Source organism: Nicotiana tabacum, chromosome 12, assembly GCF_000715075.1.
Source record: "Nicotiana tabacum cultivar K326 chromosome 12, ASM71507v2, whole genome shotgun sequence".
NCBI classification, from domain to species: domain Eukaryota; kingdom Viridiplantae; phylum Streptophyta; class Magnoliopsida; order Solanales; family Solanaceae; genus Nicotiana; species Nicotiana tabacum.
Genome location: NC_134091.1, coordinates 39,086,042 through 39,158,130, shown reverse-complemented (window position 1 = coordinate 39,158,130; position 72,089 = coordinate 39,086,042). Strand labels below are relative to the sequence as shown.

At 37.3% G+C, this 72,089-nt stretch overlaps 3 protein-coding genes across 5 annotated transcripts; 2 read left to right on the top strand and 1 right to left on the bottom strand.

Annotated features, from left to right (window-relative positions):
* Positions 1-17,784: 17,784 nt before the first annotated feature.
* LOC107764189 (uncharacterized) lies at positions 17,785-30,231 on the top strand. 3 transcript variants are annotated; one of them, XM_016582729.2, is made up of 11 exons: positions 17,785-17,918; positions 19,082-19,235; positions 19,817-20,017; positions 20,250-20,372; positions 20,865-20,902; positions 20,975-21,101; positions 21,599-27,040; positions 28,010-28,132; positions 28,246-28,344; positions 28,562-28,701; positions 29,544-30,231. In XM_016582729.2, exons 2-11 carry the CDS (start codon positions 19,158-19,160, stop codon positions 29,824-29,826), a joined length of 6,654 nt encoding a protein of 2,217 aa, XP_016438215.2. In that variant the 5' UTR covers positions 17,785-17,918; positions 19,082-19,157; the 3' UTR covers positions 29,827-30,231. The 3 variants fall into 3 exon arrangements, with proteins under 3 accessions (XP_016438215.2, XP_016438213.2, XP_016438216.2); XM_016582727.2 differs by lacking the exon at positions 17,785-17,918 and adding an exon at positions 18,110-18,450; XM_016582730.2 differs by lacking the exon at positions 17,785-17,918 and adding an exon at positions 18,847-18,984.
* Positions 30,232-30,453: 222 nt separating this feature from the next.
* LOC107764192 (membrane-anchored ubiquitin-fold protein 3) lies at positions 30,454-35,646 on the bottom strand. The gene is made up of 3 exons (XM_016582732.2): positions 35,018-35,646; positions 32,159-32,329; positions 30,454-31,044 (listed from the first exon to the last, which is right to left on the bottom strand). The coding sequence occupies exons 1-3, from the start codon at positions 35,145-35,147 to the stop codon at positions 30,989-30,991; spliced, it is 357 nt and encodes a 118-aa protein (XP_016438218.1). The 5' UTR covers positions 35,148-35,646; the 3' UTR covers positions 30,454-30,988.
* On the top strand, positions 33,294-34,242 carry LOC107764191 (uncharacterized). The gene is made up of 2 exons (XM_016582731.2): positions 33,294-33,970; positions 34,087-34,242. Exons 1-2 carry the CDS (start codon positions 33,433-33,435, stop codon positions 34,107-34,109), a joined length of 561 nt encoding a protein of 186 aa, XP_016438217.1. The 5' UTR covers positions 33,294-33,432; the 3' UTR covers positions 34,110-34,242.
* Positions 35,647-72,089: the final 36,443 nt, after the last annotated feature.

The following is a 72,089-nucleotide window of genomic DNA, read 5'->3' as shown; positions in this document are numbered from 1 at the left end:
CCAAATTCATTCTGAAACCTTTCCGACAAGTTACATATTTATAATTTAACACAGGATAAGCAATAAATGGGGGAATGAGACTGTAATACTCAAAACAACCGGTCGGATCGTTACAATATTCAAACTAACGTTTTTGAAATATACTTTGATTACCAAAGCTAATTAAGATTTTTCTGCACTTAGAATTGGTCGGTGTTTTATTTTTATTTCACGTAGTTTTGTGTATTGTACGTACATTTGGCGTAACCGCAAAAAAATTGTAGAAATTTAATGATCCTGGGTTTAATATTTTTTTTCTTGGGGAAATACTAATATAGTAGTACACCATCACGTCATTGTTGACAAAAGAAATTAATTACTCATAGAAAGAGTAAACAAAGAATAAAATAAGCTGAATTAGGTCTATTTTTGTTTTATTTTTGAGTTTATAATACTCCCAGCGTCTCGACTCTCGAGCTTTTGCGAAGCCGGTTATATTTATTGTTTACTTTTTATAGCGATATACATATATTATATTAATTATATATAATTATTTACATATAATACATAAATTATGCATATATTATACCTTCACCGACTATTTTTAGTTTAAGCGATTGGATGGACGGCTATTTGAGTTAATTTTTTAATTAATTAACTCGCTTCCAAAAGATTTACGGCAAAGGGCCAAATATGCCCCTCTACTTTCGAAAATGGTCTAAGAATACTCCTCATTATACTATTGGGTTATTTATACCCCTGCAATCATACTTTTAATTCAAATATACCCCCCATTTAAATAGAGGGACATGTGTCATCGTCCTGTTGGTCAATTCTAAATATCTCCTAATTAATTAAAAAGACTCATTACCCATACCCGAAAAATAATTTTTTTTTTTGTAAAAACTGGAAAAAACTATAAAATTTTTTACTAAAAACTGAAAGAAACAAAAATATATATTTTCAGTTTTTACAAAAAAAACTCCTTTAAAAACTGAAAAATATTTTCTAAAACAATATTTTTGTAAAAACTGGAAAAAAAAAAAAAACTGAAAAGCAATTTTTTTAAGTAATTAAAAACTGGAAAAAACTGAAATATTTTTAACTAAAAAATGAAAAAAAAGAAAATATTTATTTTTTCAGTTTTTACAAAAATATTGCTTTAGAAAAATACTTTTTACTTTTTTTTCAGTTTTTACAAATATATTGTTTTAGAAAATATTTTTCAGTTTTTTTTAAAGCAGTTTTTTTGTAAAAACTGAAAAAAAAATATTTTTTCGTTTTTTTCAGTTTTTAGTAAAAAAAAAATCAGTTTTTTCCAGCTTTTTTCAGTTTTTACAAAAACATTGTTTTAGAAAATACTTTTCAGGTTTTTTGTAAAGACTGAAAAAAAAATATTTTCGCTTTTTTTTTCAATTTTTAGTAAAAATAATTTCAGTTTTTTCCAGTGTTTACAAAAAAAAATATTATTTTTCGGGTTTGGGTAATGGATCTTTTTAATTAATTAAGAGATATTTAGAATTGACCAACAGGACGATGACACATGTCCCTCCGTTTAAATGAGGAGTATATCTGAACCCAAAGTATGACTGCAGGAGTATAGATAACCCAATAGTATAACGAGGAGTATTTTTAGACCATTTTCGAAAGTAGAAGGGTTGGGTATATTTGGCCCTTTGCCAAAAAATTTATACACTAACTCTCAACTTCCATTTCTCGTTTTATTACATAGTGAAGGAATATACAATAATAGTGATGAAACATCTTTTGTGTATCATTTCCATTTTTGTTCAAACGTTACAGTGACTGCATTTTAACAATTTCACTAGTACTAGTATTTGCGAGTTGCGCGAAAAATATTAAATATAACTTTTATAGGAAAATGTTATTTGAAAAATATGATAGACACAAAGGTGCAAATGGTATTATTTTATGAAAATATAAATACCTTGGATATTCCTACATTCAAGTCATGAAGAAACACGCTTATCCATTAAAAAATAGCTAGTGAGGAAAATATTTGTAAGAAAATGCAACCTTAGATGATTGGTCATTTTTTATTGTAAGACATTAATCTGATCAATCAAGTAACCCATTAATTAGTTCACTCCCACAAAATAACAATCAAAGATTCATGTGTTACATCTTAGTTTGGTAAATGTAGTACTATCGACAAAAAATATTTGTAATTCAAGCAATCAATTCAGAAATCTGAAATTAATCTATTTCAAGCTCATTGATACACAGACAATTTTTGAATTTTCAACCTGTCATGCGCTTGTCGGACTTGTCTTGTGCATGTCCATATTGTCCTACGCATGTTCGACTTGTCATGTGTGTGCCCGACTTGTGCTGCACCTGTCCGGCTTTTTCTTTGACATTGGCTCAAAAATTTCAGCATCTTATCTAATTTTCATGAAACTATTGACATGAAGCACCGTTAGCTTCCGTATCTTTGTTCTAGGAATCAAAATCTTCAACAATGAAAATTAATGATAACAATAGTTAAACCACATACGTCACTCAATCGCAATTTGATAATAGATACTGAAACAAAACCATTGAACCATTATGTACATAATCTCTCAAATATAACCAACACAGTCCAATAAGAGAGATTAATGGAAGAGTATGTCCACAAAACTCCATAATTTACAGAACAGAACCAATGGCTAAATCGAATTCTCAGCACCAGGTTCACTATGATAGAAGATTGATCGCTTGAAATTACCTTATCAGCTCTTACGAATCAAAAAGAAATGTCAATAGTAAATTCAGCAGGTCATTGTGCGACCAATTACAATAGTTTCATAACTACTCATAAGACGAAAAGGAATAGAACCATAAATGATAGAAATTAAGAACTGACTTAAAAAGAATATATGAATACAGTTACAAAGAATCTGAACCTGATATTTATATATATTGTAGTTCCAGAAGTTATCTTTCCAACGGCACAAGCGGATCGTAATTTCAATGTGACTATAGAGAAATAAAATATTTTTAGTCAAAGAGTGCAAAGTTGTAAAAAGCAAAATGACAGAAATTCATAATTAAGTTAAAAAGAATATTTATATAAATTTACAAAGTATCTGGACCTGAATTTTATACATATTATATCTCCAGAAGTCATCTCCAATGGCACAAGCGGATCGTGTTTTCAACGTATATACAGAGAGATATGATTTTTTAGCTAGGACGCGCAAAGCTGTGAAAAATAAAATACCTAAAATTTATAACTGAGTTCAAAAGCATAACTGTATAAATCTATGAAGATTCTTGACCTAATATTTTATATATATTATAGTTCTAGAAGTCATCTTTCCAACGGCAGAAGCGGATTGTGATTTCGATGTACCTATAGAGAGATAAAATATTTTTAGTTAGAGCGTGCAAAGCTGTAAAAAGCAAAATGACAGAAATTCATCACTAAGTTCAAAAGAATATATGTATAAATTTACAAAGAACATAGACCTGGATTTTTTATGCATTGTAGCTCCAGAGGTCATCTTTACAACGGCATAAGCGGATCATGGTTTAAACGCGTCTGCAGAGAGATATGATTTTTTTAGTCAGGACGCGCAAAGCTGTAAAAAGCAGAATACCTGAAATTTATAACTCAATTCAAATGCATATCTGTATAAATCTACGAAGAATCTGGACCTAATATTTGTTTGTATTATAGTTCCGGAAGTCATCTTTTTAACAACATAATGTCACGACCCAAAACCTAACCCGTCGTGATGGCACCTATCATGATACTAGGCAAGCCGACCTTTCCAAAACACTTTCAGAATTTAACAGAAATAATTTAAGACATTTAAAATAACCGGAGTTTTTCATAAAAACGGGGGTAAAACCCAAATAAAATATAAGTGCGGAAAAATAGCCCGACATCGGGGTGTCACTAAGTCATGAGCATCTAATAACCAATCTCGAAACAGAGTCTACTACAATCTGTGCCAAATGCCAATACAAGAGAGAAAAGATAATAAGAAAGGAGAAACAAGGACTGCGGACGCCGGCAGCTACCTCGTAAGTCTCCGATAGTCAGCCCACACACGAACTCAGCGACCGCCAGAACCGTACACACCTGGATCTGCACATGAAGTACAGGGTGTATCATGAGTACAATCAACTCAGGAAGTAACATAATTAACTAAGGAACTGAGAAGCAGTGACGAGCTATAAAAAAATACAGTTCATATCAAATTTAGTAAAGAGTGAACATGCTTTCAAATCCAGTGGTATAAGTCAGATCAATTCGAGCCCAAGTAAAACAGATATGAATCTTCCAGAATTTCACAACATCGGACAGCAACCAAGTGCAACAATAAATAAAAGCAAGTACAACCTCTTAAGGCAGCAGTCACTCAACTCATCTCATAAGCTCATACTCTCGGCTCTCAGCCCTCAATACACACTCTCAATAGGTGCCTGCGCTCACTGAGGGTGTACAGACTCCGAAGAGGCTCCTTCAGCCCAAGCGCTATATTGTTGCGGCGTGCAGCCCGATCCAATATTGTTGCGGCGTGCAACCCGATCCAATATTATTGCGGCGTGCAACCCGATCCAATATTGTTGCGGCGTGCAACTAGATCCAATATATATATAGCCCGAAGGCTTGTTGCAGCGTGCAACCCGATCCAATATTGTTGCGGCGTGCAACCTGATCCAATATTATTACGGCGTGCAACCCGATCCAATATACCTCACAGCTCGCAGCTCGGCACTCAGGCCCTATCTCAGTCACTAACCTCTTCAGCCCCTCGGGCTCACAGAATTTCATAATAATTAGCCCAAACAGAGAATACAACAAGTTTCAACAAGAAATGAGAGGAAAATGAGATATAACACACAAGTAAGATTGTAACTGAGTACAAGAAAATAATTAGCAGTCAATTTAAAAAGTATAAGACCGTGCAGGTCCCAACAGTGATAACATATGGACTAAGCATGGTTTCTAACATGAAAGGTAGTCAATTGCTCAAAAACAAGGAAAAATAAGTAATAACAATGGTTATTCGACTTTACAGTCTAACGAGACGGACCAGGTCACAATCCCTCATGGTGCACGCCCACACGCCGGTCACCTAGCATGTGTGTCACCTCCAAACACTCATATCATACCAATCCTCGGGGTTTCATACCCTCAAAACCAGATTTAAGACTGTTACTTACCTCAAACCGCGCAAATATTTGACTCCGCAATGCCTTTGCCCCTCGAATCAGTCTCCAAATGTCTTGAATCTAGCCACAAGTAATACAACACAATCAATAAAGGCTAAAGGGATCAATTCCACAAGAACACTACTAAATTAGAGCCAAAATCCAAAATCGGCTCAAACCCGGCTCCGGGCCCATGTCTCGAAATCTGACAAAAGTCATAAAATCTGAAAGCACATTCACTCACGAGTCTAACCATACCAAATTTATCAAAATCCGACCTCATTTGGTCACTCAAATCCCCAAAAATCCACTCTCAAGCCCTAAATCCCCCAAACTTCTAGTTCAAATCTCTAATTAGATGATGAAATCAACGGAAAAATACCATAGCTAAGGATAATTAGGCTCAAGGAACTTACCTCAGTGAATAGCCTTGAATTTCCTTCAAAAATCACCTCAAAAGCTCCAAAGTTCGAGTTCAAAATTGTGGAAATGAGGAAAAATCTCGAAGTCCTCTATTTATACATTCTGCCCAGTGAAACCGCACGTGCGGTCCCTTTTGTCGCTTCTGTGACGCCGCATCTATGGACCAAGCTCCGCTTTTGTGGAAAGTCACTTAAAACCCATGGACCGCTTCTGCGACTCTCGACCACATCTGCGATCATCGCAGGTGCGGAAACTACCTCGCCCCTGCGGATTCCCTATCGCACTTGCACATGCCTGCCCGCATCTGCGACTCTCGCAGGTGCGGGAATACCTTCGCACCTGCGGCTCCTACCCAGGTCCTCCATGGCCGCATCTGCGGCTCCTCAGTCGCTCCTGCGGGCTCGCACCTGCGGGTCCCACTCCGCAGGTGCGGAAGATGCCAGAACCAGCAGCTTCAGCTGTATTTTCCAAGTTTCAAACCTTCCATTAACCACCTGGAATCCCCCCGAGGCCCTCGGGACCTCGACCAAACATACCAACACGTCCCATAACATCATACGAAATTAGTCGAACCTTCGAATCACTCAAAACACCAAATTACCCTCGAATTCAAGCCTAAGAACTTCTAAACATCCAAATTCCGCAAACGACGCCAAAATCTATCAAACCATGTCCGAATGACCTCAAATTTTAAACACACGTCACAAATGATACTACGAACCTACTCCAACTTTCGGAAATCCATTCCGACCCCGATATCAAATTTTTCACTACCGACCAAAATCGCCAAATTTTCAATTTTTGTCAATTCAAGCCTAATTCCACTACGAACCTCCAAATTATATTCCGGACACACTCCTAAGTCCAAAATCACCTAATGGGGCTAACAGAACCATCAAAATTCAAATCCGAGATTGTTTACACATAAGTCAATATCCGATTGACTTTTCCAACTTAAGCTTATAATAAAGAGACTAAGTGTCTCAATTCACTCCGAAACCACTCCGGACCCGAACCAACTAACTCGAAATATCATAATATAGTTGAAGATCACAAAAAGAAGCAGAAATGGGGGAAACGGGGCTAACACTCTCGAAACGACCGGTCGCGTCGTTACATCCTCCCTCTCTTAAACAAACGTTCGTCCTCGAACGAGTCTAGAAACATACCTGAAGTCTCAAATAGGTGTGGGTATCTTCTCCGCATCTCCCGCTCGGTCTCCCAAGTAGCCTCCTCCACGGGCTGACCTCTCCATTGCACTTTCACTGAAGTTATATCCTTTGACCTCAACTTCCGAACCTGCCGCTCCAAAATAGCCACCGACTCCACGTCATATGTCATATCACCTTCCAACTAAACCGTGCTGTAATCCAAAACATAGGACGGATCGCCGATGTACTTCCATAGCATAGAAACATGATATACTGGATGCACACTCGACAAGCTAGGTGGCAAGGCAAGCTTGTAAGCCACCTCCCCGATCCTCCGAAGTACCTCAAAAGGCCCAATGAACCGAGAGCTCAACTTGCCCCTCTTCCCAAACCTAATAACACCCTTCATAGGTAATACCTTCAGCAGAACTTTCTCCCCGACCATGAAAGACACATCACGGACCTTCTTGTCAGCATAGCTCTTCTGCCTAGACTGCGCCATGCGAAGTCGCTTCTGAATCAATTTCACCTTGTCTAATGCATCATGGACCAAGTCTGTACCCAAGATCCTAGCATCACCAGGCTCAAACCATCCTACTGGAGATCTACACCTCCTCCCATATAAAGCCTCGTACGGAGCCATCTGAGTGCTCGACTGATAACTATTGTTATATGCAAACTCCGCGAGTAGCAGAAAATGGTCCCATGAATCCCCAAAGTCAATGACACAAGCGCGTAACATGTCCTCTAATATCTGGATAGTGTGCTCGGACTGTCCGTCCATCTGAGGGTGAAAGGATGTGCTCAACTCAACCTGAGTACCCAACTCTCGCTGCATGGCCCTCCAAAACTGCGATGTAAACTGAGTGCCCCTATCTGAAATGATAGAAAGTGGGACACCATGCAGACGAATAATCTCTCAGATGTAAATCTCAGCCAACCGCTCTGAAGAGTAAGTGGTACCAACTGGAATGAAGTGCGCGGACTTGGTCAGCCGATCCACAATAACCCAAATAGCATCGAACTTCCTCGAAGTCTGTGGGAGCCCAACTACGAAATCTATGGTGATCCGCTCCCACTTCCACTTTGGGATCTATAACCTCTGAAGCAAGCCACCCGGTCTCTGATGCTCATACTTAACCTGCTGACAGTTGAGATACCGAGCCACAAACCCAACTATATCCTTCTTCATCCTCCTCCACTAATAGTGTTGTCTCAAATCCTGGTACATCTTCGTGGAACCCGGATGAATGGAATACCGTGAGATGTGGGCCTCCTCAAGAATCAACTCTCGAAGGCCATCCACATTGGGCACACATATCCGGCCCTGCATTCTCAACATGCCATCATCACCAGTAGTCACATCTCTAGCATCACCTCACCGAACCATGTCCTGGAGGACGAGCAGATGGGGGTCATCATACTGACGCTCCCTGACACGATCATAAAGAGAAGACCTAGAGACCATACAAGCCAATACCCGACTCGGCTCCAAAATATCCAATCTGACAAGCTGGCTAGCTAAGGCCTGGACATCCAATGCCAAGGGTCTCTCTACTGCTGGAAGATACGCTAAACACCCCAAACTCTTCGCCCGGCGACTCAAGGCATCGGCCACTATATTGACCTTCCCGGGATGGTACAGAATGGTGATATCATAGTCCTTGAAAAGCTCCAGCCACCTCCGCTGACGCAAGTTAAGATCCTTCTGCTTTAACAGATGCTGCAAACTCCGGTGATCAGTGTAGATCTCATAATGAACCACGTACAGATAGTGCCACCAAATCTTCAAGGTATGAACAATAGTCGCTAACTCAAGATCATGTACAGGATAGTTCTTCTCATGAGTCTTCAATTGGCGCGAGGCATAGGCAATCACCCTACCCTCCTGCATCAGAACACATCCAATACCTATCCTCGAGGCATCACAATACATGGTGTAAGAACCTAAAGCTGATGGCAGAACTAACACTGGAGTTGTGGTCAAGGCAGTCTTGAGCTTCTGAAATCTCTCCTCACACTCATCCGACCACCTGAATGGAGCACCCTTTTGGGTCAATTTGGTCAAGGGTGATGCAATAGATGAAAATCCCTCCACAAAGCGACGATAATAGCCCGCCAAACTAAGAAAGCTCCTAATCTTCGTGGCTAAGGATGGTCTAGGCCAACTCTGCATCGCCTCTATCTTCTTCGGATCCACCTGAATACCCTCACTGAACACCACGCATCCCAAGAATGCTACTGAACCGAGAAAAAACTCACACTTGGAGAACTTTTCATAAAGATTATCCTCCCTCAATATCTGCAATACAATCCTCAAATGCTGAGCATGCTCCTCCTGGCTACGAGATTACACCAGGATGTCATCAATGAATACAATAACGAATGAGTCCAAATAGGGCTGGAATACACTATTCATCAAATGCATGAATGTTGCGGGGCATTGGTCAGCCCAAAAGATATCACTAAGAACTCATAATGGTCATATCGGGTCCTGAAAGTTGTCTTAAGAATATTCGAATCCCGAATCTTCAGCTGGTGATAGCCGGACTGCAAATCAATCTTGGAGAACACCCTCGCTCCATAGAGCTGGTCAAATAGATCATCAATACGAGGCAAAGGATACTTGTTCTTGACTGTGACCTTGTTCAACTGCTTGTAATCAATGCACATCCTCATAGAACCATCTTTCTTCTTCAAAATAGCATCGGTGCACCCCAAGGTGACATACTAGGCTGAATAAACCCCTTATCAAGGAGTTCCTGAAGCTGTTCTTTCAACTCCGCCGGTGCCATACGATGCGGTGGAATAGAAATGGGCTGAGTGCCCGGCACCAAATCAATACCAAAGTCAATATTCCTATCAGGCGGCATGCCCGGCAGGTCTGCACGAAACACATCCGGAAAGTCACGTACCACCGGAATAGAATCAATGGCAGGAGTCTCTGCACTAACATCCCTCACAAAAGCCAAATAGGATAGAAAACCCTTCTCAACCATCCGCTGAGCCTTCAAATATGAGATCACCGTACTAGGTACATAGTCTATAGAACCGATTCACTCAACCCTCGGCAAATCTGGCATCGCCAACATCACCGTCTTAGCATGACAATCTATAACGGCATGGCATGGAGACAACCAATCCATACCCAATATCACATCGAAGTCAACCATATTGAGCAGCAAAAGGTCTACTCGGGTCTCCAGACCCCCAATAGTCACCACACATGATCTATATACGTGGTCCACAACAATAGTATCGCCCACAGGAGTAGATACATGAACAGATGAAACTAAAGACTCACGGGGCATATCCAGAAAATGAGCGAAATACGAGGAAACATATGAATAAGTGGAACTAGGGTCAAATAATACAGAGTCATCTCTGTGACAAACTGAGACAATACATGTAATCACAGCATCTGAAGCAATAGCATCTGGTATGGCAGGGAGGGCATAGAAACGGGCCTGGCCACCCCCTGATCTGCCTCCCCCTCTCGAGCGACCCCTAGCTGACTGGGCAGGTGGTGGAGGAACTGATGCTGATGACATAGACTGGCTCCTCTGCGAAGCGGGACCTCCCACTATACGGGTACACTCTCTCCTCATGTGACCAAACTTCCCACACTCATAGCAACACCCCGGTGCTGGTGTTGGGGACTGAAGGGAGCCCCGAGCACCGGGATAACTAGTAGAAGGACCCGACATAGACGAACCCTAACCCGATGGAGCACGAGAAGAACTCTGCGCTGGAAGGGCACCAAGAGATGAACGGCCCTACTGATAACTGTGAGAACCATGGCCAGATGATGCACCACGGTGAACTGGGCGAGCTGTCTGAGCATGTCTGAATGGACGGCCTCTACCGTGCTGGAACTGACCCCAGAAGGAGTACCTCTAAATCCACCCTGTCCACAAGGCCTCTTGGCCTCCCTCTCAACCCTCTCCTAACCGAGAACTATCTCAATCTGCCGATCAATGTCGACAACCTCATCAAAAGTAGCACCAGACACTCTCTCTCTGGTCATATGCAACCGCAGCTAAAAAGTTAGGCCATCTATAAACCTTTTTATCCTCTCCCTGCCTGTGGGAACCAACCAGATAGCATGACGAGCCAACCCCGAGAATCGCATCTCATACTACATCACATACATATCACCCTAACGAAGCTGCTCAAAATGTTTGCACAGCTTCTCTCTGCGGGACTAAGGCACAAACTTCTCCAAAAAGATAACGGAGAACTGCTGCCAAGTAAGGGGTTATACGCCGACCGGCCTATGTCTCTCGTAAGCCTCCCACCAACTAAATACATCCCCAGAGAACTGGAAAGTAGTGAACGAGACCCCACTGGTCTCCAGAATACCTGTTGTACGGAGTATCCTCTGACACCTATCCAAGAAACCCTGTGCATCCTCATCCTCTGCACCACTGAAAAATGGAGGCTGAAATCTCCCAAACCTCTCCAATCTATGCTGCTCATCTTCAGGCATAGGAGGAACCACAGAGTCCTGAGCAACTGTAACCGGCTGGGCTGGTGGTGCCCCCGGTGTCTGGAGTCCCAGAACAACCTCCTCGGGTGTGCGGGCGGTGGGAGTCTGAGTGCCTCCCCCAGCCTGAGAAGTGGTTGCGGCTGTCGAAATAGAGATCGCTTGAGCAAGGCCAGTACACACTGTCAGAATCTGATCCAGGACTTCCTGAAGGCCAGGAATCACAATAGGTACAGGTGGTGCCTGAGCTGGTCCCGCTGGAACATCTACAACTGGGACCTGGTCCTGATCTAGAGCAACTGGAGGGTCTGTAGGTACTGCCCCGGCTGCTGTGCGGGCTACACCTCTGCCCCTACCACGACCTCTACCACGGCCTGGGCCTCTCGCGACCCTGACTGGTGGTACTGGTGGTTGTCCATCCTGCCCAGTAGTACGAGTCCTCACCATCTGTGAGAGAATGAAATAACAGATTTTTAGTTACTAGAATCAACAGATTCGCACGACAAGAATTCAAGAATGTGGAGTTTCCTAAGGGTTCTGTAGCCTCTCGAAGATAAGTACAGACGTCTCTGTACCGATCCGCAAGACTCTACTAAACATGCTCATGACTCGTGAGGCCTATGTAACCTAGGCTCTGATACCAACTGTCACGAACCAAAACCTAACCCGTCGTGATGGCGCCTATCGTGATACTAGGCAAGCCAACCTTTCCAAAACACTTTCAGAATTTAACAAAAATGATTTAAGATATTTAAAATAACCGGAGTTTTTCATAAAACGGGGGTAAAACCCAAATAAAACATAAGTACGGAAAAATAGACCAACATCAGGGTGTTACTAAGTCATGAGCATCTAATAACCAATCTCGAAACAGAGTCTACTACAGTCTGTGCCAAATGCCAATACAAGAGATAAGAGATAATAAGAAAGGAGAAACAAGGACTGCGGACACCGGCAGCTACCTCGTAAGTCTCCGATAGTCAGCTCGCGCACGAACTCAGCGACCGCCAGAACCGTACACACCTGGATCTGCACATGAAGTGCAGAGTGTATCATGAGTACAACCAACTCAGGAAGTAACATAATTAAATAAGGAACTGAGAAGCAGTGACGAGCCATAAAAAATACAGTTCATATCAAAAGTTTTCAGTAAAGATTGAACATGCTTTCAAATCCAGTGGTATAAGTCAAATTAGTTCGAGCCCAAATAAAACAGATATGAATCTTCCATAATTTCACAACAACATCGGACATCAACCAAGTGTAACAATAAATAAAAACAAGTACAGCCTCTCAAGGCAGCAGTCACTCAACTCATCTCATAAGCTCATACTCTCGGCTCTCAGCCCTCAATACACACTCTCAATAGGTACCTGCACTCACTGGGGTGTATAGACTCCGGAGGGCTTCTCCATCCCAAGCGCTATACTGCTATGGTGTGCAGCCCGATCCAATATTGTTGTGGCGTGCAACCCGATCCAATATATATATAGCCCGAAGGCTTGTTGCAGCGTGCAACCCGATCCAATATTGTTGCGGCGTGCAACCCGATCCTATATATATATCCAATAATATATATATCTCGAAGGCTTATTGCGACGTGCAACCCGATCCAATATTGTTGCGGCGTGCAACCCGATCCAATATACCTCACAGCTCGCAGCTCGCAGCTCGTAGCTCGCAGATCGGCACTCAGGCCCTATCTCTGTCACTAACCTCTCCAATCCCTCGGGCTCACAGAATTTCATAATAATTAGCCCAAAGAGAGAATACAATAAGTTTCAACAAGAAATAAGAGGGAACAGATACATAAGTAAGACTGTGACTGATTACAAGACAACAATTAGCAGTCAATTCAACAAGTATACGACCGTTGCGGGTCCCAACAGTGATAACATATGGCCTAAGCATGGTTTTTAACATAAAAGTCAGTCAATTGCTCAAAGACAAGGAAAAACAAGTAATAACAATGGATATTCGACTTTACAGTCTCACGGGACGTACCAGGTCACAATACCTCACGGTGCACGCTCACACGCCCGTCACCTAGCATGTGCGTCACCTCCAAACACTCACATCATACCAATCCTCGGGATTTCATACTCTCAAAACCAGATTTAAGACTGTTACTTACCTCAAAGCGCGCAAATATTCTACTCTGCAATGCCTTTTCCCCTCGAATCAGTCTCCAAATGTCCTGAATCTAGCCACAAGTAATACAACATAATTAATAAAGGCTAAAGGGATCGAATCATGATACATGTTAAGAACTTAGGAAAATTCATGAGCTCACACTAACTAGCAAGAAGCAGTCTTTTAGTCGCGCGCGACTATTTTGGATGATGTTGTGTCGTAAAGTATATATTTTACACTTTTCTTTGGTGTAAGTGCTTACTTCGATCTCGTAGCATGCTAGAAGGAACCATGCTTGAATGTTTTAGGAAGCAACATCCTTAATTACAAGTTAATTTATAATCTTTTATCTAGATTAGTGCCATCTGATTATATATTACAATGTATTAACTGAAAATAAAGGAGCCCAGTCCACTAGAAAGTGCGACTTTAGAGTTGAACCAGTTGTGTGCATCTGATCGTAACAAGTTGTGTGCATCGTAGTATTTTTCTTATCTTTTATCTTTTTTTAATGTAATTTTTATTTACTCTCTAAGGTTATGGCACCTAGTAAGCAATGGATGTAACTTGTTGATAATCGGCTCGATGAAGCCTACTTAATCGGAGTGCAAAAGTTTTTGGATTATGCTTTTCAAAAAACAGGATTTGGGCTTTTAGGGACCAGATTTCCCTTCCTTAAAGGCCGTTTTTCTTGTAGTGGTAGAAAATTCTAGAGAAGGGTTACTTTCAAGTTCTTTACAATAAAAAGCTTCATTTGGCAAATTTCTCTAGTCTTTCTTATCTAACATTCCCTTAGCGATCTTGAGTGTAGTATTTTAGGCTGACTTGGCATAGCAGGATCGTGAACAAGTTGTCAAGCGCCGGACGTGTGCTTAGTTCAAGATTAAGGACGTGACATTATGGTCTAAAATAAGCCATAAATAATTATTTAATTATGTGACTATAAAAGTTTTTCATTAAGAGTATAATAAGACTTCTTCATGTGAAGTTTAAGTTGAATTGTTTCCAAATATAAAAAACTGTCATTCTTTTTTAAGCACAATAAAAATGAATGTTACATTGTTACATAAATTAGAATAGATGGAGTAGAAAACAAGACAATCAATCATTCGCGATAAAGCATAATTACTTAGCATCTAGTATGCTGGGTGCCCTTATGACGTGAAGCAAGTTTTAATTTGTTTTGTATGTGTTGTACATTGTTATATATACATATAGTATGTAACCCTTAAGAATCGAATAGAAATCCTTTTTGCCAACAGCGCGACATTTATATTATGCAGTCCGTACCCTAGTTAGGATAACTGCCGTTGCTCCATTCTCCGCTCTTATTTCTTTTTACCGTTGCCACTTTGTATAAAGTGCAGTATACTATTTATGAATTGTCACATTTATCATGCATTTCAAGTGTATATTGGATCTAATTTTAGTGTGAGAACTTTGAAATCTATACTGGATCTAATTTTAGTGTGTTTGTGATCCAGTTTGAAATTGATGTAGATCTAGTTCAATGTAGTTTAAATTTAGTCTTTGATATAAGTTTCATGCTAATCAGGGTTTTGCTAATTTATAATGTAGTAAATTCATTTACTCTGTAAGTATATTTTTAGAGAAAACTTGCATGCATGTCAACGCTTTATTCAAATTAATATAGTACTATAATACATAAAAAATAATGTATATGCAAGCTAATTAACACAGGTATCATGAATATCCATAAAACAACTCCAAGTACCCTTTCAAGTAAACTCAATTTAAAAGTCCGATCCTATCAAATCTGAACTTTGGGTAGTATACCCAAACAGGCACATATGTATTAAACCACATTCTTTGACAATTTGATAAACTAAAGTAGTGTTGCTATTTCTAAAAGAATGGTGTACGTGGTCCTCAGTGTGGTAAAGGTGTGCCCTTTAAGGTAAGGCCCCTATATATAATATATTGTTGGGCTAATTAACCCTCTCACACCAAAAGGCAAGTTGGGGTTCACGTGATTGTGTTGAGAGAAAAACATGTAAAGTTATGATTGAAGAGCATGAGTCACTATGGCTATGAGAGAAATCTGGAAAATCTTGTCACTCCTTTACATCCTCTTCCCCCCATGTGCAACTATACATTGTTTTCCACTAAAGTATATTTAATGGAGGTGCCCACGACTGTTTATAATTATGTTTTTTCTAAGTTCTACTCTTCATTTTTAATTTCTTCAACTATAAAAGAAAACGAGACCAATATTGGTTGTGCATCCGTAATTGTGAAAAATATTTTTTATTAGGTTAAGTTGACATATAACAACTGACAATTTAAGCTTCCATATAATTACGTAGAAGAAAGTTTCGGACTATGAAAACAAACTCATTACATAGTCTTATTTTGTAAGAAACTGATCACAAGAACCAACGCGGGTTAAAATTATAAATAGTGTCGTGTGAGTTATTGTTCGAGAAAAAATAGTTTAATCTACATGGAAGTATTAAAATAATTTATTAACTCCATATATTGAGAGATAAAATTTAATTGGCAGGACCGACACAGTTGTAAGTTTAGACTTTCTCACTTCCCAAATTTGTCATATCTTTTCGTCCTCAACTCCCCTATTTACCAAACGAAAAAAAAAGAAAGGAAAAAGAAACGGATAGGATCTTCTACAAAATTATATATATAAAAAACTACAAATCATGCCTGCAACCAACGTGGATCACTAACAAAAGGTGCAATACATTTAAGCTAACACTTTCAAAACTTTATAATAATTTCTTAACAAATTTCTGGTTAGAATAATGATTATTACACTCCTGCTAGCTGGTGAAGTGGGTGAGGGTAAGTACGTATGAGTAGGTTGTAATTACATAGATCTCTATTGAGTTTTTAACTATGCTTCTTTCTCTTACCACCAATTTTATTTTAAAGCACTGGAGCTGCTCTTGAGATTTTTTACTATAATGTCAAAAACTTTTAATAGTGCCAATTGTACTTCATAATTTAAAAAAAAAAAAAAAAATCTCCAATTTCGATATTTCCAATAGCAAAATGCATTATATCTATTGTTAATCAACTCCAACTTTGAAAGCATATAGTTTGAACATCATCACCTAAGTTATTAATTAGCTTCTCGGTGTGACTTGATCATCAATAAAGTGGGAGGAGAACAATGAGATCTCAAGTGATTTCTTCCTATCCGCCTAAATTTTAGCGGACAACCCAGATATATGTGTTGATAAGAGATAATAAATACTAAGTAAAAGAGTCTGTGATAGATGTAGAAGATAAGTATTGGGTTTATCCAAATCCAGAGTTTTCGACACAGAGTATATAAATATATATTTAAATCATGATAATTTTGATAAATATTAGATTCTGAACCCACAATTTAAAAAATGTAATGACTTTAATTTGCAAGAACCTAAATATTAAACTCATCAAATAAAAATTCTAAATTCACCCTTAAAAATATCCGAGTTGAACCGTTCACCACTATCTCAAAAAGAAACGTTATTAGCCTCATTTATTCACAAAAATATGATTGCAAAGAATTAAATAAAAAATACAAGTTTCATAATTGAGGAAAATACGGTTTGGGGGGGAGGGGAGGGGAAGGGGATTCCGAGATAGTTTTAGCTATCCTATTATTGCTAGATATTTTTCTATGCGAAGACGCTTCAAAATCGAGTTTGCATTAAAGGAATATGATCTATGAAACCAACTCTTAAGAATAAGATCATGAAAATAAAGACATTTTTTCAAAGGGAATGTAGATAAAAGTAGTAAATACATCACTACATTTGGTAATTTCTATAAATGAAATTACAATAACTAAATCACGTTGCTGTGAAATTGGATAAAAATAACCATATAGTATTTGTAAGCCAGATATAGCTTACACGTTTTTTCATTTACTAAAACTTGAAAACAATTTTTAATCTGTTAATTCTCAATTTCAATGAGTTTTAATTTAATGGAAAAGATTCATCACAAATAATCTAAGCTAGTTTAAGAGAACTTAACAAAAATTTCTTTCCTTTTAATTTGAATTTGAATTGCACATAAAATTATTATAGTCTAGCTTAGGCTGATTTTAAAATATATAAATGGAAAGTGAATAAAAATATATGATGATGACCGGTCAATGTTGAAGTCTCTTTCTTTTTTGTTTTTTTTTCTCTGTCTACTCCAATTAGTGCCAGACTGAAAAAGAAAAGAAAAAGGAAAAGAAAAAGAAAAAGAAAAAAAGTGCCAGAGAGATGGTGCTGACGGAAAGGTCAACGAAGGGTAAATTAGTACTTTAACATACCTTAGTTTTTCATATTAAGATAATAAAGAGAGTACCCTCTGAATACTCTATAATTAGATAAATAAATCCAAAATTAATTACTGAAAATTACAGACTTTGGCGGGATATCTCTTTCTTTAATCTTAAACCCCCTCATTTTCATTATATTTCAAATTTTAACCCCTATATTTTACTGCTATTTTACGCAACAGCCAATGTCTTTTCTGCCACCTCCTTCTCTTCTTTCTAAAGATTCTCAAGGTGCTTTTTTCCTTGCATTTTAAGCTCCCCCAGATCTTAAAATTAGGTAACGCACAATTCTTTAGCTCCTTTTGACACTTATCTAACACCATTGTTTTTTCAAGATTCTTTTTTTATTTTTTTATTTTGTTGAATGTGATGTTTGAGCTTTTGAATATTGAAATATTACTGTTCATGAAGTGACGTGTGGTTTCTCTGCTGTAACTGTGAAGTGTTTGTTTCTGCAGTGAAATCTACTAACAAAAATAAAATTCTTTTTCTCACTATTTGAGGAAAAAAACAACAACAGTTGTGTAGTATTAATACTTTACTGTTTTCTTGAACTTTTGGGGGTGTACTGTAAATATAGGTTTCCTAATAGATTCCCATTTCTCATTCTTGCTTTTCTTGTTGAAAAAGATCTCATCTTTTTTACTTTGGGAATTTTTAAGGTTTTTTTTGTTCCTGGGTCCAGGAATATCTTGGTTGCATTTTGTGGGGTTTAAAGTTAGGTTTTTGAATTCACATTGTTTGAATTTAGGGGTGTGGATCAGAAGAATCTTGCTGGATCTTTAAGTCACTCTGCAAAACTGGAATAGGTATTTTTGGGTTTAGCTCAATCTTGAGCTTACTGTACTTGGCCTTTATGCATTCCACTTGCAAATTTCAAGATCCGGTTTTTTATTTTTTTGGAATTTCTTCTTAAGTTGAGACTTCTTTAGTTTTTAATTGACTGCCTGTTTGGATCAATGCTAGTGTCTTATAGTTAATTATATTATAAACCTGTTATAATTAAGATGATTAGCGCATTCTCAGTCTAAATTTTAACTCTAGCTTCTTCCCTGCCTAAAATTTTACCTCCCCGTAGGCCATGCCTGAACTGTGCGATAACGGGAAATGTTCACATGCTTTTGACTTAGTTGCCTTTAATATGCTTTACTTGTTTGTACTTTGTAGTATGAATGTGTAATTTGTGGCTTTAAGTAGGTAGCTTGGTTTAATGTGAGAACTTATGTTGAGTTTTTCAAATGTCATGGCTTCTGGATTCCAATAGAAATTATGGGAGTAGAAGCTAGACTGTAATATTTAGTTTATAATCAGGACTATCATATGTTCAGAAGCCATTTCACGGGGTAATTGGATTATGAATAATTCTTTTATCTTCTTTCGGTGAATTATTGATTTTGTTTTCGTTTCTGACATCCCTACTTCTTCTCATGAATTGTTCAGTGAAACTGAGATTGATATTGCCTGGATCTGAGGGGAAATCATGGTTTGTAGCTGATGCTAGATTGGATATGCAACAATGTCGAGGAGCACTAAGTGGAAGCTTGAAAAGAATAAAGTGAAAGTGGTCTTTCGGCTTCAATTTAATGCTACTCACGTAAGATTGAACACTTTTTTTTCTTTTCAAAACTTAGTAATTTCTCGTGGCCAGATGCACCTTTGTATAGAATGCGATCATTGTTTCAGTAGCTGAGAAGTGATTTGCTTTTAGTCCTTCAGGCGGTTAAATGCTTGCTAAAGACAATATGAAATCAAAGGTCAATAATGCCTAAATACAAGATAGAGATATATCATGCAACATGTAACTCCTTGGCTTTTGCCAATTTCTTAGGATTATAGCAACAATAACATGATTGCTCTGGTATTCTATACTATGTATAACTTTGGCCTAATCTTGTGCTAATGCAGAATTTTCAAAGTCCTCCCAATCATTACCTTTTCAGTGAAGTATTAGTTACCCAGTTGACGGTACAAAAGCATATACTAGAAAAATATTTTTTGTTTAACACGTATAAAGAAAATTGTAACCATTTGTGGAAAACCAATTAGTTGATGCAAAGTTCACTGTGCTTTGTTGTACTTTTGATGATGGATTTGGTTAAAACCAGAAGTAGCCAATCTCCAGTATACATTACCATGGAGAAGCATTGACTAAAACTCGCCTTTTTGGTGTTACAGATACCACAATCTGGATGGGACAAGTTATTCATATCTTTTATCTCTGCTGACTCCGGAAAAACAATTGCAAAGACGACCAAAGCCGCTGTAAGAAATGGAACATGCAAATGGGGTGATCCAATTTATGAAACGACAAGGCTTCTTCAAGATGTCAAAAGCAAACAATTTGATGAGAAGCTGTACAAACTTGTGGTTGCCATGGTAGAATTTTGTTTTTTTTGTTAGCTTCTAGCCTTCTACATTGCTTTACTTTATCAACAAAAATGAGGAAAAAAATAGAGTTTCTAGATAGCTTATACTTGAATTCCTGGTTAACTTTTCCGACAGCTAATTTAAAGAAATTTAAACTTGTCTTTTTGTACTATCTGAGTGGATTAATTTTCCTCTTTGATGCTTTTAATTGTTTTCTCATTGAATCTGATAATACTCTCAGGGTTCTTCACGGTCTAGTATCCTGGGCGAGGCAACAATTAATCTTGCTGATTATGCTGAAGCATCAAAGCCTTCTGCTGTTGCTTTGCCTCTTCAAGGATGCAATGCGGGAACAATATTACATGTGAGGCAAATATTGCTATTCCTGGCACTTCTACTTGACCACCTTCAACATATGTTTAAATGCTGTGTTTTAAGTCATAATGATGTGCTACAACAAATTGTTCTTGGCTGATGTAAGAAAGTTATTCACAATTGGCATGTTTAATACCTGAATTAATAATTACTCTTAATTTTGTGTAGTTGCAGTGACATCCTTTTTTGTTTTCACCGTTTCCCATCTTCTCGAATTCCAGAACTACTCTTAGACAAAACCAAGGTCGCTCATGCAGCTGCAGTTATATAATATTTTCTAGGATTAGGATAATATTATATCAGCACGAATGTATGATATCTGAGCTACCAGTTAATCCTTGCCCTTCACAATTCTATTTAATGTTTACTTTTCTCTGTCAATGTCAGTTCTGAATTTATAGTTACTCATTTATATGTATTTTGTTATCTGTTTTTGTCACTTCTGTTTAATTTGTTGTTTAATTGCATGTTATATCTCCAGGTCACAGTTCAGTTGCTAACCTCTAAAACAGGATTCAGGTAGCACATCTTAACATCTAAGCCATATGATTTTTCTTATGAGCAAGTGACAGAAGGTGCATTTGCTTGCAGAGAATTTGAGCAGCAAAGGGAACTTAGGGAGAGAGGTTTGCAGTCAGGATATGATAACAAGCATGATGACTCTGGTACTGGGAAAGTCCTATTTTCCGGAGAGACTGGCCATGATCACATTGATAAGGTCTGATTACATTTAATTCTCCCTTTGTACTTCATTTAATGATCTAGAGTCTCAATTCTAGTTTTAAAATAGGTAACTACCATCAGCCCAACGTGAAAATATGATTTGAGTTTTTGATGATATAAATGTTATTAAGGTTTCTGAATCACCAAAATGTTAATTCCTAATGCACTGCAGTTGGTCAAATCAGCTTCTGTGACTTCCTATATGTTCTTCCTTGTTTGCTTGCCCTAGATCGTTGCCACGAATTACTGTACAAGGGTGCTGAATTCCTAAATATGGATTACGCATTACTGATTACTACTACCAGCTTCATTAAACCTATTAGATGACCTTGCCAATTTTGCGATTTTGAACAAATGTTGAAGAAAAATAGACCAAAATTTGTGGTCATTCAAATTACTTGATTTCCTTGGTTTTCTCTTCGTTCGGTTTGCAAATTTCTTGATCTGCTTTTTTTTCATATCTTGATTTTGGTTCCATTTGCTCTGGCGTAGGTTAGTTCAAGGGTCAGATTCAGACCAGAGGCTAAAGAACTCTCTTCTGTTGAGGAGGAAGTGGAACTAAACGAGGAATGTACTGACTTGACAGCTGGATTTGATGGCTCTTCCAATACCTCCGAGAGTCTATATGCCGAAAAGCATGATTCATCAAGTGCACATGAAACTGATAGTCAAGGCCAGCTGTCGGTGAAAGGTAATAAATCTGATAATCAAGCAACGGCCCAGAGTAGTAGTTCGGTTCATGGATGGGTGTCAGACTGCTCAATGGATAATGAACTGGCAATTGCTTATGAGGAGAATAATAGACTTAGAGCAAGCCTGGAATTGGCAGAATCATCAGTTTTTGAGCTTAAACTTGAGGTAAGCACTCTTCAAAGTCAAGCTAATGATTTGGGTTCTGAAACAGAAAAGTTTTCTCAGCTACTTACTGCTGAAATATCCTCTAGTGTGGAGTTGGCAAAAGAGGTTTCTGTCCTTAAATCAGAATGTTTAAATTTCAAAGATTGTATTGAAAGACTAAGAGCTTTGAAATCAAGCTGTCAAAATCGTGGTGGTGAAAGTGGTGTTGCTGATTCTGGCTTAGTTCAAGATATACAGCTAAGATGGATGAAAGGAATTTCAGTGGTTGAAGATAGAATCAAAGAACTTCAAAATAAAGTTTGTCTTGGATTCTATGAAAGAGACTACAGGTTTCTTCATTCGGAATTGGAGGCGTTGCTTCAAATTCTACAGGAGGTTAAACAAGGAGCAAGAGATGAGATGTTATTGCTAAATAAAGTAACATCAGTGGATATAAAGGAGACTACAGCTAGAGATTTACCCAATATTGAACAGCCTTTGTCAGGGCTTGGGTTGGAATTGGATCTTTGTACACCAGAAAATTTGCTTCATCATATTGGCATACCCCCACTGGTTACTCAAGGAAGTGATTCCACAGTTGCTATTGATGCAATGAAAGCCAAAATTTTTGATCTGGTAAGAGAATTGGATGACGCAAAGGTTGAAAGGGAAAATCTGCTGAGAAAAATGGATCAGATGGAGTGTTACTACGAAGCTCTTGTTCAAGAACTCGAGGAAAATCAGAAGCAAATGCTGGCAGAGTTGCAGGGTCTAAGGAATGAGCATTCGACATGCCTTTATACCATCTCGAGTAGCAAAGCTGAAATGGAATTAATGCGACAAGATATGAGTCAACGTATTTTACTGCTTGCTGATGAGAGACGTGATTTGGATACACTTAATAAGGAGCTCGAGAGAAGAGCTTCTACTTCAGAAGCAGCTCTGAAAAGAGCCCGCTTGAATTATTCTATTGCAGTAGATAAGCTGCAAAAGGATTTGGAGCTTCTTTCCTCACAGGTGGTGTCCATGTTTGAGACTAATGAGAACCTCATCAAGCAAGCAATTCCAGAACCTTCGCAACAACAATTCCTTGGATATTCAAATATTGTTCAGAATTTAGAAGAATATGATAATACGGAGCAGTTGCCAATTCAGGATCAACATGTAATTGCAAGGAAACTAACACTCAGTGGAGATGTCCTTACCGATGACTTGAAAAGATCACTCTGCTTACAGGAGGAGCTTTACAAGAAGGTTGAAGAAGAACTTGGTGAAATGCATTCAGTTAACTTGCACTTGGATGTATTCTCAAGGGTTTTACTTGAAACTGTGATTGAAGCAAATGCTAATGCTGGAATGATGAAGAAAGATATGGGTGAACTTGCTCAGCAGTTGGAGGCTTTGAATCTCTGCAAGGAGCAGTTGGTGGTAAGATTACAGGCTACTTTGGAAGATGTCCACAGTTTGCATGAGGAGAAAGCAAGTTGCTTCCTCAAATGTAGCGATCTTTCTCTGCAGAATCAATCTTTGGAAGCTGAACTCATGGATCTTTCAAAGGTAAACTGTCTCCTCACTGAGAAGGTCATCGAACGGGAAGCAATCATGGTGCAACACATAGCAACTCAGAATAGATATGAAGCTTGCGTGGAAGAAAATAAAGCACTCTCCTCTTCATTAAAACAGGAATCGTTGAAAAGCAGTAGGCTTCAAGATGAGATTTCACTTCTGAAGGATGATTTGCTAACCGTCAGAGCCAAATCAGAGGACTTGGCTTCCTCAAATGAAAATCTTCACGAAGATATTAGCTTTGTGCAGGGTAAGTTGGCTGGTATGTTGGTATCTTATGAGAAGGAACTATCTCTTCCATGCAATTCCTCTTGCCGTGAGTTGGAGTTCAGGGATATAAGAGGTCTCACCATGCAACTGGAAGAGGTTCAGCATAGTGCGTGTAGCAAGATTCTTCATCTTATGCAGGAGAAGCAAAATATAGAAAGTGAAAAATTAGTTGTTGAGGTATCCTTGTCTGCTAGTAGATCAGAAATAATTGCCATGAGGCAAAAGTTTAAAAATGATATACAGAGGATTGTAGCTAATTTTGATGTGTCAACTGCCCTTGTGGAGAAACTTCAGGTTGAACTTGAATCTGTGACGAATAAACTTCACCTTACCTCTGAAGTTGAAGAAAATTATGTGCAACAGAACAGAGAGCTTCTGGTTGATCTTGCTGCCTTTGAGGTCGAGTTACAAAATGTGGTATCGAAGAACGGGCATATTGCTCAAGAGATCTTGGGCTTAGACTCTGTAGCTGACGAGCTTCAGCAAAATGAGGTAACCATTTGTGAACTAAAACAAGAGAAGGAGGATCTCATGACTTCTCTACACGACAAGGCTGAGGAATTTGCCAAGCTTACTTCAGAAGTTAGTCATCTGAAAGACAATTTGAGAAGTCTGCAAAATGAATTGCAACTCGAGAGAGGTTTTAAGGATAAACTAGAGGGTTCAGTACAAAATCTTAGTTTGCTGTTGAACGAGAAGGATGGCAGGTTACTGGATTTGGAAAAGCAAATTGCTGAACTGGTGAAGTTCAGGCAACTGGCATCAGAGTTAGAGGTTGAGAAATCTAGACTTAGCCATCTTTTGCAGCAGCATGATGAGCATGCAGCAAAGCTTCAGGAAGAGTTGTCCTGTGTGTCTGGTCTAGAGTGCTCTGTGAGAGATCTTGCCTCTCAATTGAATGAGAAGGATGACAGGTTACTGGATTTGGAAAAGCAAAATGCTGAGCTGGTGCATTTCCGGCAGCTGGCATCAGATTTAGAAGTGGAAAAATCTAGACTTGATCAGCTTTTGCAGCAGCGTGATGAGCATGTGGCAAAGCTTCAGGAAGAGTTGTCCTTTGTTTCTGGTTTAGAGGGGTCTGTTCAAGAACCTACTTCTCAACTGAATGAGAAGAATGACAGGTTACTGGATTTGGAAAGGGAAAATGCTGAACTGGTGAATCTCAGGCAGCTGGCAGCAGATTTAGAATTGGACAAGTGTAGACTTGACCAACTTGTGCAGCAGCGTGATGAGCTGGTGGCAAAGCTTCAGGAAGAGTTGTCCTGTGTTTCTGGTTTAGAGAGCTCAGTTCAAGATCTTACTTCTCAACTGAATGGGAAGAATGACAGGTTGGTGGATTTGGAAAAGCAAATTGCTGAACTGGTGAATCTCAGGCAGCTGGCAGCAGATTTAGAAGTGGAGAAATGTAGACTTGACCAACTTGTGCAGCAGCGTGATGAGCATGTGGCAAAGCTTCATGAAGATTTGTCCTGTTTTTCCGGTTTAGAGGGCTCAGTGCGAGATCTTACTTCTCAATTGAACGAGAAGAATGATAGGTTACTGGATTTGGAAAAGCAAAATGCTGAGCTGGTGCATTTCAGGCAGCTTGCAGCAGACTTAGAAGTGGAGAAATGTAGACTAGACCAACTTGTGCAGCAGCATAATGAGCATGTGTCACAGCTTCAGGAAGATTTGTCGTGTGTTTCTGGTTTAGAGGGCTCAGTGCGAGATCTTACCTCTCAACTGAACGAGAAAAATGACAGGTTGTTGGATTTGGGAAAGCAAAATGCTGAGCTGGTGCATTTCAGGCAGCTTGCATCAGAGTTAAGACTGGAGAAATCTAGACTTGACCATCTTTTGCAGCAGCGTAATGGGCAAATGGAAAAACTTCAGGAAGAGCTTTCCAATGTTTCTGATCTTAAAAGGCATATGCTAGAAATACAAGAGTATGCCATTGTTTCTGATGTTAAGTTCACAGTTGCCATGAGCCACTGTGAAACACTGGATCTGGAGCTTGTGCAGCAGCTTAAATCGTCAGATGGGTCCATTGCCGAGCTTCAGAAGAAATGCCATGATTTACAGACCAAGTTGAATCAATGCCTTGCAAGTGAGGCTTGTTCAATTCAAGAGAACAAGGAGTTGCTAAGAATTCTTTGTGCTGTTAGATCTGATTTTGAAGCTTCTATTGCTCAAAGTAATGTTCTTTCAGATGCCAAGAACGTTAGCACAGTGAAACTTGAGGAATACAAGAAGCAGATGGCAATGTTGGAGGATTCTCTCCTCGAGACTAATAATTATCATGCTCGAGAAGTGGAGAAGTTGAAGTACATGCTGGCAAATGCCGAAGAAGAAATTAATCACTTGTTACTCTCCAAGGAGGAACTGGAGATCAAGGTGATTGTGCTCCAAGGCAAATTAGATGAACTGCACCCCTACACGATTTTACAGGAGAACAACAGAGATGAAATGGTCACCTTACAGTTACAGTGTAATGAGCTTACCCACAAGTGTAAAGAGCTAAGTCACAAGCTCTCTGAGCAGGCCCTGAAGACGGAAGAATTCAAAAATTTATCCATCCATTTGAAGGAGCTTAAGGATAAGGCTGATGCAGAATGTCTCCGGGCTCGCGAGAAAAGAGAATCTGAAGGACCACCAGTTGCTGTGCAAGAATCCTTGCGAATTGTTTTTATTAAAGAGCAATATGAGTCAAAATTCCAAGAGTTGAGGCAACAAGTTTCCATCTCCAAAAAGCATGGAGAAGATATGCTTTTGAAGTTACAGGATGCATTAGATGAAATTGAAAGCAGGAAGCGATCTGAAGCTTTGCACTTGAAGAAGAACGAAGACCTAGCTCTCAAAATCTTGGCGTTGGAATCCGAATTACAGTCTGTGCTTTCTGACAAGCGTGAAATAATCAAAGATCATGACAGAATAAAGGCAGAATTGGAGTGTGCTTTGCTAAGTCTAGAGTGTTGCAAGGAAGAAAAAGACAAACTTGAAATATCTTTGCAAGAACGTGTGAGAGAGAACTTCAGAATTGCAGCTGAACTTACTTTGACTAGGGAGCAGCTGGAGAATGTCACATCTTCTATTGTATCTAAGAGAGAAAATGGCCAGATGGACAAAGTTGAGGTTGACCCTGACGAGTCAAATGTAAATCCTCATCCGGATGCCATACCTGAACAAGATTCATCTGATGCCCAGAATGTCAAGAAAACAACCTCATTTATGGATGGTAGAAGTGAAGAATCAACTTCACCAGTGAAACTTCTACTCACTCCGGTAAGCACTCTAACAAGAACTAGAACTAATGTGGTAGTTAATGCAGAATGCTTTTTTCCCCCTTTTGAGAGAAGGTAAGTATGTAGTTGATGTGGAGTGTTTTCCTGAAAACCTTATTTAAATACGCTCTTTTGGGCTACATAAAGCAGTCTACAGGGTTCACTCAACAAATGTGGTAATAAACATACCTATGCTATCTACACCCGCCAAGTATATAGTAAATAAATCCACCAACCCACCTTGTCGTGTGTGTGAGTCTATAAAAAGCCAGTGTTAGTTTTCAAATGTTATTATTTCATTTACATTTTATCTATGTACGAAACAAAGAACAGGAAGAAACAGCCCATCGTTTCCTTTGCATTTGCAAGCTAGCATCCCTGATTTTATAAATTTTTATAGTCTTCAATAGCTATCCAAGCCTGTGAGACTTATCCTCAACTTTGCTGGAAAACCATCTAGGATTTTGCATGGCATAAAAGCATAACCAACTTGTCAAGGAATAAAAGGTATTAAGACATGATCAATGCTAGCTAGGACCTAGGGTACATGGAAGGAATAGGAAGAGTTATAGCTTTAGTTAAAACTTGCAATTTAAATATAGAAACAAAGGAAGCAGTACATAAAATAAAGAGATTCCTTTCCATTCTGTGCATTACACTTTTCTTCCACATGGATGGAAGTCACATAGCCCATCTATCCAAGGCATGTAAAAATTGTAGACAAATTTAAATAAGGAAAGAAAGATGAAAGACCTGATAGTTTAATATTTGAGTTTAGGTGTATATGTTGGTGGGCCGACAAGTTATATACCTATTGGATTTCTAGTTTTAATCTAGTGAATCTACACTTTCCTGGCTGGATGACTTCAGTGGTTAAATCAATCTGATTCTGTAAATCCCTGCTCTTGCATTTCATCCCATAGAATCCTTTGGTTTTTGAAGTACTTGTTTTCTTTTCATCTTTTAACAGGTTGCTGCTTCAACACCTTTTGAAGGTTACTCACCCCCAAGCAATGGAAGGCATATAGATTTCAGCGATGAACTGTTTGGAAGCAGGAATTTGAGGTCTAGCATGGAACATTTACACGAAGAGGTATTCTTTGTAACTTACAAATTTATTGATCCAACTGGGATGGCAACAATCAGATTATAAATTATACTTGGTGGTGCCAATAGAATTTTTTTTTTCTTTTACTTGCGGTGCAGTTGGAAAGGATGAAACGTGAAAACTCTCTCATTCCTGAGGATCAACATTCTGATCCAGGTTTGGAAGTTTTTCAGAGCGAACTCGTGCAATTACACAAGGTATACTGAAGTGACTTGTATATATTATAGTTAAGAAGGAACTACACCTTTTGCTTTTTGCCTTTTAGATGTAAATATTACAGCACCTTCTTAGTGCTGATTTCAATGAAAATGACCTCTTTTACGGCTCAAACAAAAAAGGTTAACTTGTATATATTACAGTTGAATATTTCATTGTGCCTCTGATCACTGTTTGTCGTGATTCTTAATATGGAAGGCAAATGAAGAGCTCCGAAGCATGTTCCCAACATTCAAGGATATAGCTAGCACTGGTAATGCACTAGAGAGGGTACTTGCACTGGAAATTGAGCTTGCTGAAGCATTGAAGGCAAAAAATAAGACTAGTATGTTCCAGAGGTAGGATGTTGCAATTACTTCATCATTGCCTGCTTAATTACCCCTAGCAGATACTTCATTCTGCCATTTTCTTTTACTCAATTTTTTTAGTACATTTTTCCATTTGTGATTGAACAAAACAACTGCCACGTTGCCCCTTGCTTAATTTTGGGCAGGGCCGGGGGAGGGCCGCACCCAACGGGGTGTGATGTAGACAACCTACCCTAATGCAAGCATTAGTGGATGCTTCCACGGCTCGAATGCGTGACCTATAGGGCACAGGGAGACAACTTTAACCTTTTTGATTTTGCATGTTGCTAAACTGATTCTTCCAGTGCTAACAATTGTGATTACTGTTTATGATAGATCCATTGCTGCAATTCTATGCTAACATCAGATTGTGTTTTCCTCATACTTGCTACTTTATTCTCTATTCTTTAGGAAAGAATAATATTTTTCATGTAGCTGATTGACGGGTGATGATCTCAAAATGGCTTTCTGAACACTCCTTCCATAGCTTCTAAATAGTACTGAGAATTACTGATGAAGTTCCAATAATCCATATATTGAACTGCATATATAAAATCTGTAAATCATGTTCTACAGCAATTCCTTGAAGCATTTCCTAGGTTTATCTACCAAGACACTAATAATAACTATTTTCTTTGATCTGCTTGCATGACAATGAGCAGCATCCAAAGCTACCAAATCATCCGTTTATGTGTTAAACTTGAAAGCTTACTAGAGATGTAACTCTTTAGAAGTGTTTTGCCGTTATTGTTGTCACAATGAAAATGTGATGATACTTCATCGTTAGAATAAATTACAAAGAAGTGACAGTTTGGTGTTTATCTATGCTTCAGTTCGTTTCTGAAACAACATAGTGATGACGAAGCAATCTTCAAAAGCTTCAGAGATATTAATGAGTTGATCAAGGAAATGTTGGAAATCAAAGAAAAGCATGTAGCTATGGAGAATGAACTTAGGGAGATGCACGATCGGTACTCCCAGCTAAGCCTCCAGTTTGCAGAGGTTGAAGGCGAGAGACAAAAACTGAAGATGACACTCAAGAATGTCAGAGCATCTAAGACGAAGCTCGTGCAGCTAAATCGTTCCTCATCGTCCATAGTAGACAGTCCATCATAACCACTCTTTGAATCCATTTCTTGATAAGCTCTCTGTGAGTAGATGCCAACACGTCTCATGTTAGCGCTATAAGTTGGTTCAGTTTTATGGACTGGCTTGCCAAGGTAAGCTCCAAATATTGAGGAACCAATCCTGCAAGCTGCCTTGCTTCTATGTAAATGCGAAAATGTGGCTGTCAAATTTTGTCACCCTTTTAAGTTAAGTGTAGATCTAGATATCCCATAAATTTAGCCTCATTTCCCCTTCTTCCCATTTTTACCTGTATTTGGCTGTAATATTATGTATAGAAATTAGATTATCCTGTAATTAACACCGCTGCTCCTACTTTAAGCCGTGTAAGAGGCATCAAAATCTGTCATACTGAGCTGCTTTGTCTATAATTGTGAAGATTTCCCTTCCAATGTAGGCAACTCCCTGTGATACAGCTTACACATTGTAATGTAAGCTGGAATTTGACTTACATCTTGTTACTAGAGCAGACGGAAATAAGACCAGTTTGGATTTAAGTTTTAACACCCAAGGGTGGCGTAATGATCAGTGATAAGGTAACGACCGTATCCTATGTAGAAATAACAATAACAAATCATATCGTACGTGGAAATAACTACGTCAATTCCAAACAAGTTGTGGTTAACTATATGAATCTTCATTTTCCATATTTTTCCAAGCAATATATTGGCATAGTCGATTTGATGCCATAGACAATGGAGCTTCAATAACAGAAGAAATAGCGTAACAAGGTACAAATGCCTGAATTTGGAATCAAATGAAATCAAACCATCTATGATTTTTAACAGCTCTTTTGGTTCGTTTGTGCTTGTAACTAGTTTGCCCCCAATACCAATACCCCCACCTGGAAAAGAAAGTAAAACTTTTACATCCTTTCCACAGAAGTTCCTACACAGCAATGGCACCAATCCCTTTTTGCCTTCTAGATTACCAAGCTGAAATCTAAAGGTAAAACAATGAAAAGAGAAGGAAAAAAGGTAAAAGCAAAGAGCTTCAATGATATTTGAACTTCAAATTTCGTCATTTCACATCTTGGATTCCACTAACGTTCAAGATTACTTCTTAAAGCATCCAAAAGTTCCGCTACTGAAAAATCCATGAGCTATGGGATCTTACTAAACATGGCGTAATTCTTATTATCTGGTCAGATGGATCACAATATTGTGCATCCACAGCTGCCTTTCTTCAGGGAATCGTCCTGCAGTTTATCTGTGACAAATGCATAAACAATTTATTCAGTATGCTTCAGTGTGGGAAAAAAGGAATCATAAGAAGGCTCAAACAAATGGATCATAGACAATGAATATATTTTTCTCCTAAACATGTGAAATGCAAAACCAGGCAGACAAATCTATGCAAGTCAAGAAGCTCTCAAGTACTTTTCCAAAAAGCTTCATGCAGGTTGCGCACAGGAATGATCCCTAACTGTATTGACAATTTAGTTAACTGGTTTCGCTGAAGTCTGAACACTTATTGAACAGCACAATGACAATCATAAGCAGTACAAAAGAAAAGACCCCCCCCCCCCCCCCCAACAACCGAAGGGAGTAAGTGAATCCGGTTGAGAAGTCAAATTGGAGCTGTCATCCTCAGCACGTAAAGGGCAGCCCGAAGCATCCCACAGGGTTCAGGGAAGGGCCGCACCCCAAGGGGTGTGATGTAGGCAACCTACCGAATTTGTCATCCTCAGCACGTAGACAAGCTAAAAGAATTTATCACCTAATACTTACTCTCTGTACTAATTTTTTAGCACGTAGACAAGCTAAAAAATTGTTACTGTATCCAACAGAACTTACAACAAGTTATGTCAACAGAAAAATGAGTGTTAAATTAACCAGTTCTAAATCAGAAGGTGTCATCTTTTGGGACGGACAAGGGAAACGGACCAAGTACATTACGAGGGAGGGAGTATTATCTTCTAGACGATGTAAATAAAATATAGCAATACTGTTAGTCAATAGCTTTTTGATACTTTCAGATAGGATTTGCTTTGCGCATCATGATTTTATATCTTCTATCGCAAGTGAAACAAAAATAGACTTGGATGAAGGAATGTGAAAAAAAAGGACAATGTAATTAAGCTGTTATAGCTAAAGATTTTCACAAAGGAATGTCAAGAAAGGATAAGACAATCTGAGCAGTTATACTAGTTGATGCTCTTATTATGAGTATCCTCAATGGGACATGAGCTACAGGCGATTACTGACGGCCGTCCTACTATATTCATGTACTTCAAAAACGAGTACATGATATAATTAAAGCATCTATCTGATACACAGTCACCATGATCTGAGTACCGATAATAACAAAAAGTGTAACTTACCACTGCTTTTGTCATTCATAGGAGGGCGTACAACAACATGCATAGTTATGACACCTCCTGGTACTTCAGCAACTGGAAGTCTGGATTCACCAAGTGTTTTATTATTCTCAAGTATCCTTCCAGCATTAATAAGCTTCACATCATTTATTGTCTTTGGCCCATAATCTTTATCTGCCAAATTGAGATCTTCTGTTAGCAAAGAGGATCCTAGCTGACTAAACGAGTAGTTAAATTAAGAGCAGCACATTCGTGATTGCCAGATTTAAGTTTCTTCTAAAATAAAACATTCAAGCCACTGATCAAAAAGCACGGAATATGTTGCCATGGAAAAACCAAAAGGGAGAAGGAAAAAACACCCCCCCATCATATTATGCGCTCCTTTTGTAGCTTTTTAAGACAGGTCTTAAAATTAATGCATAACAGTAACAGATGAACAAATGGTAACATCCCACCTTATTGTCGTTGGAGATTCGCAGTCTTTTCATTAGTTTAACTAACAAAAATAAAACACTTTTTATTTGGATTTAAAGCAAAAGAAGTGGGATGACAGAAGGTATCCCTCCACTTTCATCAATTTGCAATTATTGGCAAACAGGTTATGCAAATACTAATAAAGATGATCTGGAAATGACAAGGAGGATCCAAATTCTAGAGCTAATATTGTCACAGGAAAGGTTAAGACCTTGAAGTTGTTTAAGTTCATTTTCTTAGCAGGTATGTTTGCATATATGTACTTAAAGTGGGTACGCTTCTGGGGAATCTGCTGCATATGCTCCAAGGTTCACCAGTGAGACGCAGAAAGCCGCGCAGTGAGAGAGGTGTGGTTGGATCTTTTTCCCTTACTCCTACTCATAAGTATATCCCGTAAGAGTTCTATAGTGTCTTCTATGTATTTCAGTATTATGTGTTTGTATTTTAAATGCTTCAATAGTCAAAACTTGGACAGCAAGTCTATGGAGTCTGAGGAAGCAAGTTTGACAAACAATTGCTTCCCTGCTCACATCCTTGCTTGATGCCCAAGTAATTGTTCTTATAAAATGCATGTTAACCCTCAAGTTGCAGAAAACATAATATTTCAGAAATATATTTAAAATCTCTCTCTCTCTCTCTCTTCTTGACCTCATTCATCTCTGCATTTTTTCTCAGCTTCTAAGCTGGAAAACCTCAATTCCCCTGCATATACTTTTGCCAATATTATCATCCCTCTCGTTGTCAGTTCATATCCAGGACAAAAGAACCTACTCTCTTTGTTTGGTATTTGAGGGGTCAGCATCATGTCAAATGATGTGGGAAAACCTTCACTCGGGAAGCTAACTGATAGTCAAAGGGATGAGTTGCTACTGCAGTTAGCTGAACAAGTTCAGAATCTAAAAACTCGTGTGAGAGCGCTTGAGTTGCAGAACTCGAAGCCACCAACTGATTTATCAGTGAATGGAAAAAAGGAATCTGTCCAAATTGTTTCACATGAAAGACCAGAGGCCGCAGAAGATGTTCAACAGCTTGACCAACCAACTAACCCAACTGAAAAAAGAGTTGTGGCAAAAAGGCCTCTGCAGATGCCTCAACCACCATCAAGTCGACCTTTACTAAACGGACCCCTCAATGAAAATCAAGGTACTATGGGGAACATCAGAAAGAAGGTCAAAATGGACTTACCAGATTTTGATGGAAAGCTCAATCCAACTATATTTGCCGATTGGCTATCAGCTATGGAGGACTATTTTGACTGGTATGACTTGTCTGATGAGCGGAGGGTTACATTTGCTAAAATGAAGCTAACTGCTCTTGCAAAAGAGGTGGTGAAGTCCACAAGTAAGAATCCTAATGTATTGTAAGCTTATTTATCAATGTTGTGAATTAAAAGAGATTTCCTTTCAATTATTCAAATATAGTTGCCATTGATTAAACTTCACATTCTTATGTAACAGATATGACAAATATCAAGCATTAAGGCAGACACCAGAATTAATTATAAATGAATTCAACAGGTTAAGAATATTCACAAAAAAATGGCACATGGAATGAAGGGATACCTCAAAACAATCAGGAGATGTAATCAACCATTAGTAGTCAAGAATACGCAACTAAGGGGCAGAAGTATGTAAGATTATCAAAAACTCAATAAACTGATGATCCATATAACCACCATAGGACAATTGCCTCTGCTATATATATTCAAGATCAATATAAGGATAGAGGTCGTATACGTGTGTTACTTTTTCGTTAATCGATATGCAGCAGGTCTATACTGGCGTATTATTTGTCCACGAAACATTGACTTTCCGAGCTTAAATTCAATAAGCGGATCGTGGTGGCACAAAGGATGAAAAGATGGAACATAAAGAGTAATCAGGTATATTCATTCTCTTAGCAAACTGGCATCAAATTATTGAAATGGTAAGTCGAAAGAAAATCCATGGTCCCATTCCATATATCCCTTGTTTAGAATCTTTCACTTATGATCGAAAATACAAGGTGTTTAACTTTCCTTAAATGGTCAGTTTCATAAGGCAGAAACTCCAGTCAATACAACAATCAGCTGAAACCATTTCAAAAAAATCACAAAGTACTCATTTAAGTTCATACACTACCTTCCCCCTTGGTCCAAGATAGAATAATAGCAAGAAAATACAAGGACAGGAAACTGCTTATTGTCAATAGAACAAAATATGTTCACTCTTAAATGGAAGCACTAAATTTCAAATTGCTAACACAAACACCAAAATATCCAACAAGCAAACAAATTATGCACTTAAAGAAAAAGACTGGATTTAATTTTTTTTAAAAAGTACTATTCTTAAATTGGATCAAACTGCTCTAAATTAACATAATAAGTAAAGATAGAGAAAATTTACAAACCTTTGGGCCACTGAGCAATAATCTTTTCTTTAAGAGTATCAACTCTGGTGTTGGGCATATACTTATTGGGTCCAATATCACTGCCATCAGCAAGCCTGAATTTGATCTCTATCAACTCTTTTGCAGCCATCTCTCTAAATCAATCTCTCACAATTATCAAATATAATCCACCACACAAATCAATTCCCACTTCAAAGGACAATCATGGGGTAAAAAATTCCAAGAAAATCCAACAAATCAAATGCTTAGATTAATAAAAGACCCACTTCAAACTTCTCACAACCAGACCCAAATCCAAGAAAATATCAAAAATAAACTTTTTGATTCACCCCCTATTTTTCAAAATCTAGAAAAACCCAAATAGAAATTCACTAAAAAGATTGCAACTTCAAATTCAGAAGGAAAAAAAGTGGAAAACAAAGTGATTGATTTCAGAAATGGATCAGATTTTATGGGAAGTCTTGGAAAAAGTTTTAAGAAATGAATATGAGGAAAATGAAGAATAGAGTGAAAAAGAAGATGAATGAATCTAAACTAAGGCGTCAGCTGAAAGAGTGAGAAACTTGTTTGTTTCTTTGGTGCTATAAATTGCTTGATGTTGAAAGAAAGAGAGAAAATGAAAAAGAATCAAATTGGAAAGTTTACAATGTAAGAGTATTTAACAGGGAAAAATCTAATGATTTGGAAAGCGACACTTCTTACTTCGTCGGTTCCCTTTTCGGCATGCAGTAAAACTGACTTACAAGCCGACGCATCCCAGAAATTGGTTAATTACCACCAGATCCTTTGGGTTTTGGATTTTGCATTACCAACCCTGTCTCCAAATATTTCTTACATTTCTTAAGGAAAAAGAAAAGCATTTTGAGTAGGAAATATGATGCTCCTAATATTTAGTAACATTTAAGAGTTAAGAATAAATAAATTTTGTTAACAATGTCAATATTTATTTTACCACTAAAATTACAAGAAAAAAGAGAGTTTTTGAATTATAGTTGGAGCATTGCAATTTAACTTGATACCAGTGGCAAAGTTAGGAATTTCCTCAAGGGTATTCAAATTTAAAAGAAGCGAAATATTTTTCCTACAAAGGGTGTTCAATATGTGTTATATACCTCTAAAACGTAATATTTTACCTATGTACACAGTGTAATATTTCGACGACGGGTGGTCAATTGACCACCCTTATGACCATGTGGTTTTGCCACTGCTTGATATTATCATTAAGTGAGCGTTTGGACATAAGAATTGTAAAATTCCGGGAAAAAAGGTGAATAATTTTCAAGTAAAAATGGTATTTAAAAGTTAGAGTTGTGTTGGAACATGAATATATTTTTGGGTTATTTTTGAATTTTTGTGAGTGATTTGAAGTGAAAATTTTGAGAAACATCCTTTTGGAGTTTTTCAAATTTTTGAAAAATTTCGAAATTCATTTTCAAGTGAAAATTAAAAATTTTATGGACAAATGTTGATTTCGAAAAAAGTAAATTATTTTTTCAAAAAAAAAGGTGAAAACTTTTGTATGGCCAAACAGCCCCTAAGTAAAGCCAGCTGACGATATATTTAAGGTAACCGAATATCTCAAATATCTTTTTTCGTTTTATATAAAATAGCAAGTCAAAATGGAAATACCTTTCTTTTTATCATTTTAGTTGCTTATCAATGGTGAAGAGTGGAACATTAAACATAGTTTTGCCCGATATCAATGTATCTTTTTAATTTATTGTACTCCTAACTCTTTCTCAGTCGGACTTGAGCAAAATAGTAGAACAAGTATTAATAACAAATAAAAAAACCTTTCACATCATTAATATTTCTATACTAAGTTATTAATATTCTTGTAATCCACCATTGAGACTAACACAAACAATTGGTAAACCCGTTACTCACTATCCTTCTCCATTTACATGGATCAAATATATGTCATTATAGATGATATGGTAGCCTCATTAAATTATCGATTATACTATTAGAAATCACAAAAATACTCACTCACCTTACCCGGTTATGGTTCATATTTATTGCTTGTCTATTTTTTTAAAAAATATCCAGGATTGAATTACTTCTATTTCTTTTGGTATCTGAATTAGGTAAAAAAATCTCCAAAACTTCTCCTAGAAATGATCCATTAGTTCACAAATTGCCTAAATGAAGTCAATTCAAACGTGGGATGTGACTCGGTATTAAAGATTACGTATAAAAAGTTGATAAAATTAGTAGATGTGAATCCAATTTTAATTTAAAAAAATATGAAAAACTATTGCACTTTTTAATCATAACAAAGCAATAGAATCCAATGCGGAGTAATCAATTTTTGCAATGTAGTAAGTAGTCTCAAACTCATTTTGACAAATAAAAGATAACAAAATGAAATGCTAAATTGTTTACAAATGATATGGACTTACTTATAAGATATTCCTAAACTTTAAAAATTTCTCGAGTTTTCTACTGTTTTAAAAGTAAAAGGGCATTGTTTCCTCATCGCAAAAGATTGAGGAGTTAACTAGAAATACAAGTAAAACTAACTAGTCAGGAATATTCAAATGAAACTGATAATGTATACTATTATACTTGGGCGGCATTTGACAGCTTCCGAATTAGATTCAACAACTCAATAGAAAGTTTGGTAAATATAGTACTTAGACAACTAGTTCGTAGTATCTTGAACAAGTTGCCTCCAACGTTGTCCCACTTTTGCCCGCAGCCTTTGAAGTTTGTAGCAATAAATATTTTTTTGGGTTTCAGTATTGAGGTCAGCTTAAATTTGGACTTGCCGGAAAATTTTGCATTTGGGGATAATGTGATATTTATCAAAGGCGATTATATATTTAGGGCTCAAATTTAATAGCGGAGTTAGGATTTTCATTAAGAAATGTCAAAATATATAAGGTAAATATATGAAAAAATCAAGGGGAGTCAACATATAGTCTATATATACGTATTAAAAAAAATTACCTATCTAAGTGTATCCTTAATATAAGGTGACTCCGCTGTGCTCGAACTCGAAATCTCTGATTAATAATGAAAAAATGTTTACCGCTCTATTACAACTTTTGTTGGTGTAGTGCTAAATATTTAAAAGTGGTTTATCTCATCATTTTTGCCAGATGATATAATTTAGTAGGATTTAACTTATTTATATCGACAGTATAAAAAACTTTTACACTATCAAGTAATACAACTTGTTGGAATTAATACAATATACTGTATTAGTGTTTATTAGTTAAATTCAGGTAGGTAATTAACGCGCATGGGGTTTGAGCAAGTCTAGCCATCCGAGAGTGTACCTTTGACTTGCAACCAAACAACCCCTTAGGCTATCTCCAACCCTTACCTCCATTTTCTCCTCCAAAATGGAGTAAAGTTACTCCAACCATTACTCCATTTTTCACTACAAAAAAGAATATTTCATTTTATATTCTTCTCTCTCTTCAATATTATATTATTATCTTTTATTTAAATTTTATTTTCTTATTTCTATTAAAGAAATTCTATCTTTTTTTCTTTTTTACATATTCATCACATATAATTTAATATAAAATTATTTTATACCATAAATTTTTAAATAATATAATTTATAAGCAAATATTATAGATTATATATATTAACGGATAATTCAAATAAAAGTGAAATCATTGAGATACAAGATAATTAAATACATATTACATTATGGTAAAATTCATATTAAATATTACATAAATATTTAACTTCCATTTCTAGTATGCTCCGATAAATGATCTATTAATGCATTACGAAGTGCAAAATGAGCATCTTTGTCCTTCATTTTTTTGTGTCGAGCTAAAAATTGCTCAAATCGATGATTTTTATCTACTATCATTTCTACCGTTGGAGGTGGACATTCCCAATCATCATGAATTGGTGCATTAAGATCACGTTCATCCTCTATTATCATGTTGTGCAGTATAATACATGTAGTTATTATATCATGTAACACTTCTTTTCTCCAAAAACGTGATGGTCCTGCAACAATTGCGAAACGAGCTTGCAAAACTCTGAATGCACGTTTAACATCTTTTCGACATGATTTTATATTTGCACCATTCATTTTTTGAGATGATTATATATTTTTTGTACAATTATAACTTATAATAAAATTAACTTACAATTTTACATAAAAATAATAAATGCACGAAAATTAATTTATCAAAATTATACGCCAAAGTTAAGATGTAAAATTAATATTATAATGATATTACATAAACATAATTAGGTATATATAAAGAGATAAATTAAATGAGTTAAATAATAAAATAATGATGAATAGTAGTGGAGGAGATGAATAGTGTCACTCCATATCTGGAGTAATACTATTCATCCCCCATTTTAAGGGCAAAAATAGGGGAGCATTGGAGCCCCATTATGGCAAAAATTGCCCCCATTATGGAGAAATGTGGGAGAGTTGAAGATGCCCTTATAGTAATTATATTTTTAAGTATTTGGTATTTGTTCAAAACTTAAGTTATCTAGGCAACAATAGTTATTTGCAAATATAATATTTTTGGAGAATTAAATATATTATACAAGAAAAACTTGAGCTCTTTAATCTACTAATTCTTTAAACTGATCAAAATTTCCATTGATTTTGCAACTTTGAGGTATTATTATATTTTTAGCGGCTCAATAATGAGAATCTATATTCATATTGTTTGACCCAAAATTTAGTTCTGGGTTTAGACAATTAGATTTAATAAAATAAAATCATTCTTATCCAATATTAATGTCCAAAAGATATATTAACTGATTTTGTGGTAAGATGATACGTATATTATCCAAATCGTAATAAATGTTGACAACACTAGTAATATTCAATGACCCAACAAGAAGTGGATAGTATTAAATAACAATAACTAGCAATGAATGTGTCATTTAAGTAAATAAGAACATGTGAGTCACCCGAAAATGGTTGAGATATATGGATATTCTTTCTGACAATGATGAATGATTGACGAGCCTTCGAATGTTCAGACTGTTCTTGGATCGAGTGGAAAAGTTAGGCAAGAATCTTAAGAAAAAGATATATATTGTATGTTTGCAATAAAGCCAGATTCTATAGAGAAAGTCAATGTATATTTTTTACAAGTGAATATCTCATGCCCCCTATAATCATGTCTCTTTCTATTTATAGGGAACATATACCTAAAAACCCTAATAGTACAAGTTCAGAGAATATCCACTAGAATATTCTCTTTAGTGTCTTATCCTAAAACTACCCGTTATTACTCTATCTAAGATGAATGCTCGACCTCGATCTTGATCTTCGATGACTCCTCGACCTTGATCTTCAATGACTCATCGACTCCTCCCTTCATATCTTAAGGGATCACTTCCACCTTGGGCAGGCCTTTGTCGCAGTCATACCGGTGACACATGGCAGCCCATGAAGGCCCTTTTAATGCTGATAAGCTTTAATCATATCAAAAATAATTTTTGGCCCATACAGTTAGTACCTCCGCTTGTTGAGGTCATCCTCACATGCGAGTTCAATGAGCGAATAATGTCATTCATGGTCGATCTTATCCAGTAGACTATATGGGTCGTAGTCGTCGTGGCGAGCATGCGATATGGCTCTTAGTGGGCCGCGTATTTCAAGTCCCTTAATTTTTTTGGGTGATTTGTTGGAGCCATATTGTCCAAGAGAAGGGGTGATGTCATGACGGCATGCGTCATGATGATGTCTGTTTCTGACGTATTGCTTCGATTTACGTGTGACCATTGATTGGATCTGCCTTTTCGATTCCGGTGCCAATTATGATGAGCCGTTTTGGGTTTGGTGCCTATTAAGGCAAAACGTTTCAGGTTTTGGTGCCTTATTTTTTTTATAAATAAGGGTTGTTAAACCTGGATTTGAAATTTTGCGCTCCTAAAGTTTTGAGATATCGGTCTTCTTCTCTAAATATTCTTTCTCTATTCCATTGCCCTACATCATATCACAATCTCCCTTTCTTGCATTCTACTTCATTATCTTAAAGTATGTCGAACTTATCCTCAGATGCTGGTGAAGGGAGTCGCGTTGCTCCCTTGGCAGTTGTGTTCCCTACTCTTGAGGAGAGTGTTTCCACCATTGCTGAGGATGAAGCTTTCCCGTCGGTGGAGAAGATACTCTGCTGCAACCCCGATGCCAGGTCTAATCTCGCCCGATCAGCGGATGTGGTACCCGAGAATTTTCTATCGACGATGGCATCCAAAGAGTTTGCTGGATTCAAATCCAAGTTTGGTCTTCCCAACCACGTCTAACTGATCCCAGCTGAAGGGTTCGTGGTGCAGGTTCATCGTCCTGGGTAGTGAGCTTTATATGCCTTCCCCTTCTGCATCGGTTAAACATTCCCTCTCTTCCGTTGGTGGAAGAATTTTGTCGCCACTATGACGTTTGCCCTGCTCAGCTTGCACTGTACGTCTACAAAGTTATCAGAATATTGGCCAAATTTGCCGAGTTATCCGGGGTCGAAGTGACGCTGCAATATTTGGTGCGCCTGTTCACCACTAGCTTCTATAATGGAACGATGTTAAGCCTTCGCCACCTTGGAGGCAAGTGCTTGGTGGTGAAGATGGACGATAAGGCCAGTCGCCATTTCTTGCTTGACTTCTTTTATGTCAGAACTGAGGACATTGTGGATAACGTCGACGACTTCCCTAAGGCTTGGAACTATACACGTAAGTGTCCTGTTTTTCTCTTTTTTCCTTTGATTACTTTGAGTTAGTTAAATGATTTTCTCTTTCTTGCAGCTAATAACCAGCCTCCTTCCCTAGTCGTGTGCATTTCCGATTGGGTCGAGCAGGTTCTCCCTCATGCTATAGGGATCTGCGACTGGCCAATCTTTTTAAAGAAGTTTAGGCCAGCTCTTCCTTCAACAAGCAACTTATTTTCTCTGCCCGTGGTTGTACTTTTTGACGTATGTCGGCTCGTTTTACTAATTTCCATCCTTTTCTTTCCCAGGTAGGGGGTCTTCTTGGAGGATCCGGGCACCCATGCCATCTTTTCGGAGGAGGGCTGCTATGCCTTTGGCTTCTACCCCTATTGCGACTATTGTATCCCCCGCACCTATCCCCGCCTTGGCCACTGCGATCCAAGAGCATGCCGTTGTCTGCACTGCTACTTTTGTTCCTCAACACTTCTTGTTGATTGAAGAGGATGATGATGTCATCCCCGATAATGGGGGTCTACGGCCTCCTAATAGTAGAGTTATAGATGCTGGGGGAGAAGTGCCATTAGTCATCGATTCTGAGGAAGGAGGATTCACTCTCCGAGAGACATCCGTAATCCATGTTGGAGAAAATATTGGGGTGGGTTCCGAGGCCCCATAATGGGAAGAGGTGGATGCGGGTATGCTGGAGCATCCCGAGGGGGAAACGATCGAGGATGGGATGTTTGATGATGGAGGTCACGCACTACCGTGGAAAGAAGAGGCTTCGACCTCTCGAGCGGCCATAGATGTCTCTTCGCCTACTGGTGATAGGGGGAAGACCGTTGCCTAGGATGGTGATGAGTTGGGCTCCGATGTTGATTTGGATGACTTGAGAATGATCGATGAGGGGCTCACCCAGCTCGAGGTGAGATTGGAGGGAGGTTCGGGACAATGACGATCCCAATGGTAAACACCGATGAGGTAGTCCCTGCCCTCGGTCCTCTCTGTTCCGACGTCGAGGGTAAGACCCTCAAGGAGATAGATGATAGTTCTCTGTCTAGGAGCATTGCCAGCTTTGTTCTCAGGGTAAGTACTGTTGTACGACCCTTTTCTAATGCTTTAGCTTGTTCCAAGTTCTGAGCTTTTTCCTTTGATTTGCAAACGGTTATTCTGGAAATTGAGAGCGCCCGGAGAGAGAAAAGGTGCAAAGAGATCTTTGTGAAGTTGAAAGGAAAATATACTGAGTATCGCGGTAAATACTCGGATCTTCGAAGTCGGCTTTGTGAGGGCGGCGACGTGCGGGCCCTAAGGGATGACTTGAAGAAGAGGGATGAAGAGCTGATGCAGGCCGTAGAGAAGTGCAACATCCTCGAGGGGACAATGAGGAGAAAAGAAGAGGAGCTCGAGCTTAGTAGGGGCGTAGAGGCCTAAGAGGAGCTCAAGAAGGTGGAGTCCTCTCGGTTAGACGCTCGGAGGAAGGCAGACATCCTCGAGTTGAAGAATAAGACTCTCTAAGCTGAGCGGGAAAATGATCAATCGATGGCGAGGGCAAAGGAGGATCGTCTCGAGGAGAGGATCGGGGAGCTGGACATGGAAAACTCCAAGCTTCATGACCGACTTGACGCTATAGAGGCCGAAAGGGCCCAACTGCTTGTGCGATCTTATTCTTTTAATGTTTCTCATTTTTCTAACGTCCCTCAGGCGTTGTACGAAGAGTGGATCCACGCTAAGGCCCGACTAAATGTGTTTCGGGACTTGTATGTAGCGGGCTCTATTTCTGAGGCAGCCCTTGAGGATGCTCGGATTAAGGCTCGCGAAGCTCAGCTCGCTTGTGGCTGCACCCTCCTATGCCTCGACCTGATGAGGAGGATGGGGAAGACGGCATAGATCGGCTTGAGGAAGATGCTTGGTATGGTTTCATTTACCCTTAGTGCGAGGATAGAGAGGATGCTGGGGCCGAGACAATGAGGGTATTGGTGGTCAGGGTGGTGTCGCCATTGGAGATCGAGCTGGCGAGAACGCTGAAGGTCGTGATGGTGACGACCAGTAGTTTTTCTTTTTAACTTCCTTGTATATTTTTGTGGCGTCTTCAAGAGCCTTTGTAAAGAACTCATTATTTACATATGAAGTATTAAAGTTGTTCCTTGTACCTTCTTCCTGTGCTTTTGTTTTTGAACTTGTATATTTTTTATTCTGTTGTTTGCTCGTTTCACTTTCTGTACTTTTTATTGTTGTCTTCTAGCTGGTCACAGTTTTGGAGTCGAATAACTATGGGTCATATAAACCCTTTGCTTACATAGGTCGAGTATGTCTCTTTGATTAGATTTGGCCGATAGGTGTTGTTTGAACTTGGTCGAATTTTATCTTTCGTTAAGTTGTGGTCGAGGTTCGGTCGGTGTTTGTTTGAACTGGGTCGAACATATCCTTTTGTCAAGTTGTGGCCGAGGGCTATTAGGTGTTTGTTCAAGCTGGGTCGAACTTAACCTTTTGTCAACATATGATTGAGGGCTGATAGGTGTTGTTCGAGCTTAGTCAAACTTAACCTTTTGTTAAGTTGTGTCTGAGGGCCTGTAGGCGTTTGTTAGAATAGGGTCGAACTTATCCTTTTGTCAAGTTGTGGTCGAGGGCCGTTAGGTGTTTGTTCGAGTTGGGTCGAACTTAACCTTTTTCCAACTTGTGGCCGAGGGCCGATAGGTGTTGTTCGAGCTTAGTCAAACAACTTTTTGTTAAGTTGTGATCGAGGGCTGATAGGTGTTAGTTCGAGTTGGGTCGAACTTAACCTTTTGTCATATCGTGGCCGAGGGCCGGTAGGTGTTTGCTCGAGCTGGATCAAACTTATCCTTTTGTTAAGTTGTGACCGAGGGCTAATAGGCATTTGTTCGAATTGGGTTAAACTTATCCTTTTGTCAAGTTGTGGCCGAGGGTCGTTTGGTGTTTGTTCAAGCTGGGCCGAACTTAACTTTTTGTCAACTTGTGGCCAAGAGCCGATAGGTGTTGTTCGAGCTTAGTCAAAATTAACCTTTTGTTAAGTTATGGCCGAGGGCTGATAGGTGTTAGTTCAAGCTAGGTCAAACTTAATCTTTTGTCAAATCGCGGTTAGGGGCCGGTAGGTATTTGTTTGAGCTAGGTCGAACTTAACCTTTCGTTAAATTATGGCCGAAGACCGATAGGTGTTTGTACGAGCTATGTCAAACTTAACCTTTTGTTAAGGCGGTTTTGATAAACGTAAGTTTCTATTACTTTTACGTAGTTGCTCTGATTACATTATTAGAGAAAGTTACAAACTTTGGGCATTTGCTGGCCTTCCATTCCCAGTCCTGATCTATATATTCCCTTCATTGTTCGACTTGGAGAGTCTTTAGGAGTCGGGCAATGAAAGAGAAATCAGTTTGTTCTTTGCATACTTCGACTCGAAGTGTCCCTTTTGTCGCCTCATTAAAAACCTCCTTGAGAAAACCCTAATATGACAAAACTTAAGTGAGGGAAAAAGAGTACGACTTGGGGGGCGCTTCTCCTTTTCGAAGTTGAAGTACTTGAGGTGGCTAATATTCCAATTGTTTGGTAATTGTTTTCCTTCCATTGTCTCTAGTTGGAATGAACCCTTGTTTGCTTTGCCTATAATTTTGTACGGGCCGTCCCAGTTTGTTCCCAGTTTGTCTTTTCGTGGATCTCTGCATGCTTGGGTTTTGGCTTTGAGTACGTAGTCCCCGACTTTGAGCGGTCGAACTTTTTCCTTTTTGTTGTAGTAACATTTCGCATGCTGCTTTTGGGCGACCATTCTTATGTACTCCATGTCTCTTCATTCGTCGATCTTGCCTTCTACTCTCGTCATTGCTGGTGCCCCTTTTATGGGATAACCTTAGGCTGGGCTCTCTGACCTCAACCGGCATAACTGTTTCTATTTCGTAGACCACAAAATAGGGTGTCTCTTCTATGCTCATCTTCGGGGTGGTTCTGTACGCCCATAATGCTTTTGAGAGTATTTCCGGCCACGGTCCCTTGACGTTTTTCAAGTTTTTTCTTCATGATGTTTAATATGGACTTGTTGGAGGATTCTGCCTGCCCGTTGCCCACTGGTTGATAAGGGGTAGAAAGTATCCTCTTAATGTGCCATTTCTCAAAGAATTCAACGGTTTTCTTTCTCATGAACTAGGGTCCATTATCGCAACTAATCTCCTTGGGTAGGCCGAATCGTCAAATGATGTTTTTCCATATGAAGGCGATTACCTCTTATTCACGTATTTGGGCGAATTCTCATGCTTCCAACCAATTAGAGAAATAGTCAGTTAAAATTAAAAGAAATCGTACATTACCTTATCCTGCAGGGAGAGGGCCCACAATGTCCATTCCCCATTTGATAAACAGCTACGGGGAGGTGACTGAATGAACATGTTCGCCTGCTTGGTGAATTATTGGTGCGTATTTCTGACACTGTTTGCATTTATTCACAAATTATGAGGCATCTTTTTTCATGGTGGGCCAGTAGTATCCTGCCCGTATGAGGCACCTAACGAGTGCTCAATCACCAGAATGTGCGTCGCAGTGGCCTTCATGGACTTCTTTGAGAATGTGTTGGGTTTGGTTTGGACCCAAACACTTCGCAGAGGGCCGCCATACGTTCTCTTGTACAAGTCATTGTGAAGAAGGTTGTATTTGGCGGCTTGCATTCTTACTTTTTAGCTTCCTTTTTGTTGCTTGGGAGTGTGTCGTCCTACAAGTAGGTAATAATACAATTGCGCCAGTCCCAAGTTAAACTTACAGATCTTACCTCGATTTGGTCAAACGACGAGTTGAGGAGGTGGACTACACTTTTATCCCCGATTGTATTTTTGATGGTTGCGGACAATTTGGCGAGGCCGTACGCTTAGACATTCTGGGCGCGCGGGATGTGGTCCAGCTGACATTCATCGAAATTGGGCAGTAACTTACAAATCTTGGTTTGATATTTTTGCAACCTTTGTTCTTTGATTTGGAAAGTCCATATGACTTGGTTGACTACGAGCTATGAATCACAACGGATTGTCAACCTCTTCGCCCCATATTTGAGTGATAGCCTCAACCCTGCAATTAAGGCCTCATACTCGGCCTTGTTGTTAGTCATATCCGGGCATCTTATGGACTGGCGAATTACTTCGCCGGTAGGGACCTCGAGTATGAGTCCCAGTCCAAATCCAGAAGGATTGGATGTGCCATCGGTGTATAGGACCCATAGGTCTTGTGTTTGGAGAGAAGCTTGAGCGGCTTCCGTCTCGACCTCAAGCATTATCTTTGCGCTGAAGTCCGCAATGAAGTCGGCGAGCACTTGCGACTTTATCATTGTTCGAGGCTGATATGTGATGCCGTGCTCGCTTAGCTTAATGGACTACTTGGTCAGCCTCCCTGATAGCTCGGGTCTATGTAAAATGCTTTTTAAAGGAAAAATTGTGACGACCGAGATAGGGTGGCATTGGAAATTGGGTCTAAGCTTTCGCGAAGCTATGACGAGTGCCAGGGCCAGTTTCTTGAGGTGTGGGTACCTCGTCCCGACATCGACGAGTGTTTTAATAATGTAATATATAAGAGATTATGTACCTTTAATTTCTTGAACCATGACTGCCCTTACTGCTACTTCGAAGACGACGAGTAGACGAGGGGGTTCTCCCAAGGTTCAGGCTTCGAGATGAGAGGCGGAGATGATAGATACGCCTTTAGTTTTCTCAGAGCTTGTACGTAATCGGGCGTCCACTCGAGACCGTTATCCTTTTGAGTATGCCAGTCAACCTTTGGACCTGCTTCTTAGTAGTCAGTTGTTAAGGTATCCCGCCGATAGCCTTTATTTGGTCTGGGTTGACTTTGATCCCTCGTTGTGTTACTAAGAAACTCAAAATATTTCCCGAGGCTATGCCACTTGCGCATTTCTCTGGGTTAAGTTTCATCTCGTACCGTCTTAGTATGTCGAAAGCTTCCCTCAAGTGGTCGATATAGTCTTCCGCCCTCACGGATTTGACCAGCATGTCCTCAATATATACCTCCATGGTTTTGCCGAGTTGGTCTTTGAACATTCTTGTGACCAATCTCTAATAGGCGGCTCCTGTGTTTTTCAACCCTAATGGCATGATCCTATAACAATATATTCCTCGGTGGGTAATGAACGTGGTTTTCTCCTGCTCCTCTTCTTCCATGAGTATCTAATTATAGCATGTCACGACCCAGAATCCAACTACTTGTGATGACACCTAACCCAACCAGCTAGGTTTAACAATAATCCTATTTTAGATGAGATCTACTAAGAGAAATAATGATAATATAACTGAACTTTCATACAAAAATCCCAAGGATTGGTAATACAAATCATGAGCTTCTAAGATTTAGAATTTACAAAACTGCTACGAAATAAATACATCATCCATTTGAAATGTACATAAAAAGATTTTTATAAATCTAAAGCTACCATGAACAAGAGGCAGCCATAACCGGAATGCAAGTACATCTTCAAAACTAGCTCCCGCCATTAGTATCAATACCAGCTCCCGCCATTAGCATCAATACCAGCTCCAAAATCTGCACGCAGGGTGTAGAAGTGTAGTATGAATACAACCTACCCATGTACTCAATTAATAAGCATAACCTTAGGTTGAAAGTAGTGACGAGCTTGGACAACGGTCATAGTCCAACACCAACAGCCAAGAACAACTCGTAACAATGTAATGAAAACAATACAAGTAATACTCAAAGATATGATGCTCAGCTCGTTCACAGTTATGAAAAATAGGCATGCTTTTCAGGTATACCAGTAAAACCCAAATATTTCACCGAAATTATCAAAATATGAGTATGTACGATATGGAATGTTGCCTAAAGAGTTATGCCACCGGCTAGGATGAGGAGTGTAATTTAACCCGAAGTCTATTCAACTGCATTGTTAAAACCGGTTAATGTGATACATTATGGCACTATCTTGTCCTCGAGTCTCATCTAGGCGAGGACTCGGGGATGGATAATGCACGCTTCGCTCATATCATCTACTATGATATGTTTAACATCAGTATCTGAAATTCGTAAAGTAATGACAAGAGCATTGTTGTGAGGGTCAAACTGTCGGCATCTGACTCGTCGAGGATGATACTTTCTTCGAGTCTGTTATACCGTTTATGGGTGATTGATATTTTGAGCTTGTGAGTGGAGGTGAACTTGATGCCGTTGATAGAGGCATCATCATTGCCGCTAATAATCATGTTAATGGTGTGGGCCAGTGAGGGAAAATTTGGCGGGCCTTGACGTTCTCGACCCTTGTAGAAGGTGTGCCTTCCCTTATCGCTCAACAGCTCCTTGAGGTGCCCTTGATGCAACATGTTCACTACCTCTTGTCTTAGGACGATGCAATCTTCTGTTTTGTGCCCGCGTTTCTGGTCGAATTTGCAGAGGGCGTCTGATTTTCTGGTACTTGGGTCGGATCTCATCTTTGGAGACCACTTCATCTTTATTGTGAGTTTCTCCAGGGCGTAGACTATTTCTATAGGCGAAAAACAAAAATTGTGAGCAAATAACAAGGGGGCATAACTCTCTCATTCCTGTGAGTCCCCATCCTCGGCCTAGATGGGCCATCATTATTGCGGAAGGGAAGAGGGGCAGGGGCCCTGATGTAAGGGTGATGTCATTCCCTGTTTAGCTTTGAGATTGGGTGATCCCTCCTCATGTTAGCTCTTCATTCTTTCCTGGGCTCGCTTGTGTCGAGATTAGCCGTCGAGTTGGCCCATTGAGGTCGTCATCATCTGCCCGAACCTTGGCACAATAGGCACTATAGATTTCGTCCCAAGTGTTGGAAGGTACTTCATCAACTGGCTCAGTAGCTTTTTGGTTGCTCTTGAACCCTCTCTGCTCAACCTATTCTGTTGCGACTGCCATCCCTTCGGATATATTTAGTAAGGTCATCCTTACCCTGTTGAATCGGGCGAGGAAGTCCCTTAGTCCCTCTCCTAGGTATTGCTTAATGGCGAAGATATCGTTTACTCTTGTTTCGACTTTCTTAGCCTCGACATGTGCCGTCACGAACTTGCTGGCCATTTCCTCGAAGGTTTCTATGGAGTGATCTGATAGCTGTGAATACCAGGTTAATGCCCCTCATGTGAGGGTTTCGCCGAATGTTTTTAGAAAAATAGAGGACATTTGTTCCTTGGTGAGGTCGTTGCCCTTCACGTCGGTGACGTAATGAGTCACGTGATCTTCGGGGTCGGTTGTTCCATCCTATATCCTCAGATATAGTGGCATTTTGAAGGTCTTCGATATGGCTAGTGGGGCTAATTCCTCATTATACGGCTTCTCTACGAACTTGCCGGTGTCCCTCTTCGGCAATAACTTAGGGGTGCCTGGTATCTTGTTGACTCATTCTTGGTGTTCTTTCATTTGGTCTCTGAGCGTTTTGTTCTCATTCTCCATTTCTTCCATTCTATTCAGAACAGCAGCGAGGACGTTGTCACCTGCACTGGTAGTAACATTGTGAGTTATACCTGGCGTTGAAGGGTCTGGTTGATCGCCCTATTCATCTTCTCGCTGTACCGTGCGGGCTCTCGCGGTTTCTATGGTCGTGCATGGAGCTTGTTTGTTGAGCACGCTTACTAATGTATCAGCCAATCACTCTTCAATGAGCTTTTTCATGGTAGGTGGCGCCCCTTCTCCTATCACATGCATTGTTAGTAATATTTTGAGTTATACATGGCGTTGGAGGGTCTAGTTGATCGCCCTATTTGTCTCCTTGTTGTACCATGTGGGCTCTCGCGATTTCTATGGTTGTGCATAGAGCTTGTTTGTTGAGCCTGCTTACTAATGTATCGGTCAACCACACTTTGAGGAGCTTTTTCATGGCAGGTGGAGTCCCTTCTCCTATCACATGCACTGTTAGTAACATTGTGAGTTATACTTGGCGTTGGAAGGTCTGGCTGATCGCCCTGTTCATCTCCTCACTGTACCGTGTGGGCTCTTGCGGTTTCTCTGGTCGTGCATAGAGCTTGTTTGTTGAGCACGCTTACTAATATATTGGTCAACCACGCTTCGAGGAGCTTTTTCATGGAAGATGGCATCTCTTCTCCTGTCACCTGCACTGTTAGTAACATTGTGAGTTATACATGGCGTTAGAGGGTCTGGTTGATCGCCCTGTTCGTCTCCTCATTGTACCATGTGGGCTCTCGCGGTTTCTATAGTCGTGCATGAAGCTTGTTTGTTGAGCACTCTTACTAATGTATCGGTCAACCACGCTTCGAGGAGCTTTTTCATGGCAGGTGGCGTTCCTTCTCCTGTCACATGCACTGTTAGTAACGTTATGAGTTATACCTAGCATTGGAGGGTCTGGCTGATCGCCCTGTTCGTCTCCTTACTGTATCGTGTGGGCTCTCGCGATTTCTATGGTCATGCATAGAACTTTATTTTTAAGCACGCTTACTAATGTATCGGTCCACCATGCTTCAAAGATCTTTTTCATGGCAGGTAGCATCCCTTCTCTTGTCACCTGCACTGTTAGTAACATTGTGAGTTATACCTGGCGTTGGAGGGTTTGGTTGATCGCCCTGTTCGTCTCCTCGCTATACTGTGTGGGCTCTCGCAGTTTCTATAGTCGTGCATGGAGCTTGTTTATTGAGCATGCTTACTAATCAATCGGTCAACCACGCTTCGAGAATCTTTTTCATGGCAAGTGGTATCCCTTTTCGAGTGGACGTGGAGGCCCATTTTCCATTTGGTTTCGTTGTGCTACAATGGGGGGAGGCGACCTCTCGCGCCTGGGGGAGGCAGTGAGTGTCACATCATCGCCCAACGTCTCGTAGCTCTCGTTGATAGAGTTCATGAGGTTGCCGGGAATGTCACCCGTCACCTTAGTTCTGTCTCCTTGGTTACCTGCCATGTGAATTTCTATACGTGCAGAGAAGGAGAAAAACTTTGTGGTTTGTTAGGTTAGCAAAATCACGTGAGTTGTAGATCTAATGGAGACGAAAAGATTAGCTAAGAAGTCCCCACAGACGACGCCAAACTGTTTGACCCAAAATTTAGATATGGGTTTAGACAATAAGATTTAATAAAATAGAGTCAATCTTAACCAATATTAATGTCCAAAAGATATATTAATTGATTTTGTAGTGAGGTGATACATATATTATCCAAATTGCAATAAATGTTGACAACACTAGCAATATTCAATGACCCAAAAAGAAGTGGATAACATTAAATAATAATAAATAGCTATGAATAACATTTAATATAAATAAGAATATTTGAGTCACCCGAAAAGGGTGAGATCTGTGGATATTCTTTCTAACAATGATGAATGATTGATGAGCCATCGAATGTTCAGATTGTTCTTGGATCGAGTGGAAAAGTTAGGCAAGAATCTTAAGAAAAAGGTATATATTGTATGTTTGCAATAATGCCAGATTCTATAGAGAAAGTCGATGTGTGTTTTTTATAAGTGAATATCGTATGTGCCCTGTAATTGTGTCTCTTTCTATTTATAGGGAATATACACCTAAAAACCCTAATAGTACAGGTCCAGAGAATATCTACTAGAATATTCTCTTTAGTGTCTTATCCTAAAACTAGCTGCTATTACTCTGTCTACGATGAATGCTCGACCTCGACCTTGATCTTCGATGACTCCTCGACCTTGATCTTCAATGACTCATCGACTCCGCTCTTCATCTCTTAAGGGATCACTTCGACCTTGGGCAGGCATTTGTCGCAATCATGCCGGTGACACATGGCAGCCCATGAATGCCCTCATAATGCTGATACGCTTTAGTCATATCAAAGATAACTTTTGGCCCATACACATATATAATTAGGTTCGTCAATTTTTATCACTTAAACTACGTCTCATTAACACATTCAAATTGATTGAAGTCTAACAATTAGTTAATTCTTTTGGGACTAATGTACAATTTTACACAATACTTTTTAACATAGTGGAATAATAATATATTAGATCAATTTATTTTCCTTACTTTGTGAATACATCCGGTAATAGTTTATCAAGAAACAGTTACGACATTCGTAATAAAAACTTTTACTCTTTAGAATACACAACTTGATAGTTGTCTTAAAATGATTAAAAAATATTTTTGGGACTGAAATTCATTCTTTTCTTTATCCACAATTTTTCCTTGTGGTTTTATTTTATTCACTACAACTACCTGTAAAAGTTACCGCAATTATGTTAATTTAAAATAAAATTCAAAGGTTTGAAGTTTTTTCTAAATCATTTTATACCTCGTGCAACATATCTTATCTCTCAGATTGAACTGTTTTTGTTTTCTCTTTTGTCTATTTTTATTTTGTCGTTTGATATTGATGGCCTTTTTCTTCTAACTTGAACTTTTTAAATTGATTAACACCATCTTGCTGTGTGATGGTGACATTAGACCAATTCAGTAGTGAACATAATTGTATTATATGTATATATATATATATATATATATATATATATATATATGCATGTTGCATTGATTCCCTACCACTAACGCACTTGTTATTTTATCTTATTTACACTTTTATTGTAAGAATTCTTTTTCTTTGTTTTATTTCAACGACTTTATTTGAAAGACATGACAGGCCAGTTTGTAAATATAAAAATGGAGAAGGCATTGATTCTACAGCTATTTGTTCTATATTTATGGGCCTTAATTTAATTTAAGAATGACAGATATGTGAATATTAAAACGTTATTATAAACTTTGTAAGGGAGATTGGTGTGAGTTGGCAACCAAACCTTGAACTTTCTCCTAACCCAATTGTAGAGAGAAGTATCGCATTGTATAAATCAACCATCCTAGCTTAGGCCCGCAGTCAATTTTATAGGGAACTTTTTGTTTTTAATGTAAATTAAGAAGTCAAATATCCGTATGCACTCCAGAAGAAAATTGTGTATATATATATATATATATATATAAAGATTGAAGTGTGACAAATTCTCATAATATATATCCGGAATTTTTCTGTTATTTATTGTCTTGTCATGTTGAGAATATATTGTCATGATAGGGGCCTTCCATAAAGCAAGTAAAGCAACTATTTTATGTAACGACCCGACCAGTCATTTTACTTTCTAGAATCCCGTTCCCCTAAATAAGACTCCCCGTATATATTTTTACTATTTTATGACTTGCAGGGATGGTTAGTTCAGGATTTGGAAGGGTTCGGGTTGAAATCGGAACACTTGGTTCCTTAAAGTTGGCCAAAAAGGCTAAGTTTGACTTCGGTCAACGTTTTGAGTAAACGACCACGAAATCAGCATTTGACGGTTCCAATAGGTTCGTCTGATGATTTCAGACTTGGGCGTATGTTCGAATCGGGTTTTGGATGACCCAGGAGCGTTTCAGCGCCTAATAATGAAAGATGGCTCTTTGAAGGTTTTAAAGTTCTTTAAATTTGGTTTGGAGTAGATTTTGGTATTATCGAGGTCAAATTGGGATTTCGAGACTAGAAATAGTTCCGTATGGTGATTTAAGACTTGCCCGCAAAATTTGGTGTCGTTCTGAGTAGTCTAAGCATGTTTCAACGCATTTGGAGTTAGTTAGAAGAACTTGAAGTTCATATTTTGATTCAATTCGGTTTGGGGTGTGATTCTTAGTTTTGATATTGTTTTACGCATCCCGAGGGTGCGAGCGAGTCCGTTTTATGATTTCAAACTTGTTAGTTTGTTTGGGCAGGGCCTCGGGGGCCCCAGAGGCCATTCGGACGGTGCGCGAATTGAGTTAAAACTCAAGAGGGCTGCTGGTGCACCAGTTCTGGTGTGCCCGCACCTGCGAGCCCGCAGATGCGGGATTTTGTTCACAGAAGCGGCTTGGAGCGTGTGGCCATGGTCCGCAGAAGCAAAGGGGTTTGCACATAAGCGCTTGTTTTTTAGTGCCGCTTACTCTACTCTATTGGCAGTAATCTAAAAGGAACTTCAGAAAAAGGACCTCGCTTCTGCGAAGAGAAGCCGCAGAAGAGAGACCGCAAAAGCGGAAACACGTCCGCAGATGCGGCCAGCACTGGTCCTGTGGAGTTCCGCAGAAGCGGACTTGGTGCCGCAGAAGCGGGGCCGCAAATGCGAAAATCGCAGAAGGCAGAACACTTCATTTAAGTCGGGACCTAGGTATTTTGAGCTCATTTATTGCATTCCTTGGACGAGTTTCGGAGCTCTTAGAGAGGGGTTTTCACCTAACACTTTGAGGTAAGTAATTTCTACACAATGTGAGTTAAATACATAGATTATGGGTAGATTTAACTTGTAACAATCCTAGCCTCAAAAACCGATTTAAAATATGGGATTTAGATGAAAAATTTAGATTTTTGATAAATATGGGATTTAACCACGAAAATGGTTATGGAATTTAGTGAAAATCATATATTTGAGTTCATGAGGTGATGAGTAACAACTTTCTTCAAAAAATTTCGGAATCCGGGCACGTTTGCCCGGGGATAAATTTTAGCAATTCTTCAATTGGGATTGGGTAATCACTTTAATAGTTAGAATATGAACTTCTGAACATGTATTGACTATTTTATATAACACTTGACTAGTTTCGAGTCGTTTGGCACCGAGTTTAGGGTCTAAAGCGCAATTGTGGACCAGAAAGTTAGCTTTGAGACGAGATAAGTCTCTTTTCTAACATTGTAAGAGAAAATTAACCCCATAGGTGAATTGAATTAAAATGTGCTTCTATTTGTGGGGTCTATATACGCACGAGGTGACGAGAGTCCGTACGTAGCTACTAATTATGCTTATGTCCGGGTAGTTTAGGACCCAAATCAAGTTATACTTGCGATGTTTGCACCCTACTTGTAATGTAAGTGCCTAAACCATATTGGAACTTGATAAAGGAATTGAAAAAGGCCGAATTGCATTTACTTAAGTTTTGAACGGGTTACTTGACTGTTAATGAGAATTGGTATTTTCTTTGAATATTAGCCTCTTAATAATCTTTGAATCGATTGTTTATAAAGTATTTTATCTTCTTGTGGAGCGGGCCGAACGCCTCAGTAGTAGAATAGATGCATCTATGGTTCGTGCCGTTCAACCCTCGGCAATGCATAGTTTATATATATTTGTATGTTGGATCGGGCCGTACGACCTCGGCATAATTCGTACGTAATAATTCTAGGAGCCCAATTGTAATTGATATTGTTTCATTGGATTGAGAGATTAATTTGTTAAATGATGAAATTTAATTTGGGATTTACTATTAGTGAAGGAATTGTTTATTTATTTCTTGTTGTTGAGCTCTCAGTTGTATTTCTATAATCTATGCTTAATTATAATTTCGGTAATTATTGTTAGCCCATAGTAAGTGTCGAAGCCGACCCCTCGTCACTACTTCTTCGAGGTTAAACTAGATACTTTCTTGGTACATGTTGTTTATGTACTCACGCTACACTTCTGCACTAATCGTGCAGGATATGAGGCAGGTGCATCTGGCTATCAGTCCGGCGCACATCCTTGATTTCTTCGAGACTTAGCGGTGAGCTGCCTTTCGAGCCCGTTCTGCAGCACCCGAAGTCTTCCTTTTGTTTTTACTTTCTGTCTATTTCACTTCAGACAGTAGTGTAGTATTTTTGTATATTCTACTAGTAGCCCATACACTTGTGACACCAGGTCTTGAAAATTATGCTAGTAGGCACATGATGTTTTTTGTGTTACTTACTTATCTCATCTGCTCTTAAAATTATTTATCTCACATCTTATTAAATTTTTACTTCCTATTTATGCGCTAATTAAAAATCAGCTATTTTAATAATATTAAAAGAAACAATCATGTAGTTAGTTCATTGTTGGCTTGCCTAGCGGTAGCGTTGGACGCCATCACGGCCTATAGGAGAAATGTGGTCGTGACACTTTAAGCCCCACATTTATGGGGGGCCACTTTATGTTACACCTAATAGGCTATATTTAAGTTTAAAAAATATTCTGTGAAGTGAAAAAGTTTGATTTCTTTCTTTAACAAGTATAGAGAAGAAGGATTGGCAACTGTTATGATTTCTGCCAAGAAAATTACACTTGAAATGAATATCGAACCCGAATTTCGTAAGAAACGTATGATATATAGGAAGTAACAATTTGATGAGAATGTTGATAATAAAATCTTAAAATCTATCGAAGAGTCCTTTGAAATTGATTACTTTTTACATAGTAGACAAGGCTATTTTTTTCACTTCAAAATAGATTTGAACAATTCGAAACATATGAAAATATGTTTGGTTTTCTATTTAGCGGTAAAAATTAAGATCACTAGATGATGAAAATTTGAAAAAATATTGCCTTAATCTTGAATGTTCCTTAAAGTATAATAATCAATTCGATATTGATGGTTTAAATTTATTTTCGGAATTAAAAATATTAAGAAAAATAGTATAATTAGAATATAACAGTTTAATTGATACACTCGATCAAGTAAAAAAATTGATTCTTTTTTCAATGCTAATATTACTTATGGAATAATGGTAATAACTCTTGTTTCCGTCGTTTCAGCGGATTTTTTAAAAAAAATTAAAACTGATAAAATCACACCTAAGATAAATAATGTCTCAATAAAGATTAAATGGATTAGCTATATTGTTAATTAAGAAAGACTTATTTGGAGTTATTGATTATAAAAAAATTATTAATAATTTTGTATCTAAGAAACGCTAGAAAAATAGACTTCAAATAAATAAATAGTTTTTTTAAAAAAAAAAGTTAAGCCCCCTAGTAAAGTTTGGCCTTAGGCCACAAAACTTATCGCCGCCCGTCTCATTATTTAACATATAATTATAGTCATATTCAGAAATCAATAGCTTACGATCGATTTTCATTTTCAAAGGTTAAAAAACAGAAAATTAAACCTTATGATTATATTTCTCCACTTTTTGGAGTTATTAATCTTTTGTGGAAAATGACACTTGCCAAACTGTCCAATGATGAGAGGTATCGCCAAGAATGATTGATTAGTTGTTTAGGTTGAGCATAAGAAGCAATTAAAGTAATGAGCTGTCATTAGCAATTGAATTCCTTTATATTTTTGCAAGTCATATAGCCTTGTGAGTTGTGGCTAACAAAAAGTAAGCAAATTAAAGTGATTAAAGGGTATTCTCAACAGCATAATGAAGTAATTAGCATGTAATTTGATAGAATAAGGAGAAATACTCTCCCAGTTGATAAAGATAATCTTCACTTGTTTGTTGTATATAGACGACGCCATTCAAGTTTGATACTTTTAACATATATTGTTATTACTATTTGCTTTTGAATATAGACGACATAAGAGTGATTCCATCAAAAGCATCTAGCACAAATGCCCACTAAAAAAGAGCAAACTTCATTTATGGCCATTCGTTAGAAACTAATATCAGCCGCTAGCCATAAATTATAGTATGCATTTTATAGCCCAAAACTAATTAAAAGGCTAGCCCAAGACCACTGCCACTCTTCCCCCTCTCTATGGCATCCTCCTCCGCTCTCTCTGTCGTTCCTCCGTCGCTTTCAGAATTCAAATCACACCATCCGTTCATCCCCACCCAACACCACAACCACCACCTCCTAAAAACCCTAACTTCCTTTTCCATCGGCGATTATACTCTAAAGCAGCGTTTTTGAAGTTTGTCATTACATCTGAATTGTTCGATGAAATTCGTCTGTGGATGTCCGTTTTCTAGTTTTGTGGCAGATTTAATTTGCTTCTAGAAATGTTTTTCGTTTATTAGTCTTAGGTTGATAGCTACCTATTGTTTTGGTGAGTGTTAGTTTGTAACCAGAGATAGACGAATCTTACGAAGAAATGCTAGCTGAACTTGCGGAGGATGATGCTTCGCCTGGAAGCGGTGATGACCAAGCTTCATTTCCGCCACCACCAACGGAAATTCCTCCGGACCTTGAAAGATTTATGAAATTTGTAAGAGATACCATGTAAATTAATATGTAACTTGTATTTTGGCACATCTTGATTAGTTTCTTTTTCTTCTCAATGGTGGTATTAGCATCTTGTTGTGCTCATTCCATAGGGGGAGGAAGACTAAGAAAGATATTGCCATGATTTTTAATGCTATAATAAAAATATAACGCATTGATTTGAATATCTCTTTACAATATTTTTGTCTATTTATATATCTTAAGCTATACATATAGTATAATATAGTATAGTATAGTATATATATATATATATATATATATATATATATATATATATATATATATATATATATATATATATATATATATATATATGTATGTATGTATATATATGTATATCGAATATAGCTTATATATCTTAAGTTGTATATATAGTATATACTATACTATACTATAATATATATACATCTTACTATATATATTATATATATCTTAAGATGTATACTATCGAATATGATTTATATATATATATATATATATATATATCTTAAGATGTATATATAGTATATAAATCGAATATAGCTTATATATCTTAAGATGTATATATAGTATAGTATAGTATATATATAAGCTTATATATATATATGTATATCGAGTATATCGAATATATCGAATATAGCTTATATATCTTAAGTTGTATATATAGTATATACTATACTATACTATAATATATATACATCTTACTATATATATTATATATATCTTAAGATGTATACTATCGAATATGACTTATATACTATGTATATATAGTATAGTGTGTGTATATATATATCTTAAGATGTATATATAGTATAGTGTGTGTATATATATATATATCTTAAGATGTATATATAGTATATCTTAAGATGTATACTATCGAATATGACTTATATACTATGTATATATAGTATAGTGTGTATATATATATATATATATATATATATATATATATCTTAAGATGTATATATAGTATATAAATCGAATATAGCTTATATATCTTAAGATGTATATATAGTATAGTATAGTATATATATAAGCTTATAGTATATTTTAAGATGTATACTATGTATATATAATATAGTATATATATATTTTAAGATGTATATATAGTATATAAATCAAATATAGCTTATATATCTTTATTACTATTTTTTTCTCTAACTTCTATAAAAAAAAAAAAAATAGAAAGTTTCTGTGTGGGCCCACTTAGGCCCGCTTGGGCCTACTTAGGCCCGGGACCGGCCCACTCAATTCGGAACCGTTAGTTCGTGGTTCCGGTCCCGAGCCGGTTCCAGCAATAAGCCCGCGAAGCCCAGGACCGTTTAGGACCGGCCCACTTAGGACCGGGCCCGTGAAGCCCACTTAGGACCGGGCCCGGTCCACTTGCCACCTTATTGTCATGCCTCGGAGTTGCTTGGCGAAATTCCTTAATGGATTTATCTGAATGTGATGCTTCTGAAATGAGAGTATACTTCAATATACTAACTCGTAGTAGTTGGATAATTCTTGCTCTTGGGCAGATTTTAACCACCAATCTTTACACTAACAGAAGTGGACAGAAGTGGTTAAAATTTATATGTAATTATATTAATTTATAGAACTTAAATTCCTTTTTGAATTGTGGGCTGCATGGGTTGAGAATTCTGCCGTGTTTGTCTGGAGTTTGTGTTCACGAGATTTAATGGGTCCCTAATGGGCAAACATGGAAGTGTAAGAGAATTATACAAAATAGATTGTCACTATACAATTTATATACAATAGACTGTTACTATACAAAATAGACTGTCACTATACAAAATATATACAAAATAGTCTGTCACTATACAAAAATATACAAAATAGACTGTCACTACATAATTTATATATAATAGACTGTCACTATACAAAATATATACAAAATAGACTGTCACTATACAAAATAGACTGTCACTATACAACAAATATACAAAATAAACTATCACTATACAAAAAATATACAAAATAAATATTTCGAGCTATTAGATGTAATATGTTTGGGCCGAAGGGCCATTTCATGTAAGTGGAAAAAAACATGGGCTATTAAAATTTTGAGGGGCGATAGAGGATAGTTTTCTCAATTAAAAATATATAAAGTAATTAAGACAAGTCTCTTGCTTATTATATTCGTAATTTTGGTAGAGAGCTCTATGAGGGATCTTAAACGGTGCAAATTCAAATTAATCGATTTAGATTACAGAAAAAAGAAGAAGAAGGTATAACCGTATAAGTACCACATCTATACTAGGGGTCCTACTACCACCATAAACTATTCCAGAGTAAAATAAATAGGGACTAGTATATTCTAATTTTTTTTTTAGTTTAGATACTGTATCCCAAATTAAAATATTTTTACGTTATTTTAACTTTTCTTTTGATTACATAGATAGAAGAGAAAAATAAAAAAAGATGAAACACTTCATATGACAAATAAACGGTAAAGAGGTAATGTTTAACAAATGTTCCATTTAATATTCTTCTTCCTTATGCGTCCCCATGTCATAGAAAAGAATAGAGATGGTTGTTTATTTAGAACAAGAGAAATTATTAGGGTTCGATTTTTTTTTGGTGAAAATGTATAATCCTAATTCCGTGGGATGATGGAGTATTTTAAGGAATTTATTAAGTTGGAGCAGAGGCGGACCGAAGATTTGAACAGAACGGGTGTACTACTATGTGCTAATCACTAGCGATAAATTAAATTCGGCGTGCAACTCTTTGAAAACTTAATGTTATGATGACTTATCATTCAAGTATAAATAAAAAAAAGTTCTAAAGAAACAGAAAGCACTGGACAAAGAGAGATTCATGCTAGGGAGAGGAAAGGTGTTTGATTAAGCATGTTTCACGCTTTAAATTTTTAGTATTTTAATAAAAAAAAGGTATGTTCAAATTATCAAGATTTACTAAAGAAATCAAGAATATGGGTATGTTAACTGTAAGTTGCACTGTTGTATTCCAAGAACTAAGACAAAAAGGAGAAAAGGCTGAAAGGGATTTTGAACCCACGTCATCTAGACAAGAAGCAAACTTAAATGCCTAACACAACTATTTCTCCATCCACCTTCTTGTGTTTGGCGGCACATCTTAAATATTTAAGGGGTCCCATATATATGGATAGATATATATAACATATATATACAGTTTTTTTGCCGAGGCTAACGGGGTCCCGTGACCCCTCAACCCACAACGTAGGTCCGCCTCTGCTTGCAACCTGCCTGTTTAATAAGAAGCTGCTGCAAATCATTTCATTGAGCTGCTTGCAACCTGCCTGCATCAGCTGTTTGTAGATAAATTTCAACAGAGTACTAAATGGATAATCTTCTTTGGTGTTAACTAGTGTTTTTAATAGGTAGACCACGTAGATTGTCCTATAATATATTCTTAGTTTACCGGCTATTTGCGTAAAGATCATTGTTTTTGCAGCCAGGTCTATTTACTGATATTTACACAAGGGTTTGGGCCATTCCAGGAAATAAAGCCCATCGGCCAGAGATTGGCTGTGGAGTCTTTTTGTCTTAGAAATCACAAGGAAGAAAAAGAAAGAAAATAATGTTGCGCAATCCAAGTTTCAAGTCCGAGTCGAATCCAAGATTTAAATTTAATGGGCTCAATTTTAAAGATTTTCAGTAAAACTCATTATGCTGTTAAAATTATGAGTTCAATTATAAATTTATTGATATTTTAGTAGATTTTATATGTATATCTATATTTTGTGTCAAAAGTTATGAGTTTAGATGATCCTGTAGATGGTAGGCTACATCCGGCCCTGTTTTAAGCACATACAAACCTTAAGGATTTAGGCAGCCGTAAAAGAAGTTATATATATTTGAGTGGCTATAAAATATAATGAGAAGTTTAACGTTATATTATTTTTAAATTTTTAAAATTTATTATTTTTTAAAATAAATTTAAAAATATCTCATATAAATTCGACGGATGGAGTGCTTTCTGTAATATGCCGTGAAGTTTCCCCACGACAAAAATTGTTCGCCCATCCAATACATTTCTTTATCTAAAATAATACTACAATGTTTTAAAAGTACATACATTTTCACGTAAGGAATTTGGACAAACACTTTTGGTATTTGTTGTAATAGGAAGTGTTTTAGGGCTCGTTTACGAGGGATAATGGATAATTAATTTTAAAATTATATTTAAATAAGTTTATCCTACGTTTAGTTGGAATAAAATTATGATATAATTAATTACGGGATAATTAATCATGTGATATCTTGTTTCCTAACGAAACGACCCCTTAGTAGTGGAATACTTAGCTCCCGTTTGGTCATAAAATTTGGGATCTTTTTTTTCAATTTTTTTTTCAAATATATGTTTGTTTATAGATTTTAACCATTTTTTGGTAGATTTTGAAAACAAAATCTTCAAATTCCAAAAATAACTCTAAAGTAAAATCCGAAATTATTAGCAAAATTTGATCACGCCCAACTATGCCTTATAAAAAGGACTAAACAATCATTGCAAATATAATCCGGTTTACAAGTCCGGAGTCGAATCCCACAAAGAACTAAAGCTTAGCTATAACTGTTCAATATTGCTAAGAAACACAAGTTCAAACATTTTTTTAATTATAGAGATTATAATATTTATTTCTAACTAATTAACTAGCAACTATTATAAAGCAGTAAAATTATCAACTAACAAGGATGAAATTTGAGACAAGACTAAGAAGGTCTAGAGTTATGATTTCCCTAATTATCGGAATCCTTCCCGCTATGCCTTTTATAATTTCGCCTAAGTTTTCTCTACCGATCATGAGCGCTCTGAGTGTCGTAATTCTCTCCCGAGTAAATATCACAATTTACTAGATATATTCTTCCGAATTACGCTAGCTGGCACTAAGTATGGCTCACTCGGATCGCACCAAGGTTTCGTTATTCCTAATCCCATCTTTAAACCCTCCGTATTGATCCCTCATATACGTTAGGAGTGATGTTGTTCAACAACTACCTAAATATACACTCTCTTCCGAGTAATACACACTAAATAGGCACAATCGATTGAGAGCTTTTCAACCAACCACAATAATAACGTAGTTGAACAAGTACAGAAATCCAACGGCTCAATTATATAAAAACATAACAAGAATTTATCCTACAAAAGGTTCTATCAAAACTCTAGATAACAAATTAGCTATTCATAATAATATGCAAAACTATAATACTAGAATTCATAACCAATAATGGAAATAGGAAGAAGGAAGTGAAAAACTCGTAGAAGAATTCCATGCCTTGCTCCTAGTGTGTTCTTGCCTCCTTAGGTCTAATGTAGGTCTCTTCTGTCCAATCCCGGTCTCCCTCAAAATTGATGTTTAATGACTACTTATATGTGTAGAAAAAAGACCCAAATGAAATAATCAAGTCCAAAATCAAATAGGGAACAAAATAGGCATTAAAAATTCGAAACAGCTCTCTCGCTGCAGACCAGGCATCGCTGCCTTTAACGCCAGGAAATTGGCTCGCGTCGCCAGCTTCTTTGCTTCGTTTCTCATTCTGCCTAACTTTTCCATTCTTTGCATTAGCTTCTCTTCTTTTATCAATTCTTTTTTTTTTGTCTTTTTCTTTGTTTCTTTCTTTGTCATCAATAATTATTTTATCATTAGATAATCATAAGCCCATTGTTTTAGTGCATGAAATACACCTTAAATATTTACTTTTCTCAAATTTCATCTTCAATGTACCTACACATAAAATAAACTCAATTAAACACAAATATAATATAGTTTAGCATTAAAGCATCTAAATATAAGGTAAGTAATGAACTAAAAATATTTAATTATAGCCAAACATCACTACCCCACACTTAAACGTTGCTCGTCCTCGAGTCAACCAACACTTTGCACTATCTTTGAGCACTTAACATATTTGAAGCACACTATACCCATGACTATGGTTAATAGCAGCAATTAAACTTTAGCATATGCAATCTCATACACTTCCCTTTTCTTATGCCATACTTCAAAACATTCACAATAACTACAACATGCTCGTAACAATCCTAGCCTCAAAAACCGATTTAAAAGTCACAATGCACTCATGACTTGAACACCCAACGTTGTTGAGAAGTCTAATAACGTAACATATCCCTCGTGAAATCATGTGCCCTCACAACAAGAACAAGAGAGTAAGTTGAATCCATACATTTAAATCAAATGCTTAAATATATTTCAAGGACTCATATATATCAAAAAAAATCTCTCACTCTCACAAAAGAAGTCTCATGCATGCAATTGGTACCATAGGCTTACCCATAATATAAATCTCTACTAATGTAGGCTCACTCGATCTAAAATTAATTAGGACTTTTTTTATGGTTGTAATGTGGGCTAAGAGACGGGTAGAATATATTTAGGAATAGTGGTTCACCCTCCTAAGCATTTTAACACATCATATGATAATTTAAGCGCAATTTCCTCAATCCACTTAAGTTTCACAACTTCAATCACTCCCAACAATGTCCCATTTTTCTTTAAGCACTACTTTAATTCATACCCACTAGTAAGAATAAGACAACAATTTATTAATCTCTATTTTTCCTTCTTTTTTTTTTTCCAGATTTTTCTCTCTTTTTTCCCAACTATTTTTTTTCAATTTTCGCTAGTGGTATATTATTTTACAAAACAAGTGCACCTTCCTTCCTTTCATTGGTTCCACTCAAAAGCCACCCCACACTTAGTCCCTTCTTACTTCTTTTAGCACTCATTTCACAATTAAAGTGCTTTAAGAGGTAAAAGGATCAAAACAATGTCAATTAAAAATAAAAGGGTATAGGCTCGTAATGTGGGTGCCAAATAAAAGTCTATAGGCTCAAAAGAGATAACTAGGGATAAATTTTATTTATGGTAAATAATAAGCTCAAAAAGATCAAAGAACGCCTAAAATCATTTCTCAAACCGAGCATCACCTAAAATTTCGCTTCAACTCACATACCAGGCAAGTTCTAGACTCAATCACAAAAACATGGACTACACAATTTCTCACCTCACATGGGACATGATTCACTAAGGACAGTTCCATTTCGATTCTCAAATAATTGCAAGTATTCACGGAGTCACAAAATATTAAGCATTAAGCACAAAGTGAACATAAGTCAAGAAAGTGAGACATAGGCGTCACAAAACATACTATCCAAATAACCAAGGCATCATAAGCACTTTTAGCACATAGGGAAGATACTACGCATGCCAAAACCTAAATATGTTACTATCAAACAAGTCAAAAAGCGCCTAGCAATTTTATCTTCCTTCTTTTATTTCCTAAATCCTATTCTACTCTAAAAATAAAATTAAATAATAGGAAAAACTACTACCTGGTTCAAACTACATCCCATGGAAAAGAATCGAGGCACAAAGAAAAATTACGGGGGATTATTACACTACCTACAACGAATTTATATTTTTTAGACTTAAATCCTTCAAGAAAACTGTCTAGGCGATCCATCGTCGGGAAAAGTCCAATTTTTCTACTTTTTTTAGGAGCTACTAACATACTACACAACTACGAAAACAAAAATAAGAAGTTAACATTTTTCTAACATACTACTACTAATTATCTAGAGAATTCTGCAACCTTACACTTAAAAGAGTGTAGTGTCCCTCAATGCACAAATAAAGCAAAACAATAACGAGGGTGGACAAGAAACTCCCTAAAAGGCTAAAGGCCGATGCAATAGCGGCTCACGGATACTCAGACTTCCCCCAAGCATGGTCCTTTATGTGGGCACCCCACACTTAATTCTCACCATCTAACTCACTTTTGCACTCTTCCAATGGCTTTGTCTCCTATGCTTATAATCCTACAAAATAAAAACAAATACTACAACAATAATAAGATAAAAAAATAAAAATAAAAATAAAGAAAGAAGTAAAGATGGGTTGCCTCCCAACAAGCGCCTGATTTAACGTCGCGGCACGACTTGAACTACTTTTTGCCTCCACCTTGAACTTATGAATTGGACCCCAAGTTTTGATTTTACTCTATGATCATGCTCTTGGGGCGATACTAATTGTTGCGATCCAAAAATTAAATAATTCTTTATGCACTTTTTGGCTTTCAACCAAGGAGTGTAACTTTGCCTAGACAACCTTGATAATTTCAGAATATAGAGATCATCTACCTCTTCCTTTGACTCTTGCATTGGCTCATACATATCAATATCCATTTCACCATCTAAACATAATGTAGAGAAGTATTTGGAATGAGGTCCAACGCACTTAAATACATGAAATTCAAGATTTTTAACCTCCTCAACACCAATCATACTAGAGTCAACTAAATTTGTATCTTCAATGTCCTTGGCTGACTCTAGTCTCACTTCTTCAACATCGACATTCTCAAATTGTAGTTGGCTAGGTTGTTGATGTTCTACTCTAACCTCCTAAATTAACACCTCAAATTCACGCTCTTCTTGGCTACTATCCCAAAAATTGGCTTGCTGAGCATTAAAAGCTTCAACCACTTGACTCACTTGAGCCTCCAAATTGTGAATAGTTGCCTCTTGCCTTTCTATCTGCAGTTGTTTCTCATTATTTTATTCCAGAAGGCACTTTAACATATCATTGATCTCCGTCAGGTCTGCATCCCCAGGTTTTTTGTTCCTATTAACTTCACAAGAAAAAGTAAAACCATCATAGTAAGGGGTTGGAGGAGGACAGGAAATAAAAGCACAACCATGAAAGTGACCATTTTGACCACCACACACATCACACACATTCCACAAATAAGATTGAGTTGGTGCACATAACTCGCTCTCAGAAATATTTTGAAAATTTTGCCATGGGTAATTTTCTTCACAATATGTATACAGATCAAAAGTAAAATTACCAACACCTAAACTTTCATAATTCCAAAATGTCATGTTTCTCAAATCAATAAGTAAAATAAAAATAAAATAAAATAAAATAAAAGAAAAGTTCAAACTTGAAACCTAGCAATATGTACAGCTACAACTACACACCGTTAGTTCCCCGGCAACGACGCCAAAATTTGATCACGCCCAACTATGCCTTATAAAAAGGACTAAGCGGTCGTTGCAAATATAATCCGGTTTACAAGTCTGGAGTCGAATCCCACAGAGAACTAAGGCTTAGCTACAACTGTTCAATATTGCTAAGAAACACAAGTCCAAATAATTTTCTAATTATAGAGATTGTAATATTTATTTCTAACTAATTAACTAACAACTATTATAAAGCAGTAAAATTATCAACTAACAAGGATGAAATTTGAGACAAAACTAAGGAGGTCTAGATTTATGATTTTTCCAATTGTCGGAATCCTTCCCGCTATGCCTTCTATAATTTCGCCTAAGTTTTCTCTACCGATCATGAGCGCTCTAAGTGTCTTAATTCTCTCCCGAGTAAATATCACAATTTACTAGACATATTCTTCCGAATTACACTAGTTGGCACTAAGTACGGCTCACTCGGATCACACCAAAGTTTCGTTATTCCTAATCCCATCTTTAAACCCTCTGTATTGATCCCTCATATACGTTAGGAGTAATGTTGTTCAATAACTACCTAAATATGTACTCTCTTCCGAGTAATACACACTAAATAGGCACAATCGATTGAGAGCTCTTCAACCAACCACAATAATAACGTAGTTGAACAAGTACAGAAATCCAACGGCTCAATTATATAAAAACATAACAAGAATTTATTCTACAAAAGGTTCTATCAAAACTCTAGATAACAAATTAGCTATTCATAATAGTATGCAAAATTACAATACTAGAATTCATAACCAATAATGAAAATAGGAAGAAGGAAGTGAAAGACTCGTAGAAGAATTCCCTGCCTTGCTCCTAGTGTGTTCTTGCCTTATTAGGTCTAATGTCGGTATCTTCTGTCCAATCCCGGTCTCCCTCAAAATTGTTGTTTAATGACTATTTATATGTGTAAGGAAAAGATTCAAACGAAATGATCAAGTCCAAAATCAAATAGGAGACAAAATAGACCTTTAAAAATTCGGAACACGCTCGCCACGGGTCCTGCCTCGCGAGGCAAAACGCGCAGAAGCTCTCTCACTGCAGACCTGGCGTCGCTGCCTTTAACGCTAGGAAATTGGCTCGCGTCGCCAGCTTCTTTGCTTCGTTTTTCATTCTGCCTAACTTTTCCATTCTTTGCAATAGCTTCTATTCTTTTATCAATTCTTCTTTTGTCTTTTTCTTTGTTTCTTTCTTTGTCATCAATAATTATTTCTATCATTAGATAATTATAAGCCCATTAAATATACTTTAAATATTTACTTTGCTCCAATTTCATTTTCAATATACCTGCACATAAAATAAACTCACTTAAACGCAAATATAATATAGTTTAGCATTAAAGCAGATAAATGTAAGGTAAGTACTGCTCTAAGAATATATAATTATAGCCAAACATCATCTATTCACAAAACTTCAAATTTTGTCCAAGTATAATACATGCTCAAACACATGTTCTAACTTTAAAAATTATTTTTCATCTCATCTTCAAATTTTTTTTATTTTTTTTTAAAGTTTCAACCAATTTTTTGTCCAACCGCTAGTTTACATTTGGGTCTATCCCAACGACGAAAAAGTCTTAGCTCTCATTTGGCATAAAATTTGGGATTTTGTTTTTAAATTTTATTTTCAAATATCTGTATATTTGATTTTAACTATTTTTTGACAGATTTTGAAAACAAAATTTTCCAATCCCTAAAACAGTTCTAGAGTAGTTTTTGAAGTTTTATACTCACAAAATTTTAAATTTTTTTCAAATAAAATATATGTCCAAATATAATTTTAACTTTCAAAAACTATTTTTCATTTCATATTTCAATTAAAATTTTCAAGTAAATATATGTTCAAACACTAGCCTAGCTTGGGCATAGGAGTTTGTGCCGAAAGAGGCAGAATATAGATAGATTGACAACTGACAAGGGCTATATAGGCAGAGAGTATTTGGGATGCCAAAAACCAGAGCCCAATCATGGGTTCTGACAAGTTATGAGAATAGCCAAATCTCTGTAAAGAGTAGCTGTACAGCATCTCCTTAAAAAGTACAATAATTACCTTAGAAGAGAATTCAAACAACACCAACTAGTACAACTAATTCTGCACCACCACACCAGCTTTCTCGGGACTTGTTTTCAGATATTCAATGATCTGTTCCAAGAACTAGGCAACTTAACTATGTTTTGATTAATGTCAACCAGATTACATATGATGTAATTGGAACTTCCTTATTTTGATTCTCCTTTTCTTACAATTCACACTAGTTACCGACCCGCTATTTCTTTTCCATTTACCGATTAAATTACTTTTTTTAATAATCTTTTAGACTAATTTGACAGTAGCTCGACTAATTTTATAAGTAACTATTATATTTTCCGCTAGCATAAATTTTGGATAATATTGTCCACGGAAGTTTTTGACATATGATAAAAATCACCAAATATTTTTGACTAGTAACACTACTAGAGACGAAAATTTTGAAGAAGAAATGCGTAATATTTTTTTGTTTTTACTAAAATTTAATTCCCGATTGTTAATATATACAGTAGTTTTTATCTATTTCATCGACTGTTATCGGCAGGAACACACTGGGCAATCATATATAATTTACTAGTGGTTTCTTTTTAGCAATCGAAGTTATCCTTTGATTAGTTTTTGTGCATTGCTAATTTCGTTTTCCAATTTTATCCGATATAAGTCGTCTATGTCGAATAAGGAAACTTTTCAAAAAAAAAATAAAAAAAATTGTCGAGATCTGACACTAATGAAAATCCAACTCTACCTTGGACCTGCATCTTAAATCACCAGTACTATTAATTAGTCTTTGATTCATGTTATTTTAGCTAATCCTAGAGGGATCACCGAATGTATATTGAGTTTGAGTTCATATTTTTATGGCCCTAGATACTTGTGACAATCTCATCAAACAAATGATAGAAGATCACGTATTACTTCATTTCATAGATTGATAGTATGAATTAGTTATATAAATTTTTCATTTTGGATTTGCATTAACTTAATTATTGAACTACTGAGAGCCAAAGTCTGATAAACAATATCTTTATTTTCTTTAAAATCATTGAGCTGTCAAGCAACAAGGAAAAACGTAAGTTGGCGAACCTGCAAATATTTTAAACTACATTTAATATCATCAACCTGTAAATAGCAAGAAGCCCTAATTGGATGTAGCAGCATTCGGTATACTATGACAAATAGTCTGATTTAATTTCTCACTTAAAACTTCGTGAATAAATGGACTTGCATTTACCATAGATTGAGCTGTCAAGCATTTTTCAGGCTGAGGTGGCGAATAACTGTAATATTTCAAACTACATTTACTCTTTTTTTTTTTGTTGTTGAAAAATTACGTGCAAGTCATGTTGGATACACAACCAGATTGAGTGTTGGACATATATTTATGTGAATGCTTCCGAATTAGACAGAGCAACTTGTTTCTTGTTTTCTTCCTCGTTTAATTATTTTCTCGACCATAAAAAGGAAAAGAAAGGAAAAATAAAAAACTTTAGGATAATTAGTTTGGATAAGATGAATAAATCTCATATATCTGCAATCTTATGTAAGCGATGATCATGAAAAAACAACAATTTGATGAAAAGTGGATAAGTAAAATCTTTGCCTTTGATCCGTTTCTAAGAATGTAACGAAAACAAACTGATTCTTTCCCTCCTACGTCAACTGTAAGACTGTGTCTTATTAGTTGTTGAAGTTATCAACTTCATTAATCAACCAAATGTGTAAGAGCAGCCGCAGAGCTAGGGGCGCAAGGGGTTCATCCCAGTTGGAAAATTATATTGTATATATAAGGTTAAAATTATATTTATATGCAAATATTTTATGTTAATTACATGAATACTTTGGCTCCTCTTTGTGTTTTTTTCTCTATATTTTAAATTTCTTTAGTGAAAATTCTAACTCCGGAGGGGTGGATGGGGATCAAAGGGGAAATTTTGTAATTCAGCTTCGTCATGCCCTGGTTTGTAACGGTTTTTATTGTTTATGCTGATATTTTCTTCACCCCATCCCCTCTTTTCTTATATAATTCTGCTACGTTTGTACTCTTAAGGGAAAAAAACCAAAAAAGCGTAAGTGAAAATCATGAAATGGTTCTTTTATATCCGTTACAAAGAGATATTACTTGATAAAAAGCAGGCAGAAGAATGCAAAAAAAGCTTTTAGGTTTTTCAAATCGAGACTTCAGCCTTTTCCATTTCTCATTAATTTAGAGACACTGATGGTGTAAAAATAATTTATAATGTGTTGTAATAGGTTGTATTTGCCTTGTCTTTGAGATAACTAGTTCCACGTATTTATAATAGGTGGTTATTTTGTAGCTATCCAACTTTTCTTTTGGCTAATGTAGTTAGCTGACTTGATAGTATAAAAATTCATTTACAAAAAAATAAATGTGGATTTTTCTATTAATTTATTTTGTTAATTTGAGTGTCTTTATAGATTACTAAAAAATTTGGTTCTTTACCTTATTCCTTAAGCGTAAAGTAAAAAAAAGCAGCAAAGTAAACACAGTAAT

Coding starts and splice junctions, on each gene's coding strand:
- LOC107764189 (XM_016582729.2), top strand. CDS start 19,158: ATGTCGAGGAGCACTAAGTGGAAGCTTGAAAAGAATAAAGTGAAAGTG. Junction 19,236..19,816: donor TTCAATTTAATGCTACTCAC/GTAAGATTGAAC, acceptor TTGGTGTTACAG/ATACCACAATCTGGATGGGA. Junction 20,373..20,864: donor ATGCGGGAACAATATTACAT/GTGAGGCAAATA, acceptor TTATATCTCCAG/GTCACAGTTCAGTTGCTAAC.
- LOC107764191 (XM_016582731.2), top strand. CDS start 33,433: ATGTCAAATGATGTGGGAAAACCTTCACTCGGGAAGCTAACTGATAGT. Junction 33,971..34,086: donor AGAGGTGGTGAAGTCCACAA/GTAAGAATCCTA, acceptor CTTATGTAACAG/ATATGACAAATATCAAGCAT.
- LOC107764192 (XM_016582732.2), bottom strand. CDS start 35,147: ATGGCTGCAAAAGAGTTGATAGAGATCAAATTCAGGCTTGCTGATGGC. Junction 32,330..35,017: donor TATTGCTCAGTGGCCCAAAG/GTTTGTAAATTT, acceptor TCAATTTGGCAG/ATAAAGATTATGGGCCAAAG. Junction 31,045..32,158: donor TATGAATGACAAAAGCAGTG/GTAAGTTACACT, acceptor CATTTGTCACAG/ATAAACTGCAGGACGATTCC.